This window comes from Panthera uncia (assembly GCF_023721935.1).
Source record: "Panthera uncia isolate 11264 chromosome B2 unlocalized genomic scaffold, Puncia_PCG_1.0 HiC_scaffold_25, whole genome shotgun sequence".
In the NCBI taxonomy this organism is placed as follows: Eukaryota; Metazoa; Chordata; class Mammalia; order Carnivora; family Felidae; genus Panthera; species Panthera uncia.
Genome location: NW_026057581.1, coordinates 18,845,455 through 18,910,223, shown reverse-complemented (window position 1 = coordinate 18,910,223; position 64,769 = coordinate 18,845,455). Strand labels below are relative to the sequence as shown.

At 37.0% G+C, this 64,769-nt stretch overlaps 1 long non-coding RNA gene and 1 pseudogene across 1 annotated transcript; both read left to right on the top strand.

Annotated features, from left to right (window-relative positions):
- Positions 1–22,698: 22,698 nt before the first annotated feature.
- LOC125939584 (uncharacterized) lies at positions 22,699–32,902 on the top strand. Its single transcript, XR_007463103.1, has 3 exons — positions 22,699–22,956; positions 24,160–24,293; positions 32,543–32,902. It is a non-coding gene; the product is annotated as an uncharacterized LOC125939584 (long non-coding RNA).
- Positions 32,903–43,458: 10,556 nt separating this feature from the next.
- On the top strand, positions 43,459–45,079 carry LOC125939583 (elongation factor 1-alpha 1-like; annotated as a pseudogene).
- The last annotated feature ends 19,690 nt before the right edge of the window (positions 45,080–64,769 follow it).

Below are 64,769 nucleotides of genomic sequence, written 5' to 3'. Positions count from 1 at the left end.
ATATTTATATTTATATTTATATTTATATTTATATTTATATTTATATTTATGCCATTTGAAAAGATCCTTGAAAGGAGTTCCCCATCTCCCAATTCAAAATATTCAAATAAACAATGACTTTTAGCAAATTAAATATGTTTTCTAGTTATGTCATACCTTTTGTATTTCTATTCGTGTTTTTAATGGTAGAATACATATGAATCCATTTAGATATCAAGGTTGAATAGTGTCGTAGTTTCTCTTCTCCTGTCTTTCTGTTATGAAGAGACCTCAGGTTATCTGTTTGCACATTGTATGAGTTGATAACACTTTAGGAAACTGTAGGCAGATGTAGCTTGAAGGAATATGGGCTACAATGGACACAAACTACACCTCCAAAACTCCGACTGACCACATATTTTGACAAGTTTCAACAAGGTTACTGGATTTCTGGCTGTTTAGATATTATACATGTCTTAAGGGCAATGTTAAAAATGCTGAAAATCATTCAACAGTCAGTGTCCTACATAAGATGATATTTCAGCACCAAGATATTTCTTAATTATATGTATTTCCACTGTGTGTGTAAGCAGGGGATAAAAGTTGCTGAAATACCACGAACAATGGCTGATGAAATTTTGCACCGCTCTATGCGCAGAAAGGGAGTCGAACATTTGATGGTTAGTGTGCGATCAGGCTATTTCCTGACAAGTATAGCTGACTTTTAAAATCAGCATAACTGATCCCACTGTCAGGCTCTAAAAACTTCATCTTAGGTAGGCAATGCAGCCACAGATATACAGTTAAGTTTTGGAAACTAAAAGAAAAAAATGTTCATGATTCTTCTGAAAATGTCACCAAATTTTAATTTGATTTCAACTGGACCTTGTGCAATACAACCTGACTAATCTTTATTTCTCTATAACTGGCCATTTATCCTGTTCTGGCGTTTTTGGTTTGTGACTCTGTTAATCAATGTAAACTGAATTGCATTAATGTTCTGATTTGTCAAAATGTTCTTTCAAAGGAGATTCTATTAAAATTCTATAGTTGTTGAAAGAAAATAATTTTCTTTTAAGATAACTCGTTGGTTATTTTTTTGGCAATTCATTGGTTATTAAAATCACTTTGTTGAATTCCTGTTTAACAGCATTTGAATGAAAGTATCTGTGGAATTTAGTCAAAATTGCAATACAAATGGAGATCTTTGAAATGTGTTTATTATCTTGTTTAGATCTCTATTTTAGAGATTTTGTCATTAATTCAGCCCATTCTGTGTAAGGGTGTTAAACTCTGAGACCAAATCACTACAAAATTCGAAACGTTCTATGATGGAAATAATAACTAAAAATCCTAAAATTATCATATATCTTTTAACTCATGTGAACATGATAGTTGAGTTAATGTATCTCAGGGCTTACCTTACAATGATCAAAAAATCAAAAACTCAGATGAGAAAAATTATTTCCTTTCCTGATTAAAAAAAAGAGAGAGAGAGAGAAAAACATGTACAGTGTAATAAAAAGAGCATAGAGACTACCAGAAAACTGCCAATTATAATTTTCTCTTAGATCTCGTCCTAATAAGTTTTTAGTTTGTTTTCTAAGCAAATCGGGTGATAATTAAATGTGCCTGGAGGCCTCCTAGAAACATCCAATTACTCCCCTCGTGGAAATCTTCTCCTCAGTTACAGGATGATAGACAACCGCTGGGGCATGGAGTTATGTTGGCCACATTAAAGGGAAAAAAAAATATTTTGTAAAGAGCAATGAATGAGAAGGGACAAAAGTTTTAAACAGGTTCCTCATGTCTTGTTACTTCTCAGATACATACCTTATGTTGAATAGCCAGATCATTTTATTATTGCAAATGCCACGGTTGTAATCTTTTATTGCTTGCAGTAGAGGCCTACAGCATTAAGTTAGTATAAAATTACATATAGTTTAATATATCTGTACAACACCTTTAAACAAGCTTCTCTAGGCAAGAAGGTTATCCGTCTTATAAATCTATTATTCCATTGTACATCTTGATAGCCTAGCATTGCTTCTAGCCATGTTTAAGCATTAAATAGTGCATTATTATTTCACATAAATCAACCAGAGATGTGTGAATTCATAAATTTTGCATTTGCACAGACAGTATTTTAAACGTTTTACTGCTTCGTGGGAACGCAGAGCACAAGCCTGTACACAAATCAGGACCTGAGAAATTTCAATAAAATTTAATATCACAATTACATCTTCTCACAGTCAAGGCATGCATATTTTAGAAGTATTTTAACTAAGTCCAAAAATAAAAGTAAAATTTGAAAGGTGACTTTTTTTGTTGGAGTTAGTCAGCTATTGTCATAATAAGCTAATGAGCACTTTGGTTTTTTATTCTTTGTAGCAGAATGGTGTAAAGAGGATAAAGCCTTATAAAAATTTGAAATGAAAGAAGAAATACAATAAAACCAGAAATCGTGGTAATTGTCTGTAATTGGCAAAATAATGCAGATAGAAGGCAGTCCAGAATTGATATGCTTGTATTATAATTAATATACAGCTTTATAGTTTGAGGCTGAAATAAATTTTAAAAAAGTCATAGCCTAGGCTGTAAGTCATGGAAGGGTAAGAATGAAGACTTTTCTAGGTGTTTTTAGGTGATTCTTTCTGATTTGGAAAAGGGATACTTTCTTTTTCTTATTTCTAGGCAATTTTTTTTTTTTTTGGTGTGCTGATATTTACTGTTTTTTCAGTGTTTTCATTATTTTTCCCAGAAAATGTTCCTTTTAAGGTTTTGTTTAGTAGGAAATGTCTATAAGATTTCATGTGCAGGAGTTTGGGGTCCTAGGAAGATTTCTGCTTTAGCATGTGTGTGGTGAAAATTACATTCCTGTTGAAATAATTCCTAATGCATATAATTAACTGAACAAATGCCACACTAATTTGAAAATGACATATTTATCACCTAGAAACAGGTAATGTAGAAAGATAAATTGCTGTGAACATAGAACTCGCTTCCAATCATCATCAAATTCTGGGCAGAAAGCTGATAGGAAAGAAAGGAAAAGAAAAGAAACATCCTCATGAATTTTTTGGACCGCTTAACTGAGACACTTCTTTGAGGTGCCGGTAGGTGATTCCTGGGGAAGTAAGTGACAAAAGGATAGATACAAATAATATCTTACCATGGACCTTTCCTTTTGTAGTGAGTGTTTTTTTATGATGAGGATTTATTACAACAGGAAACCAGTTTCTGCTTTCCTTTATAAACTTTAGATTTTTTCTCTGCCATTCTGAATCTGCCCTTTCTTTCTTGATGGGCTAAAAGTTCAAACCTAAGGTTAACAGGACCAGAAGATCATTGTTTGGAGATTAATCTCTTTAGGGCGATAAGCAAAAGACAGACATAGGGAGTCTTTAGAACCCTACAGCTACTCAGAGTAATGACAAGCATTACCATACCCAGGCAGGCTTTGGAATGTTAAAGAAAGCAGATCTAGTTACCATCCATAAAAAAACTAATGGAAACTTCTCTCTTACTCTGATGAATGTTGAAAATGGAGTGGCTTAAATAAAAAATCACTTCCCTTATTATGATGTTTGACTATTTAGCATTCATTGGTTTGGGGTCCATTTAGTTTTTGATGGTATTACTCCTTCTCGCTTCTTTTTACTGTGTGAAAGTTTCATCTTATTGTCTGGGTCTAGACTATCAAGGATATAAGGGAAAAAAATGATTCATTATAGAAATTACATTTTCTGAGCTAAGCCAGAAGGCACTGTCTTTACTTTAGCTCTTGTATAAGCAAGACTTAGTGTTATGTATATATTTTATGTGTATATAATGTTTACTTAGCAATATATATATTTATACCACACAAGTGGCCCATGCTACCATTACGCAAATCCCTCTATTTTTCAAAGGCTATATGGAAACAATTGATGGCTGAGGAAGGAGCATGTATAAACAAACATGTTTAAAAATTCTCAGTGTGTGTCAACACCATTTAAATAAATATATGTGCTTTTTTTTTCATAACACTACCATTAACTGGTTAGAGGGGAAATTAGAAGGAAGGGATGGACAGTGAATATGTTGAATTCTAAAGCAGAATGAATTTGCTTCATCTCTCTCTCTCTCTCTCTCTCTTTAAAAATCTGGTTGCAAACATGGTTGTCTCTATTTGAAACACAAATGGATTCTTTTGTTTACCTGACTCATGGATTCAATTTCCGTTGGAGACACCACAATTAAATTTTGACAAATAAACTTTAGCACATCATCAACAGCACGGTCTCTGTGTTATATTGTTCTATCTTCTGTTTGTATGTTTATTAATTCGCCTCAAATAAAATGTTCAGGTTTAAGGAGAAATGAAGACAGTGGGCCACAAACAGATCAAGAATTGATCGGTCTTAATTTTCATAAATTTTTGCCTCTCCCTATCTATTTTGTTAGACATGTTCATTAAAGATGTATTGTAAGCTGTTATATTGAAAAGTGCGATGTCTTTTACACTATTCATCTCCTCAAATGAGCTCTATATTAATAATCCTTAGATTTTTATTAGAATCTGTGCAGCTAGGTAATAGGAATATGATATTGCCTTTTATTAAGAACAAAGCACCGTATTTTCTAAATAAAACTGACCACCACAGGAAGGTAGGCAAAATGATTTTGTTTTGTTCTGTTTTCTCTTTGTGATCAGTTGTTATGAGCTATTTATATCTGCTGAGAGGCAATGCAGTGTAGTAGAGAGGGCACAGCTTTAGTATCGCAGTACCTTGGTTAAAGGACTGAGTCTATCATTTAATGAACATTTCCTGGTAGACGTGAATAACTGTCCACCAAGTTTTCATACTGTAGAGGGATGGCTGGCAAGGATATACCCTGCCAGAGCACATGTCATAGTGTCACCCCACCCCTTGCATATAAGTGCAAATGTACATTTGGGATTCAAACCTGGTTCAGCTTGACTCCAATGACATGGAACATACCACTGTGTCTCCACCTACAAAGTGATAAATGTAGTTTGCCCCTTGAATACAAAGGGATGGACACATCAAAGACCCTGTCTTAGCCCACGTTCTTCAGAAAACAGAGTGTGAGACAAGGGTTATGGTGCAGGTGCCTGATTTGAAAGATACAAACTCAGAGCAAAAAAAAAAAAAAAAAGACGAATGTGGGAGTAAGGGTTGGGGAGAGAAACAAAGCAAAGTGATGTGGCATGTCCTTGCACTGGCTTTTGCTTGGACAGAGCTCAGAGCTCAGAGCAAGCCACAAAGATGCCCTGTAGGTTGCTTGGCAGGTGTGTTTGCCTAGCACAAAGGATTTCTCTACAACTTGCAGGGAATCCATATCGCTGAGTAGTTGTGGGAGTAAGGAAGAACAGGAATGTAGCTGCCTGCACACTCCCTCCCACTCTTATTGTGTATTGTTCCAAGTTCCTCACTAGAGATGAGTTAACTTCTCTGACCTTTGGGATTGCATCATTTGGCCCATTGGATGGACCCTCAGGATGCCAGATCACACGGTGTGTGTGATGCAGTGTTCCATCTAAGTCTGGAAGTGACTTCTAGGCATGGCTGTCCAGTGGAAACTAAAGGATAGGGCCCAGCATCCCCAGGGCTGATGGTTGGAAGACCCAAGCATAGAATTGCAGGGCTTGACTGGACAAAGATGATGAGGGTTTAGAAGGCAGACAGCAGAAAGGAAATAAGAAAAAACACAGATCTATATCTGAAACATAGCCTTCAATTGATTCATTCAGCTACTGTTTATCAAATGCCAGCTGTGAGGGGCATCTGGCTAGCTCAGTCAGTAGAGCATGTATGTGACTCTTGATCTTAGTGTCATGAATTCAAGCCCCACATTGGGTGTAGAACTTACTTGGGTACCAGCCACCGATAAAGAAACAGCAATAGAAGGAAAAAAAGTTAAAAATTTTCTGCCTTTATGAAAATGCATTCCAGGAAAGGACAAAGAAAAAAGTGAGATAAAGGAGTATAATAAATGACATCTTGGAAGAAGACCAAGATGGAAATGTGGGTATAAAGTGTTTGTAAGCAGGCGTAGTCAAGAGACTCCTGAGAGGATGACTTTTGAATAAAGACCTAAAAGAAGTGTGGAGCAACCATGACAATATCTGAGCATGAGTAAATACAAAGGTTCTGATCTGGGAAAGTGTTGCTATATTCATACAAGAGTGAGGAGGTCAACGGGGCTGGAGAGAAGTGAGAAATCAGAGTAATATGAGATAAAGTCTAGATCATGTTGAGTCATAGAGGTCATTGTAAGGAGTCCATCTTACTTATCATTCAAACATTTTAACCTGTCGTCTCACTTGTTCATCACAACAGCACTGACAGATAGGCAGTCTTATCCCCATTTTATGGAGGAGCAAACTGAGCCTCACAATGGTTGGGTGAATTGTACAAGGTCATAGTTAGTAAAAGCTCACACTGGGATTGCTGGGATCTTCATTAGAGGGAGAAATAAACACACCTGAGCAAACAAAAGCCATATCAGCTCTACTTAGCTTTCAGAACCAAAATACTGAAGTGTTATCAAGCATTGTGAATAATGACAGGCCGTAGTCTTTATGAGAAGCTATCCTCATTTATTCCTCAAATAACCCTCTGAGGTAGGCACTATTTTTTTTTTTTTTTCGTTTTGCAGATGAGGAAATCAGATAATCTTAGTCACTTACCCAAAGTGACACAATTGGAAAGTGATAAATCAGGAGTTGAACATATTCATTGTTTTGTTTTAGAACCTGTGCTGTTAATTAGGATGACACATTCCCTCTACAAATACTTTAGTTATTATTGTTATGTGTCATATTTTCTTTCTCAGAGTCCTTGTCTTTCTTCCTCTTCAATGTTGAAATATAACCATATTATCCTTTGTCCCTTTCAGGTAATTCATTTGTGGTCTATACTTTTCTATTATGAAGACAATGAAATAATAATTAACAACTTCTTTTGCTTCCTGGACTATTTTTTATTGCTATCTCTAGAGTTGTGCCAAAATATTTTCATCTCAGTGTTCTTTTTTCCTAATTTTTATCAACATTGTTGTTCTTTGCTCTTTATTTCTTACTGAATTACATCTTTTGTAAATGTTTCAGCATGTATCAGTCAGCGAATAGAAAACACTCAAAGTTTATCTTCATGTGAATTCATATTTATTTTGCTTTTGTTTTTGAGTTATAATTTAGGCAGGTGTAGACTTTTACATCTACAGCTCTTCCTCCCTTGTTTTCTGTCATCTATTTTTACTAATGAGAATATTACTCATCATTCAATTTTTCTTTTTTGTATTCATGCTCTCTGGATTTTCCTTCAGGTTTTTTTTTTTTTTTTTTTTTTAACTCCACAGTTTCATTACAATGTTTTGATATAGATTTAAAAAAAAACTAATCTGCTCAAATTTATGTTTCCTTCTTCAGTATAAAGGTTTATTACTCGCTTTTTTTCTAGAAAGTTCACAGTCATTACTTCTTTGGATATTACCTTTGTCTTCCCTCTATTCCTGTGGAACTATTACTAAATATACATTATTGGATATTCTTTTACTATTTTCTAAGTCTCTTAGCTTTCTTTTTATATTGTCCATATTTTATCTTTCTGATCTTTCATCAATTCCCTCATCATTTGTGTCTAATCTGCTATTTAACTGAGCTACTGAATTTTATTTTATTTTATTTTATTTTATTTTATTTTATTTTATTTCATTTCATTTATTTTATTTTATTTTATTTTATTTATTTTTATTTGAGAGAGAAGGAGAGGGTGAGTGGGGGAAAGGGGCAGAGGGAGAGAGAGAGAATCCTAAGTGGGCTCCATCCTTAGCACTGAGCCCGACGTGGGGCTCAATCCCACAACCTTGAGAACATGACCTGAACTGAAATCAAAAGTTGACACTCAACTGACTGAGCCACCCAGGCGCCCCACCCATATATTGAAATTTTTTAAGTCAAATTTATTGAGGTAAAATTTACATACCACAAAATTCATAGATTTTAAGTATAAATCTTGATGAGTTTTGAGAAATGTATACACCCGTGTAGCCATCTCTCCACTAGTCAAGATGTAGAATATTTTCATCATTCCAGTAAGTCCCCTGTGTTCCTTTGCAGTGATTTCCTTCTGTGGCTTGTCCCAGGCAACAACTTATTTATATCACAAAATTGACTTTGCCTGTTGTGAAACTTCAGAAAAATAATCACATATAGGATTCATATACTTGCATATAGTTACTTTCAACTCAAAATGATGTTTTTGAGTTTCATCTGTATTGCATTTATCAAAAACTCCTTCTATTTTTGTGCTTTGTGGATATTCTATTTTATGAATATGCTACAGTTTGAATGGTGGATGCCTAATTTTATTCCTCTTCATACACCCCTCCCCCAGGAAACCCTATAACAAACTAGATTTGCAAATTCAACTATACATGACTCACATTTTCAGCATTATGGAATAGAAAAACATCAACTTTCAAATTATTTTAAGTAGAATAATAAATCAAATTCTAGAATGTTCTTGCTGTCTGAGCTGAGAATATACAGAGAGGGAGGAAGGTTCATAAGTCTCCACAAAGAAAAGTGTAGTCAAACACATAAATCACTCCCAGAAGAAAAAAAAGTCATAGGGGAGGAGACAAAATACTGAACAGAGAGCTGGAATTTGGTAGTCTGCTCTACTGTCTAGAGGGAAGGGCCTTCAAAGTGAGTGGGACCAGAAATAACATCCTTGAGGAATCATTGTTTTCAGGATAAATCAGATATATACAGAAGGAATGGTATCCTTTGGAGATGTGACAATGAGGCAAAGAAGAAATAAGAGAAAAGAAATTAAGAATTCCGAAACAAATTGTGAAAAATTGGTAATGCCTTACCCACTCATTATTATCCATCAGAGTGTCTGTATTTTATTAAAATAACAGAAGAGGGCACTCTTGAACTAGTAACCCCATCCACGAATGGAATAAAAATAGAAAAAAAAGCAGATTGTAATCTGCTACTTTACATAAAAGTACTGCAAAATGATAACAGAAAATCTAAATCAGACAATTTCAACTGTTGAATATTCTCCCCACCCAAAAAACCACAAGCAGAAAAGTGTAACATGATTCCTCAAACTGAAATAAATACTCTCCAAGCATTTGGAAATATTAAAAAAAATCCTTAAATCAAAAGTTCAAAATCTAATAATATAAATGTATAAAAAATCAGTATAAAATTAAATAAGAGTCGAATTAGATAGAATTAAAAAGAAGAAAATTATATCAGAAATGGAGACTACATTACAAGGTATCCAAGGGACAATAAATTCAAATAAATATTTAAAATTAAAAGTATTGCTTCCATCCTAACAATGACAGAAAACCAGAGACTCTATAAAAGTTTTCAGGCTTATTCTGTGAGGACAGCTAAGACTGGAAGTGGTGACAGGAAGAGAACAAATATATACAGTAGCTGAGTTGACTGAAAGATAGGAGTAAAAAAACACTTATTCGTGGAGGGGGTGAGTGGGAGATAGGAAAATTCTTTGACCAGGGTTTTATACCATTTTTATACCTATACTGATACCATTAAAGACCTGCTATTTCTAAAGGAGGGGAAATTACTGCCTAAGATACAAGTCAGAGTTTTGCTGTGACAAAGAGTGAGTGGAAACCCCACCTCTGAGACCCTGGCATCCAGAGAACTCTTTCCATTTCCCAAGAAGGGCATGGAGAATAAACGAAAGCAATATGCCACTAGAGGAAGCACAAGAGGGTGGAAAAAGGGCAACTATATAGTGGAGCGTACAGCGAGATGACCGAAAGCTGAGTTGGAGCAGCAGTACTAAGGAAAACTTCTGGAACCCAAGCCCAAAGTACAAGAGAATGTACCCCACCACTAGAAGAACTGAAGCATATGATATAAGAAAGGTAACTGTAGCAGTAGCGACATCAAAACCCAAATCCTGCTCAACCCATGGCTAGTTTTTCTCAAATCCTGACCCTAATGCCTATGACAAAAGAATAAATATCATAAATGATACTTATTTCATTATGTACTCTTCTACACATAATGTTCTACATACTACGTTACTATGGTTCTGTACATAGTGTTCAATAAAAAGGTAGAAGGTACACAGAAAGCAAGAAAAAACAATGATTTGTCAACAGATACAGCAATAAATAGTATCCCATTCAGAGATGATCATGATATTGGAACTATCTGAGATGTAAAAATAACAATGGTTCACATGTTAAAAGATTTAGTGGAAAAAGTGGATCACATGTATTAACATATGAAAATTTTTCATAGAGAGTCGGAAACTATAGTAATGCAATGAAAAAGAAATGCTAGAATCATATCCACATCCGCATGGCACAGACACCATCGCTCATAAAAAATGCCTTTGGACAGTTCAGAAAATAACCTGATACAGCTGAAGAAGGCATCAGTGAGAAAAATATCAGGAATGTATCATTCCTAAAATGATCAAAACTGACATATATAGAGAAAAAAAAGTGAGATAAAAGGAACAGAGCATCCAGGAGCTGTACAACAATATTAAATGGTCTAACATATCTTTAATTGGATCCTAGAAAGAAAAGACTGAAAGAAAGAAAATAGGTAGAAGAACTATTTGAAAATATAATGGATGAGAATATTCCAAAAAGAATGAAAGATATCAAACCACAGATCCAAGTAACTTTAAGAAGCCTAAACAGGACACACGCATATGCACACACACACGCACACACACACACACACACACACACACACACGTCAAATCATTCTAAACAGCTTTTAACCAAAGATAAAATAAAATATTAAAGGAAGCAAGAGAGAAAAAATATCAATTACATAAAAGGAACAAACTGTTTTATAAATGTCAGAAACTATGCAATAATATAGAAACTGGCAAATAAATTCTAAAATATTTATAAAAATGCAAATGATATGGAATAGTCAAAACATTTTTTTGAAAGTGTCAGTGTTGGTGTACTCTCACAACCCAATTTTAAGACTCAATGGGTAGAGAAATAGATTAATAGAATGAATAGAAAGAAAACAGACTTACATATATACGATCGATTGAATTTTGATTAGATAATTAGTGGTAAAAGGATATTATTTTTTAAATATGATACTGGAAAAATTGGATATTTGTATATAAAAAAAGAAACAAGCCTACACAAAACAGAAATCCTCGACCTATTCTTCATATCAAATACAAAAATGAATTTGAAATGGAAAATATACCTAATGTAAAACTCAGAACTATAAAACTCCATAAGACTCTAAGCCTGAAACCATAAACTAGATCCATGTGACCTTGGATTAAGGAAAGATTTCTTAGGCAGAATACAGAAAGCTGAAATCATAAAATCTACAAGGAAAGAAATTACAAAATACATAATAAAAAAGCCCAGTTTTCTCCAGAATATTTAAAGAATTTTTACAACTCAATCATTAGAAAATAAAGAACCTACTTTTAAAAGTACGCATAAGATTTAAGCAAATACGGATTGCAAGTAACTACTGTGGAAACACGGATTGCAAGTAACAATATGAAAAGATGCTCAATAATATATCACATTAGAGTAATGCAAATTAGACCTACAATAACGTATCGGAACACATCTATTAAGACAGCTAAAATTAAAACAAAACAAACATCTATTAAGACAGCTAAAATTAAAACAAAACAAACTAGCTGAAAATACTAGAACCTGCAATGGATAAGACAAACTATAACTCTCAACACATTGCTGGTGTCAATGAAAATGGTATAGCCACTTTGAAAAACTGTTTGATGGTTTCATATAAACTTAAGTTATACTTAGCAACAACCCAATAGTCCTAGACCTAGGTACTTACAAAAGATGGAAGAACACACACACACACACACACACACACCTATATCTGAATGCTTATGGTAGCTTATTCACAATTCCTCAAAATCGGAAACCACACAAATGTTCATATCCTGGTTAACGTGTATAAAGAATCTTCTGTTCTCTTCCTACTTCTTTTCATCAATGTATCAACTAAATAGCAAAAGTAATAGCAGCAACTGTTTTTTGACATATTTTTTCCTTTTCCCTTTTATACTATAACAGCATAAAAAGGATAAAAAAGAAATTTTGTCACAAAGTATGGTCCTCAATTTTCCATTTCACTGTTTGTGTAGATTTAACTATACGTATGTATGTATATGACCCTTGAACAACACAGGTTCACAGGCATGAACTGCATGGGTTCATTCTAATGTGGAGTTTTTCAATAATTACAACACAGTATTGTAAATCTATTTTTCTCTTCCTTACATTTTTCTTAATAACATTTTTTCCAGCTTACTTTATTGTAAGAATACACTTCATAATACACATAACATACAACATATGTGTTAATCAACTTGCCCTTGCTCTTACTGACAAAGCTTCCGGTCATCAGTAAGCTATTATTAATAGTTAAATTTTTGAGGAGTCAAAACTTATACGTGGATTTTTCAACTGTGTGGGGGGTCAGTGCCCCAAATCTTGTGTTGTTCAAGTGCCAGTTGTATTTGCAGAACTTGTTAAGAACCTGGAAATCTCTCATAATAAAATCCAAGAAGCTAAATCACATCAATTATAACATGAAAATGACTGAAATTTTGCTATCAGTTAAAAAAACTGATTACAGAAAGTTGAGACTTTTATGCTGAATTCTGAGTATTGCATTTCTGTGTATTTTTTAAATCATCAAAAGCATGTTACAAATCATGTCAAAAAATACAAATACTCCAGCCCTTTGCGATGGCAAATAGCACAGAGGGTGTCTCTGTATCCCAGAGAGTGGTCTAGTGCACGTGAGAAGGAGTGGCCGGTCACCCAGCCCCTTGTGCCCCACTTCCCGGAGTGGAACCAGGATGAAGTTTGCCCCTGACCCGCTGCACTCAAGTTTCTGCCCAGGGGCTGAGTTTGCCGCTGAACACCTACCGTTCCTGCTTGCATTTCTATGAATATTCCTTTCAGCTACTCCCAGTAAGCACATACTGGCTCCTGAACAGTCATGGACAATGACGTAGGTGGAAAAGTGGAGGCAGGAGAGGGTTGGCAGAATCTCCCTAGTTCATGGAAACTGACCCTTGGGCTAGACTTCGTAGCAGGACCTTTATGATAGAAATTTTTTATGTCAGATACTGTTCCCCGATCCCAATATTTTCTAACATTTCCTTTAAAATTTGCACAAATTACAGGTTACAACGAATCAGAAAAACAATTATGCTTCCAAGTTATTCCTACTTTTATTTACTTATTTTTTTAATGTCTTTTTTGAGAGAGAGAGAGAGACAGAGAGAGAGGGAGAGCAAAAGCAGGAGAGGGAGAGAGACAGAGAGAGAGACAGAGAGAGAGAGAGATGCAGAATCCAAAGACTCCAGGCTCTGAGCTGTCAGCACAGAGCCTGATGCAGGGCTCAAACACTCAAACCCTGAGATCATGACCTGAGCCAAAGTTGGATGCTCAACAAATGAGCCACCCAGGGGTCCCCATTTCTACTTTTAAATTAGAGTACACTTCAGTATTTTAAACTTCCTTAAAATTACATCCATGTGTTAGTATGACTTCATTTCAAATACCTAGCTGGGATCAGCTGCTGGGTTGGATGCTTGAGGGCAGGGGTTGGTAAATTGGAGATCAGGGCAGGCCTGGATAGGTGGTTATTTTGAGAATATCTGACCAGCAGGAAGGAGATACTGAATGTCTGTCCTATAGATGAGGCTTTGGGATATTGAGAAAGTCATTTGATTTTTCCCTCCTTTCTCCTTTATTAATATTTCCGGCTTCTTACCAATGCCTCCAGAACACTGAATTCAAATCAGCCTATTAAATAACAAGAGACAGAGAAGTGAAACAAACATCAGTTGAACCCCTAGATTCCATAAAAAAGAATGACTATATTAGACTATATACTCAAAATCTGATTATGTGCTTTTTATCATCTTACATAATCTTCACAAAAACTCCTACACACAAGAAATATGAGGTTTACTGGTATTGTGAGCTAAATAGGCTTGGCATGGTAACCTAACAATGGTAAATGTTGTACTGTTTCTTTTCTGGGAATATGCTTTTTGGATTCTGAATAACAAACCTTTGGAAAAAGAACTATTTGAGACGGCCTGGAGTTGCATTTTATGTTATATGCAAAATTTAAACAAGCACCTTGTGTAATAATTTTCTTAGAAGAACCACCGTGTTCCAGGGAACAATAGTAAAAACTACCTTTGGGACCATATGTCCAACACTTGTTTTTCCATAGTCTCCTTACTCTTTAAATATCCTCAAGTTAAAGCATGCAAATAAATAGAAAACAGCCCCTCTTATTTATAATCTCCAAATATCATCCATAGATTGCATATAACTTTTTGAAATGCTAATCATCAACTATACCTGTGCATAATATCTGCTGAGGTTCACATCTATTTATTTCACCAACCAGTTAATAAGCCATCTTGGATGTAAAGTCATTTAGAATTGCGATACATGGAATCATACGGAAGCTGGCTTATAAAACAAAAGTATACTTCCTATTTTCTTGACAGACTGCTCAAGGAACCTCAGAAAACTGAAAACTTCCATAATAATAACAACTTGTTTCAAGATAAAAGTCTTTTACTGGGATAAATGTTTAGTTATAAACCTTGTATAATTGCAAAAATGCGGTATCCTTACGTGTTAATAAGAGGTAAATAGATAACTCATTTTCCAATATTTTTTATGAAAAAAAATTCAGATTAGAAGCTAGGATATAATTTCCCATACTTTCATATTGAAAATTATAGCACATGACTACATTTTGAAAACGTAAGTAGTTTGGGAGTCATATCTCTACCCATATTTAACAGGAGAGGGGAAAATGTACTTAGTGCTTTAACAGATAGTGAGATATTATCGTTTTTCATTCAAAATGTTTCAAAAACAGTTTTCATTCTCCTAATCTTAATAACATCCAGGAGTTTGAGTGTATTTCATAAGGATTTTGAAATGTAGCTAATTTGGTGTTTAGTTAATTGAATATCTTAAAGTAATGAGTTCAAAGACAGAATGGAGGCTCATCTGTTTTCAATATGTGAGGATTACAAGTGAAGATACATTCTCCACCCTCCCAAGTATGTTCACATGGACAGAACCAGCAGGGTGTATTTCTGTGGATGTGGTTGGTTAAACTCCAGAAATAAACAGGAAGCATGAACAGAATGAGGAGAACTGAGAAGATATCAGTTCAGGCTACAAAGTCTGAGGAGTCAAGGCCAGCCACTGCAGAGGACAGAATCTTGGAAAGCTCATAGAAAACACTATTTTTCTGAAGGGCTGTAGGTAGATTATTCCCTTCACTCTCACCCTTCTGCCTACACCCTCTCTCAAACTGTATCTGTGTAACTATGGGCCCATTTAATTGGCCTTTTGTTCATTTCAGGGCTGTGATTTTTTGATCTGCTCCTTTCAGCTGGTCAGACCTTCATATCAGAACTTTGACTTTCTACCAGCCTTTGGCGATCAAATTTTCCTCTCTACTCTTCAGCCAGCTTTCCTGTTAAAGGACCCAGCAACTCTGCCTTAAATACCTTTCTCTTCCTTTTCTGGTAAATTCCTATCAGGTTCAGGATCCATATCAAATGTAAGTTGTCTAAAGAGACTTGCCCTATCCCGTGGATTGGTCTTCTGATGTGACAGTTATGTTCATACCTATGCCCCACTCTACTCAGCCCTGCACCACTTTGTAGCACTTACCACAACTAATGGATTAATTACCTGTGCAATTATTTACCGTCTGCTTCCCTTGTTAGAACTTAAGTTCCCACGGTCAGTAACTGTGTTTCTCTCCTCATTCCTATGCCTAGTTAAGCTGCCACAGTGACTTGCCATTGTAGGCGCTCAATAAATGTTCATTGAATGGGTGAATAAAGGGACATTTCTCCTTCAGAAAGATCACCCTCATTTATACCAGCTGGTAGAGCTATCACTAGTCTGAAGGAGAAATTTTTCTTGGGTCCTGTGCTGTGTAGACTTACTCATTCTTAGCATCTCCATCTATTAGCTTTGTTTAACTTTTGAAATACAAACCTGAACAAAGACCAAGGCTCTAACGTGTACTTACCGTCCTGTTTCTGTAAGTTACAATTTACATTTATTACATTAATCTGAGATCATTCTGACTGAAGTAGGATTATTCAATCTATATTTACTGTGATACAAGGTATATAGCCTATGTTTGGTAACTCCTAGGCATTTAAAGATAGTTTGCAATGTTTAATAAAATATGCTATCTAGAATTCTCACTTATAAATTCAGATTTACATGCCATATTAAATATATAATTAAGATATTCATTACTGAAATGTTTTATTTCTTATAACCTCGATATTTGAAATATGAAATTTGAAATATGAAATATTTTCTTTAAAGTGTATTTATGTATTTATGCATTTACTTATTTATGTATTTATTTATTTATTTATTTCTGAGAGAGAGAGAGAGAGAGAGCACAGAGGAGGGTTAGAGAGAGACAGAGAGAGAGAGAGAGAGAGAGAGAGAGAGAGAGAATCCCAAGCAGGCTTCCCACTGTCAGTACAGAACTCAACATAAGGCTTGATCTCATGAACCATGAGATCATGACCTGAATCAAAACCGAGAGTTGGACGCTTAGCTGACTGAGCCACCCAGGTGCCTCAATATGAAATATGGTCTAAAAACTTTTCTGGAAGGTGTTTCTGTTCAATGCTGTGGTTCAAACGTCTTTACAATCCTTAGTTTTCAGTTGGTATTGATTGTGTTTTGGTATTAAATAATTTACAGATCCATTTGACAATTTACATCTAACAATATTAGAAAAAGCAACTGCATTTATTTTTGGTAAAAATATGAATGTTTCGGGTGCCTTGGTGGCTCAGTTGGTTAAGCATCTGACTTCAGCTCAGGTCAAGATCTCACGGTTCATGGTTTGAGCCGCATGTCGGGCTCTGTGCTGACAGCTCAGAGCCTGGAGCCTGCTTAAGAGTCTGTGGTTCCCTCTCTCTCTGCCTCTCCACACTCACAGTCTGCCTCTCTCTGCCTCTCAAAAAATAAATAAACGTTAAAAAAATTTTTTTTAACATGCATGTTTCCTAGTGAGAAAAAGACCACTTGACTGGGATTCAGGAGGCTGGGATTTCAGTGGGAGTTTTGCTAATAAATGACTGGGTGGCCATGGGTGAGATAGAAAGACCTCTTGAGCCTCAGTTTCCTGGTCTATAAAATGTGACATATTTTAGTGTTTCCTAAACTGCATTGCTCTGGATACCAGTTCTGCAAGATGTTAGTCAGTATTCCATGCTAAAACTGTGATAAAATAAACTTGGGAAAATTTGAGATAAATGAAGTTAGTAGGATTTTTTTCCTCTGAGATTTCTTAGTATTTTTTCTATACGATCTCCAGAATTAGGAAGTTTATGTATGATCTCCAAAGTGATTTGGCCATGGAACTCTTTTTAAAGAATTATCTATTGACAAAATTATTGGTAGTCATTATACTTTTTAAAACCCTTAAAGTTCTAGTAGAAATTTAATTCATGGCTATAAAAGTACTTTTTAAGTTAAAACAACAAAAAAAGGAAAGATCAGTAATGATGAGGAGAAGATGAGATTCAGATATTAAAGAAAATTTTATTGAGTACTTTTGTTCCTATTTTTAATTTTTAGATTAATTTGAGATGGAGGTTTATATGTCTTATGGATTAAATCCATCAGATACAATATTTTTATTTTTTTATTTTATTTAAGATATTTTTATGGTTTACTTATTTTTGAGAGAGAGAGAGAAAGAGGGAGAGAGAAAGACAGAGTGCAAGTGGGGGAGGGGCAGAGAGAGAGAGGGAGACACAGAATTCGAAGCAGGCTCCAGGTTCTGAGCTGTCAGCACAGAGCCTGACACAGGGCTTGAACTCATGAACCATGAGGTTATGACCTGAGCCAAAGTCAGACACTTAACTGACTGAGCCACCCAGGTGCCCCAGATACAATATTTTTAAATTATTTCTCTCTTTATAAATTTTAGAAGCATAAAGAATGATAAAGAAAATGTGAGAACAGACAATTATAAGGGAAAAGAACCCAGAAGAGTAGAAACGTTCTTGAGAGTAGTAGAAAAGTTCTTGTCCCTTCTTGACAACATAAGGTAGAGTTGTACTGGCAAACACTGGCTTATGTATCTCCTCTGGGTGCATAGGAATGTCTCTATGGTCTGCCCAAATCCTTTTAATCTGGATCCAACCTGTTTCATCCTAAGACTCCCAACACTTAGTGTTAACTCATGAGAAATCATCAGCCCGACATCAAGTAGATGACAATAACAATCACAAATCCCATGTATCATATACATGCTACTGAAGGAATTTAATTACAGAAGAAAATCTTTTCAATTGGCAAAGTGAAATAATGATATAAAAATGGAATTTGGAGGTTGATCAAAGAGATACAACCTCGTGCTTTATGATAGACTTGAGGACAAAGAATTTAGTTGCTTTCAGTGGAGGCACATTTCGTGACTACTGACTCTATTGCTTGGTCTGCTGGTGTCAGCTCTGACCACTACAAGGATCCCGCCACGAACTTGAGTGCCCTCAGTTATGGCCACCATTTGTCAGTGGTGATGTGTATAAGGCCCAAAGAATGTGTTTAGAGTGGAGAAAGATCTGACTAGTGTGTTAGGCCCCTCTACTGGAGAAAGTGAAAGGCAGGGATAAAATAAGTCTCTGAAATAAACACACACACCATGACCGTATTTTGTTTTGAAACTTTTGTCTAGACTTTTCTTTCATTTCCTTCCAGGTATAGCTTGGCTTACCCTCGTAGTCCTAAATTAGGTAATTAATTCACTTGAATTAACACCAAAATGAGGCATTCTGGATAATATCCAACTTGGCTCTTAGGTTTTACTATCTATTACTGGTTAAAATTGACACTTATATCCTATGAAAATATTGTAATGTTTTGTTAAAAATTATGTATTTCATTATTTGGATATGGAAGGTACAAAGTAAGTCCAGGGGGCATACAAAGCTATCTTCAAATTTAGGAATATTTTTTCAGGTAATGAGTAGATGATTTTGGTTTATCCCAGCATGCAGCATTTAATTTCTAGGTGATTCCAATATAATGAAAGATTTCATTCTGGACAATTATTTAATTCTTTTTGATAAAAGTTATTAATTCACTAACCTATACTAAAGGAAGTAATTTGATCCATGGATTGTTTATTAAAGTATGATGAGTGGTTATACCAGAAAAATAAAAGTCACCCAAACCTATTTCTTAATAGAAAAAGAAAGGAGAAACAAAAACAATTCATGAGAGGCCAAGTTCCAAAAATTCCCTTTCCCTCAAATATTTTAGTAATAAGAATATATTTTGAGTATTTCCATTAAGAAGCAACACTACGTGAAACCTGACCTAATAGTCATGAGACTCATTTCATGTAATACCTATCAAAATCAGGGGTGCCTGGGTGGCTCAATAGGTTAAGCATCGACCTCTTGATCTCAGCTTAGGTCTTGACCTCATGGTCATGAGCTCAAGCCTTGCATTGGGCTCTGCACTGAGCATGAAGCCTACTTAAAAAAAAAACAAAAAGAAAAAACAAAAAGAAAAACAAAAAACCAACAAAAAAAAACCCTCCACCACACTGAACACGGAGCCTGCTTAAGATTCTCTCCCTGTCTCTCTCCCTCTGCTCCTCCCTCACTTGAGCTCACTCACTCACACTCTTTCTCTCTCCCTCTCAAAAAATAAAATAAATAAAATAAATCATAGTAATCCTCTTGGATACAGACAACATGTGCCATGTTCCTTTGACTCTTTTCACCTTGTTTTTCTAGGATAACTCGCAGGAAAAATTAATGCAATCGCCTTTATGAAGACACTGTTCTGTGAATATACTGTGTCCTAAATACATCTACCTTCCTTTTTCTTTAATGATGGTGCCATTCGTAGTCCCGTTCGTGTAATCTGCAGTTCATATTTGTAATCTGGAATAAAATTTAAGCCTCTTAATAATTTTAATTTTTTTTTAACATTTATTCATTTTTGAAAGGCAGAGAGAGACAGAGTGCGAATGGGGAGGGGCAGAGACAGAGGGAGACCCAGGAACAGAAGCAGGCTCAGAGCTGTCAGCACAGAGCCCTATGCGGGGCTGGAACCTAGGACCGCGAGATCTTGACATAAACCGAAATTGGCCGCTTAACTGGCTGAGCCACACAGGCGCCCCAAGCCTCTGAATAATTTTAAACAAAGCATCTTGGGGGGAAATTTTTAAAAAGAACTTGGCACACCAGCTCATGTTGCTTTTGTTAGCAGTGGAGTAGGCAGCTATTAAACTTTCATTTTGGCATTTATTATGACTTTATAAAGTCACTTACCAGATTATCATTTAGTAGGATGAGGAAGCCAATTCTACATAGTCCAGGTTATATTATCTTTGGAATAAATTATTCAGATGATCAATCTGATTCTTTAATTATGTAGGCTTGGCCAAGAAGTTACTTCCTTAAATGAAATTCAAGCAACACGAAAAAAGAAAGTTAACTATACAGAGGAAGAGCCTTTTTGTTTATTTCTGTTGAAAAATAAACTTCGTGGCTCTTGTTACTTGAAATTCAGTCTAACTTTCAAAGAAAACTTCGTTTTGTGTCAGAAAAACATCTCCCTATAGGCTAATTGCATATACTGCAAAGGAACTTAATCTTTTTTCATTCTTTAAATTACAACTCATTTATTTAAAGGAATACTTGTCAAAAGAAAGCTTTAAGTAGTGAGTTAAAAAAGCAGTGTTAAATAATTGAATTGACTGTGATAAAATTGCCTTAGTTTAAATAGACTAGTCTGTTTAATGAATTGTGCTTTTATAGGGTGAGATAAATCTAATGTGAACTCAAGTGGCTACACCAGAAACACTGAATTTGGATAGATTGTAAGAAAGCCAAGATGAGGCATTTATAATATTGCAGTTACATGTGATTTTAGTAAAATTGTCGTTGACTACAGAACAGTATTTTTGTCAAGGTTAATAATAATGAACTTAAAAATATTATCAAGAATCTTACATACATATTAAACAATTCAGATCACCTGAAGAGGAGGGACTATATTTGTTATTACTTTTTCTCCTGTAAAAATAATAACTTGAGTCTTAATTAGGAACATAGCACTCAACTTTCAATTTTTAGGAAGAGATTTAGCTTACAAACTTTCAGCATTGCAAGAAATCATTTTGGCAATGAGATGGTGGCAGGAAATTAATTTTGCATTTTAAAGTAAATTTGGCAGGTTTACTTTCCCGTTTAATGTTGAAAAGGGTTTTTATAACGTACCATTAAGCTACCGTGTAGTCAGCCTGTGTAGCAATGCTTGGTTATCACTTCAAAAGAGAACCTTCGCTGGAACATTTTGTAGCCCTTGATTATACTTCTTGTGTTGTTAAGTGTTGAAATACATTTTATGTGCTTAAAAACAGAGAAGCAACTTAAGGAGAAAAAAAACTAGCCTAAAACAAGTACAAACATACGGATCTGTTCTCATCAAAAAAGAATCATGAACTGAGACTGGATCATGTACTAGGTTGGCAATTCATGTTCAAATTGGCGGAATGGTGGAGACCAAATTCTTTGTTGCGTAGGTCAAGGCTAAAAGGAAAGAGTAGGGCAAGATATTATCAGTTCACACATACCATTGAACCATTCCGCAATTTAAGAGCTATCTCTTCTTTTTATCTGACCCATGAAATTCCTATTTTAGTACTTATTATCTGAGAAGTAGCTTGTTAACTTAAGGCAAAATTCCTTTCACCATCCACACAGAGACTTCCTGCGTGGTATGTAGATTCTTACTCTGAGGAGTTTCTAATGATTGCTGTGAAAAAAATTTGAGAAACTCAACAGATGAACATGGGGGAAGGGAAGGAAAAATAAGATAAAAACAGAGAGGGAGGCAAACCATACAAGACTTAAATACCGAGAACAAACTGAGGGTTGCTGGAAGGGAGGTGGCTAGGGGGATGGGCTAAACGGGTGACAGGCATTAAGAAGGGCATTTTTGGGGGGATGTGTGCTGGGGTCTTATGTAGGAGATGAATCACTGGGTTGTATTCCTGAAGCCAAGACTACATTGTATGTTAACTAACTTGAAAATAAATTAATAAAACAAAACAAAACAAAACAAAATAAATCCTTTCAACAAACAACAATAAAAAATATGAAGTCAAATTCAAGGTTTAAAATGTGTGACGAGGTTTCAACATGTAAAACCCTGATTTCAAAGTCACGGTCTAGTTTATATTAGCAAGCAAATTGGGGTGTTGATATAACCTGAATAATTCGAGTACATTCCCAAACTTAATTTTCTTTAATTTTAGAATATTTCATATCAACTTTTTTTATAATTAGATTTTTTGTTTTTTTTTTACAGAAATTATGCACGCTTGCTACAAAAACTTATAATGACAAAAGAGGAAAATAAATAATACCCATAATTTTATCCATTTATCCTATGCTCTGTAACAATTTGAGTACCTAATACGTACAATACATATTTTGTGCCTTTATGGAGTTTATAGAATATCAGAGATAACAGATATTAAACAGAGAGTCACAAAAGGACTCTATGATTGCAACAGACTCCAATGCTATGAAAACAGAGTCCAAGGTTCTCTTAGGATGCATGACATGGGGACCTATTGTAGACTAGGGGAAGGGGTGAATATTGTGACAATGTGTTTCAGTCTGACGTTTGAGCAGAGCCTGGGTAAGAGGGTAGGAGTGGTGAATGGGAGAAGAACATTCTAGATGGAAGGAACTGTGAGTGGCCAGGCCCTGAGGACGGAAGGCCATTGGCAAGTTCCCAGAGGCCCAAATGCCTGGGGAGTGGTGAGCAGAAAGGAAGGTGGCAGAGACAAAGCTGGAACAGCAGGTCAGAACCAGATCATGTGGCACCTTTGAAGGAACGCAACTTTTCTAAAAACAGTGAGAGAGAAAAAATATTAATAGTTTGAGCCAACTTGTTCTTTCTCTTTCATTAATTCTTAGAGGATCAGACATTATACGCTGTTTGTAACTTGCATCTGTATTCATTAAATGTTCTTCCACAACAATTTTGTTTCTGCTAATTAGTTTCATTTTACGGATTTTTCATAGTTTACTTCACCACACTCCTATTTTATACCTTTGAATTTTTGGTTGTTTTAGCTATTATTAACACTGATGCAATGAATATCATTGTGGAGACATATTTGTACACATTCGTAACTGTTTCTTTGGGAAAAATTCACAAACAGCACAACAGGATTTCGCTGTCAAAGGATAAGGACATTTGCAAGCTTTTAATATGAACTGCCAAATTGCCTTCCAGAAAGATTGGAACAATTATTTCCATGGTAGTGTAAAAGACCATCTGTGACAAATCTACTTTTTGAGCCTAAGTTATAGAGATGACTGGGGGAAATTTTCAGGTTCTATGAGATAGTCTTAAATAGCTATTTGCAAAACTGGAATTTACTTGGAGATTCTTAGTTGATAATTAAATCTGAGCCATGTGCCTGGAAATCTATAAAATTCCTGTCTTCCAATCTGATAGGTTTCAGTTAAGAATGAATTGCGTGCGCTGATTACTAAAATATGTTGTCAGCTTCAACGTCTGTAGGTGACATGTCGTTTTTTTACATTTGTACAGGTAGTGAAAAACTTTAACTTATACATAGGACACATAGAAACTCTGCATTTCAAAAATTTGAATTTGGGGCAAATTATTGAAATTCATGATTAACCCATGAGGCTGGGTCCCCCCAAATACAAACACATTCAAAAACAGATTTCGAAAGTGTCAAGAAATATTAGAAAAGTATCCTTTACTCAGTATGATTAAGTCTACCTCAGATGCTCCAAGCTATTTTTAAGCAATTGCTTGAAATTTTCAACACCAGAGCTGATACACTATCACTGGGTTTCTCACTAATTCCAGCTCTCACTCTTGGCAATACACCCCAGCTTTGATCTGCCTCCGGCTCTTTGGCTTCCACATTCAGATTTTGTTCTCTCTGGCTTTTACTCATTGCTTTCCTTAATGGATTTTGGCTTCTCCTAACGTTCTGGGTTTTCTTACTCTGTACAACCTCAGATGGGCAGACCTTCGTTACCCTCATGCCCGGCTCACCTCACTATGGCTGTCTGGAACACACGCCCCTGTAAACTGTCAATGAGACCCCCCTGGCCTTGTCATCTTTGAGTTGGGGCAGATATTTGAACAAAAAGGTATGTATTTTCTTAACTGTTCAAATAATTGTGTAAACGTCCCAATAAGCCATAAGGTATTTATGAAAAGTTTCTTTCATGTAATTTTGGCAAAAATATAAAAATAAATGACACATTTCCTATTTCCATGACAGTTACAGTTAATGCTTATAATGACATGTAACTTTGAACTAAGAAATTAATATTTTACTTGAATTAATAAGTGGGGATACAGTATTTTATAGCACCATCACCCTGAGAGTGACACAGACTTGTGTGTTGCAGACATACATAATTAAGTGCTAACTTAAGTGGCTAATTCAGCAAGGGCTCTAGGACTTCAAGGAGGGAGAGGGGGCTCAGTCCCTGTTTGAGTAGTTAGGGAAAGTTTCTTGGATAAAGTGGGCCTTCGAGAGTAAATATTATTTAGGTAAGCAGAAAGGAGAAGACAGAGCACAGAGGAAGGGACTCATTTTGGCAAAATGAAGGAAATGCATGAAGCATGGTATGACTTGAAATGACAGAAACATTTCAATGACCTGTTCAAGTTTTGCCATACTTTGTGCTGTGATCATTGACAAAGTGGTTTTCTTCAGACATAAAATTAACGCACTTGACTGACCCACCTTTGTCGGGGTACGTACTTTTTTTTAAAAAATTTTTTAATGTTTATTTTTGAGAGAGAAAGAGAGACAGAGCATGAGCAGGGAAGGGGCAGCGAGAGAGGGAGACACAGAATCTGAAGCAGGCTTCAGGCTCTGAGCTGTCAGCACAGAGCCCGACGCGGGGCTTGAACTCGCAAACCACGAGATCATGACCTGAGCCGAAGTCGGATGCTTAACCGACTGAGCCACCCAGGCACCCCTGTACTTTTTAACTGTATTTCCTAATAATGACATTGGCTCTATTCTGCCATTCATCCTGTTTTATTCTTACTCAAGAGCACGTGAAGCTCATAGAACAAGTACTTGGAAAATGATTTCTAAGCGAGGCAAATGGAATATAAGCAAATCGAATGGAGCAAATAGTTATTTAACGCTCCCATTTCTTCAGCCTCTCAGTTGTTCTTTTACCTTTCCTCTCTCTTGCATACCACAATCAAATGCTCATCACGAACATTTTTTTTTTTTTTTGCATTCACATTTTTCAGTCTTCCCTTCAGCAACTTGTACAGGTCCCTCCGAATTCAAACATAGTATAGAATAATATTCCCTCAATTGGTGCCTCTGGTATCATTTCTCTCTACTCCACTTTCCAGACAGACTGGTAATTAGACTACTTAAAAAATACTGCTTTTATTTCAGGACATTTCCTGATCCAAACCCCTACACTGGTTTTCCATCATCACCTGAAAGGCAGAGTTCTCCACACCATCCAGCCTACTGCATCTCCTGCTAGTGCCCCAAAGGTCATTCCTCAAAAACTCGCTGGTTTTTGTTTCATTCCCCACTGTGGAATATTTCTACCTCTCCCTTCTGAATTCACCATGGCCGGTTTCAATGTTACACATGCCTTTGTTTCATTCCCCACTGTGGAATATTTCCACCTCTGCCTTCTGAATTCACCATGGCCGGTTTCAATGTTTACTTCCTTCTTCACTAAGCAAACGGGCCTGTATAGATCCTACTGGCCGGCTGACTCCTTTTCTGATCAATCCTGTGTACAGAGCTTTCTTCCATTATGTCCAAAAATGAATTAAAACTTAGGTGGCACGTACAATTGATCAATCTTGTATTGTTATTTTATATTCTTCCATATTATATGGTTATTCCAAGTAACAGATAACCTCTTTGAAGATGGTGACAGACTTTCCATTACCCCACCCCCACAGAGTAGGCCTTACTTATGGCATTTATAAGTCCTGGATTGCACTCTGTTTGTTTTTTAAGTAACCTTTAAAGGTATGTATCTCACTGGTAATAGGAAAAGAAAAACAGGAAGGAGTGAGGGAGATCTGCTTTTCATAGACAGGATGCTCAACTTTTCAGCATTTCTTTAGGAAGTTCATGCTGTTCAACTGTTGCATTCACCTTGGTCTCTTCCATAGCATTTCACAGGTTAATAAAACCTAACACTTATCCAGTAGTTCCTACATGCCAGGCATTATACCAAGTGTTTTACATGAATTCTCTCATTCAACATTCATGCTATTCCTATGAGATAGACATTATTGTACACATTTTGCTGAGGAGGAACTAGAAGCTTCCAGATCAGTATCAGAACAAGTAGATGGTAAGACCAAGATTTTCATTCAACTGGATTCAATGCTTTTTCTTTCTTCTCCACATTTCTCTTCTTAAAGAAGATTCCTCAGTGAACCAAAGTGGAAATCAAGAACTTTTGTAAAGCTGAAAGAGAAGTATAATGTGGATGATTGGGAAGAATATTTTTCTTTTTGTAGGGAAGCATGATTCCTTGATTACACAAGGTGACAGGAGGTAGATGAAAAGCTGGTCCTTAAATCAGTGTAAGCATTTGTCCTGGTCAGGTAGAATATTGAAAGGTGATTGGCTTTTATAGCTAGACATGACATTTGTTGGCACATTGATCTGTCACTTCCAAGAATAGTTGTTATTTCCCTGATCTTAGCCATAAGATTATTGATTTCCATGGAAGATGTGGGAAGACACTGGATGTAGAATGCAGATGATTAGAAATGGATCTGAAAGGATGAAACATTTTAGAAAACTGATGGAACAAAAAAGATTTTCATTATCCTACTTCTTCTTATTCTGTCACCATGAACTTTTCCCCCTGTAAAGGAATCTATCTTCCCAAGTGGGGAAAAATGATTTTTAAAAAGATAAGCCTGAAAAAATTAATTTAAGCTTAGCCATATTAGGGTGGCATTAAGGCACTCCCGGGTATATTTTATTGGTCCATTAATATAGGCCCCGAGTGGTTGAATACACCTAAGGCATGTACTGTATTAATGAACCAATAAAACATGCCCTGGAGTGCCTTAATGATATATTACAACCATTTCTATTACATACATAAATGCACTATTTGCTGGCTGTCTTGCATAGTTTTAAAGAAAATCTTCAATTAACCAAAAATATTGCATCAAGAACTCTTACCCACAATAAAAAAAAAAAGCAACAAAGAATCCTGTAATTAACTTACTGGGCTAGTTACCCATGAGGTGATTCTGGATTGATTTAATCTTTGGAGCTTTTTCACTCCACGACTTAGGAAGAACTAGTTCTTTGGATTTACAATTGGATACTTTTAGGAAAGGAAACAGATGAAAGCTGACAGAATTCATGTGTTCCTTTCTTCCTTCAAATATCCCACCCCGGCTTCTGGTTATAAAATTAAATAGATTTTAATGACTGGATCCAAATGTTAGCCTTCTGTGTTCACATTGAAAGAATATCTTTTAGGAATTTGGGGAAAATTTTTTTGCAGAGCAATAAAGAATGCTATACACTCATAGGCAAACATGACAGGATTGCAAACAGTACGTGGGATCTGGTAAAAATGTCTTCTCCTGACCAACGTGGTGTCCCACTTATTTAACTCAGTGTTAGCTCCGCTGTTTTTTCACTGGAGCCATCAACCCAGACACATTTCTATGAGTCGGAGTGGGTGAAAGAGGGAATGGAAAGAAGGAGATATAATGATGATGAGACTGGAGATGACTTCTTTAGAGATTATTAGACAAGAGACAATGTTTTAATTATTTTTAGATCTATTATCTGTGGAGCAACCTTATGAGGGGGCTACTGTTCAATTTGTTGCATCGATGGGATATCCAAAGTAAAACCAGAAACTCTTCTACAGGTAGGGCTTGGGTTTGATCCCGGCCATCTGAATCCAAAGCCCATACTCAAGTGGGTAAAGTTTGGTGTGGCCACTCTGAGAAAAACAGAGAACTATTAATTTAATGCTTTCTTTGGATTGCAAGCACCTTTAGAGTAGGAGTCATTTCTAAAGTCTATACATCAACATTACATTTTACATAACATTCTTTCTCTCCGCTCCCTCTTTCGAGGGGCACACTGGTAGTGGAGAGACAGCTGGTAGACATGAAGGAGCCTCTCAGCAGGGGCTTCGAGGATGCAAGGTGACTTGCATGGAGCAATGATCCAAGACCCGGTGGGAATGGGGAGATTGCAATACTAGATACCAATGGCGAGAAAGAAGATAAGGTGTGAATGTCTCAACATTTGACCATGGTGAGAAGGTGGTGGTTGAGAGCCAGACATCCTTCCATTCCCACTGATGCTGTGATACTAAGTAGATCCCTTGACACTGACATGCCACCCTTGGGATAATAAATGAGTACAGAAAACCTTCAGGTTAGTCATAGCTGGAGAAAACACTGCACTGACTGATTAATCCTGAATTTGACCATGAGACTGACTGGGGGTGCATGATAGTAATGAGTTGCTAAAGAAAATATAAAATGAGAAAACTTTGTATATGCATGTTTGAAGCCTGAGATTACTATCCTCAGTTGTTTTATTCATGGACATTTTAATTGCTACAGATTTGCAACCTAAGAGAACCTGACTATGAAATGTTGTAAAAAGTCACTGAAGTGACTGCAGTTATTGTTTGTGGTAGAGTCATAGGTTAGCCATCATGTAATCATAAAACTTGCCTTTTCAAGGAATTGCATTTGAGCTTAATTTCTTCTTTAAAAAGGTCTGTAAAACACTAGGAATTTCATTATTTTTTTCAGCTTTTTCAGAGCCAGTTTCCCTAACTGGATTTTATAGTCCTGGAAAACAGTTGCTTATGGGTCTTCTCTGACTCCTTTTGATTTTTACTCATAGTTTATATTTGCCTTGCATGTTTTGTACTCAAGTGATATAATTCTACTGGCTTCATTTACAGAAGGGCTTAATCCATGTGTTGAAAGACATACTGCAGTGTTGTTCACTCAACCATTAGGACGCAAGAAAGTTGGTAAAATAAGCCTTTACTGCATTAAAAAATTCCGAGAAATCTACCAAACAGGTTATGCAACAATATCTTTAAAAATCCCACATATATTGAGAAGTAATTGATCCCTCTTTATTTAAAGATGTTACTGAAGATTACTTTTTAAAGACAATTAGGTTGGTGCTATTTATAATGAAATAGTAATTTAATACCAGACAGTAAATCTACCATACAATTTCACTAGATAAATCCCTGCATCATGCAAGGTCACTGAGTTTGTTAAGTGACTCATGTGTTGGTTTATGTTCAATTTGGGAACCAGGACACAAGCTTTTCTGCAAAGTTGGCTGGATGAGTGAGCTCAATGTAGTCAGTTTCTTATAATAAAGCAGCATCAACATGTAGAACGTAATAGTGATGGCTGGACATTTGCAGTGAGTAATTTAATGGATGAACAATCTCACTATTCTTTTAAAAAATTTAACGCTGGTTTTGCTGATGGAGGCATCTTTGCTGACTCTAATAGCAGCAACCTAAGTGTATGCTGCTTTAAACATTTCTGAAGCACTTTCTCAGGCAGTATATCTTGTTGGATACTTTCTATGCCCTGAGACATAGATGTGGACAATATCATCCTCATTTTCAGGTAAGGAAATTATTACTCAGAGAAAATAAGTGGTTTACTTAAGGTAATTCACCTGCTAAGTGGCAAAATGCATTATAATCAGGTCTTCTTATGTGTACTCAAGTATCTTCTTCATTCTCTTCCCCACCCCAACACTTGGATATCAGTAGGTCAAGGCAGTGGGTCCAGAGTCCAAGGTGGTAGGTTGGGCATGAATGCTGAGAGGCAAACAGAGGAGAGGAAACACTGTTGAAATAATGAGCCAAATCTATATTTGGGGCATACATATTGCCTTTTAACTTTCTATCACACTGTAAGATAAACTGAAAATGCTTTATAGACCAGAAATTCAATTGAATCTAAAATCAAAATGGAGCTATCATTTGAAGATCAGATGAGATTATTAGCCAGTAACTTATTCAGAAAATTTTAGATATCCTGGAATTCTCATTCAATAAATATTGATTCTACCTTATTGACATAAAATGCTTTATAGTGGAATATAGGTGATGACCCACACTAACCGAAGTAGGAGGGCGTCATGGGACAAAGTGGAGCACATTTGATATAGTGCTAGGTTTGAGTTTAACACCAAATTCTTCTGCCTCGCTTGGGCAAATCATTTAACTTCTTTGTGGCTTAATCTTTTCAGTTGAAAAATGGGAATAACAAAACCTATCCCATAGAAGTGTTGTGAGGATTAACTTATAAATTACAGGAGTTATTCACCATTGCATGGATTTTAGGAAATCAATGAACCTTCCATAATTGCGATGCAGTAGTATATGTATATAGGCCCATAAACAGAACTCTAGAGAGAGTGCTCATTATTGCCATTAGATGCTCAAAGGACTGTTAGATGAACCAGCATTGTATGTGAAAAGGATTTTAAATAGTGAAACACTATGTAAATAGTGGCATTCAAGGGTAAAGAAGCAATGCTCAGGAGGGAAAAACAAATGGTAATTTTCAGTAGGAGAAAAAAAAATGTCCATTTGTCTTTAACAAACTTGGACTAGAATTCTATAAGATGATTCGGTAAGTCTAATTTACATACAACATAAATTACCTGTAATGGCAAAATTACTTTCACTTATAATAATTTTAAATATAGGCTTGTTAAACAGTGTGTTTGAACATATTCCATAGATGATAATCTCTAATTTACTAGTTTCTGTTTCTTTTTGAAATTGTAATGCATATATTTGAGATCCTTTTATAATTTTCCTTAGGTGATGTTGTTGAACACTGAAGTGTGGGATAAAACAAGTCTTCCCTGGTTCCAAGTAGTTAAATAATCTGTTCAATTCTTACCTTGACTTAATGAATTGATTTATAACACTTGAAGCATGTCAGTCCTTACCTCCTACTAAGATCCAGTATTTGGAATTACTAATCAATTCTCAACAAATATGACTTTTATGAAAATTGTCCTTTCCACACGTAAAACAAAAACAGACTCAACCTGGGGTAGAGTTGAGGGAGTAACATGGGGAAGAAGAAATAATATCAAAGATCTTACATTAGAAACCTTCCCTAAAGTACTAAAGAATCAGTACTGCATTTAAAAAATAGGTTGGGGTTGGTCAATGGAGCAATAGATATGCAATTTGGATGGAACACTTGCTCTCTCAGATATAAAGACATCATTGTCTGTGGAAAGAGTTCTATTGCATAAATAATGTTGAGATGACAGTGGAATTTAGATCTCCCAGTCTCTTCCTTGATTTTGGCAAGGTTGAATGTAGTGGAAACCACAGTGGTTCAGGAAGAATGCCATCATGATGTGATGTTTTATTACAGAAAAACAAAACCAGATGGTATAGGTTAGAATAATGTATCAGTTGATGTCCCAGCAGGAAATAGATGATTCATTCCAAAGAATATTTCAAGGAGTATTTAATAAAGGGGCCATTTGTGAAAATGTAGGTGGGATATAGGAGAACCATCAAGGAGAAGTACCCCAACACTAGTCACTCAGAGCCAATTTCCACCTATCGATCTGAAGAGGTAAATTACCTGGAAGGAGAGTCTTGTGGAGGGACCACCTTGTGAAGAGCCATGATCTTTATGGGGAGGAACCAGCAACTCACAGTGACCCACAGAGAGGGAGTTAAGGGATTATGAATACTCTGTTCCCACTCTCTTCTCTCCCTCTAATCTCCTGCCAGGTCTCTAGTGGTTGAACTCACGCAGAGGCCAGAGGGCAAGACAGCTCGTTGGTATACACTTTACAGGCTGGCTTTCTGCAGCAGAGGAGGGTGGAGAATTTAACTGAAGGGGTAAATGGAAGATATCTGTTACAGTTAAGCTGCAGGGGCAAGAACTCCCCCAACTTGGTGGCTTGCAATCCCAAAGTCTTCTCACTCAGGCTGAATGTTCAATGTTTGCTCTATTCACTATGGGATTTGGCAGGGAAATAACACACAGAGTAAGTTAGAAGCAGCTAAGCTTAAAGTATCTGAAACTACTTTCCTATCAGCATTCCTGGTGGTATTCAGAAAATATTATCAGTTAGCCTTCTATCTAGGACTTATTCCCAGAAGACTTTGCCTTTCACGATTCAGATAAAATGAAGAATAGTTTCTTTCTACCAAAATATTAGCAAAGTAGCATCATGCTGTATATCCAAAATAGACTCAATATCCAGCTTCCAAAACAACTCATAACGTAATAACTTTTCCTTAGTATAGATGAGATTACCATCACCTTGCCCCTCACCAGTTATGTATTAATTTGGTTTGACTTCCAGTTGCTGGCAACTGTTTCCCTTTGCCTGAGGGCATTCTCTGGCCCATGGAGTCTGCTCTGCCTGGGCATGCAACAGCCTCAGAGTACTGGGAAGATGCTGCCATGAAGGAGCGTCCTCAGTGAGACCCAGAGGAATTCTCTCATCCATGGATGGGACGGCAGTGAGGTGCACATTCCAGAGGATCTCTTACAGTTTCCTAAGGCCATAAGACTGTAGCCATTCAAGGGCAAATTACTTCATAAAGCACCTTTTATCATCTTCCTTCCCTTCCTTTTCTCACTTCCCCTTTCTCTCATAGTATCTCCTGGGTTCACCTTCCAAATAAACTCTGAGGACTCAAATCTTTATCTCAGGGTCTGCTTGGAGGGGGTAAGGGGGTAGAGGCAGGGGCAGGGGCTGACATAAACTAACACAGTGGACTATTTCTTCAGCTACAGGCTTCCTTTTATTTATACTGAATTGTGGGACCTGGAAGGACATTAGGAAGTCTTTGGACAAATATCATTGGTAGGTAAAGAGGTTATAGGCAGAGACAAAGAAAGTAGCCTAAAGTAGTTTAATGAAGACCTTGATTATAAAGCCTTTCACTAAGGAGGATGTGAAAATATTATAGATCTTAAGACTTGGAAATTCCTGAATTAGATATCGTTTAGACATTAACTATATATATATATATATATATATATATATATATTTCATGTTTTGCTTGAATCATTTAATCTATAAAGATTGCGAATGATTTATTAGATGGCTAAATTAGTTGCAAGGTTCTGACTCCTCCACTTTAGCCAATGTGCACGGTGGAATAGAGACAGGATGACTGTAATAAATAGCCCATTCAGAAAACAGAAAATTGCATTATACGTAGTAATTGCCGTCCACGGTAATGATGAAATCCTTTTGGACAGCTGTTATGAAGTCCTGGCTGTGAGTGACATTCCTTGCTTAGAACTCAATTTTGCTTTCGGAGAGGAACTTCCTTGTCCTCTGTGGTCTCTGGTTCTGCCATCTGGGGCTTCTCGCTGGTCCATGACGTGACATGGCCACATTTGTAGTGGGAGTTGAGGGCTCCAGAGTTTTTTGCTGCATACTTCCTGTCTGTATGAGTTGGGTGGCTTAAGAGTTGTTTTAATTCTCTGCCAAGGGCTTTAAAAAGAAAGTATATTTTCTGTTTTTGCTATTTCATCAGACATAATCATTCAGAGAAGGAAAGGATCCTATGTCTAGGCTTAAACTCCAAACGTCACCAAGAGAAGAAAACAAATCCAATAATAATAATAACATTCCCATCATGAATATTTTTATGTCTAGCAATGTTTCTGCTTTTCAGGTGGGGGCAAAGGAAAAAAGATTTAAAGATACAAATTCACAAATAGACATCATTTATATGGATGTACAGTCAAAAATATGTGATACATATTTACATATTTTGGCCAATAGGAAATTCAAAATCATTTACATCAAGAATTTGTCATATAGGTGATATGTCTAAATAAACATTAGCTCTTAAATTTCAAAGGATTTCAGGGTATTTTTTCAAAAAACCACATCAATAAACTAATAAACAAATGAATAGAAAACTAATCAGCCAAAGACTTTTAAGTTTTAACTCACAGCTGTTTTGGCAATATAACTTCCTTTAAAGTTACTAAGACTTTCCTCTCTTTGCTTGTAGTTAGTTCAATATGCTGGTACTCACAGCTACAATTCTTTGTTAGACATAATTCTTAAATCCAATTAATTTATTTTCTTTTTCATCGCAATTTTTTTTTCTCTAGTCAATGACATTTACCTTAGGGACATCAGCCTTGGGTTGAGGGCCCGGCTCAATCTAAACTTTATCACATAATTATATTATCAGATCCTTAATGATTCAATTAAAAAAAATCTTATTCTCTAATCTTTGGAATCTAATCTTTGAGATAAGCATGCCCAAATTTTCAAAGATTTAAATTTTTGGAGGCTTCCTTTCTACTCTCTCTCTCTATATATATACATACATACACACACACTCATACTATATACATATATATATACTTATAAAATATTTCTCTATATATTTTTATATATTTATAGATTTATATATATTTGTAAAATATTTAATGCTTTTCTTTAATCTCTTGTTTATTTTTATTTACTTTTAAGTCAACTCTATGCCCAACATGGGACTTGAACTCTCAACCCTAAGGATGATCTACTAACTGAGTCAGCCAGGCACTCCTACTTTAATCTTTTAATATGCAAAGACTGCCCATTCTTTATTAGATGGCCAAATTAGTTGCAAGTGTTTTCTGTGGTCATTTCTTCTTCTAATAGCTTGCCACATAAAGTTACTAATATCTAATGCATGCTAATGTAATTCTGTTTTCCAATCTCTTCTGCTGGAGCCACAGGCTAGGAAGGTGTGTGGTTTGCCTCTCCAAATATCATCAGCATCATTGTAACTGAATATTTTCCCACTGCCTAACTTGATAATTCACTTGCCTAGCTTCTGATATTAGTTTCCTAGTTTTCTTCTGCCAGTAACACAGATTTTATATTTTTTGTTACTACCCACTCTGACTGAAATTTCTGTATAAGATAACACTAATTATAGTAGCAGGTAAACCTTGAAATATAAATGACTTAATCCAACAAGATGTTTGGTTTTTGCTCATGTAAAATCCAATAGTTGGAGGGGCTGTGGGTTCTGCTTTATAAATTCATCTAGCAGTCCAAAGTAGCAATACTCTGTTGTTTTAAATATATACTTTTCAAGGCACTGACACTTAGCCAGCAGATATGGAAGGGAGAATGCAGATTTGTTTATGGGAGGTTTAATTGTTTTATTTTTTTCTCTCTCATTATCTTTATTGATACTAAGAATCAAAAACAAGCAAAGTTTGGGGTGCCTGGGTGGCTTAGTCGGTTAAGCATCTGACTTCGGCTCAGGTCATGATCTCACAGTTGGTGGGTTTGAGCCTGGAGCCTGCTTCAGATTCTGTGTCTCCCTCTCTCTCTGCCCCTCCCCAGCTTGCACTCTCTCTCACAAAAATTAATAAAACATTAAAAAAAAAAAACAAGCAAAGTTTGGTCTCATCTGCTCCTAGAACGTTTTCTTCCTTCTTAGAGTGCAGCTTATGGGAGGTTTTTATAGCCCAGCTTGGAAGCAGTACAGATCATTTCTGTCACGTTGCATTGGCTCGAAATCAGGCACTTGGCCATACTTAACTATAAGGTAGCTGTGGGCCCAGGAAGCTGTGACAACATGTAGATTTTGATAAACCCATAACATTATAGTATTATTTACTACACTGACTATTATTATTTTTGAAATTATCTTTTGATTCAGAGGGCTCTATTATTTATACATAATGGTTGTGAAGATCATATTCCAAAAAGAATTATGATTTTTTAATTTCCCACACTATGATATTTACTCTTAAATAAAACGAATAACTTTAATTTTATGCATGATCCTGGTAGCACAAAACATGACCTGAAAATTAAAAGACTAAACTTTTTATTTGAAGCCTGGTACGGTCTGGCTGTTTTATCTTGGGCAAATTACTTATCTTTAAATTTCATTTCCTTGTTTATGCACTGAAAGAACAGCACAAGGTGAGTGGCTTTCAACATTTTCTATGACAAAACTTTGGTTATCTTCCTTCCCTCCCCCATCATTAATTACCATCAGTTACAATGTTAAGTGATTATTTATTGGATAGCAATTTTAATTAATCAAAGATACAGGTAACTACCAACACAGATCTTCAAATCAGCATGATTTGCCATCATTATCACAATGACAGATGTGGCTATTTTGGCAGGATAGATGATGAGAGGTAATTACTTATTCAAGAGGTATTACCTATGGGTTTAGGTTCAAATAGACAAGCTATTTTCTGGAATTTTGAGAAATTTAAAGTTAAATAGTGTATGCGTTATCATCTATGGTTACCATAATTAAGTAATCTTTCCAAATTCGATAAAAATATCTAGCTTCTTATTGTGTATTAAGATATAACTATCCTGCATCAATTTCCAGGCACACATTGTACATTTCAATATATGGATTCAAATTTCTTATGAAGAAGAAAGTTTTCTTGGATTGTAATTTTAGTATTTGTTAATTCCATGGTTTTGATTTTCTTCAACAGGACCTCCAATTATACTCATGCTAGGTCTTCTTTGTCCTATGTCTATCTCAAATTATTTTTAATCTCTTTTACTTTTTTTAGTTCTATTTTTTCTTTTTTCTTTCTCTTTTCCTAACATTGCTTCTTGAGTTGTCTCTCTACTTTTATATTAGTTTCCATTGAGTCTTCATTTCTAAACCTATTACTTTTATTTCTAATTCTTTTATGTGGTTTTTCTGTTCTCATCTTTCACTATATATGTATTTATTTCTTTAAGGTTATTTAGTCTACACATTTATTTAATATTAAATTAATATTTAATATTTAATATAATAATATTTAATTTAATATTAAATTAAATAATATTTAATTCTTTTCTGTTGTTCATATTGGAGTGAGCTGGGTACCTCTATACTTCAAAGAAGAGATTCCTGTGTCGGGGATAGAAGTGGGTCAAGCTAGATTTTTTTCTAGAATTTGGTTCTTCTTTTGTACTCCTCTCTGATTTTGTATCCTGTTGTTCATGCAGAGTATTAAAAAATATGGTCTCTCCATATAGCCAAGCATCCAGTATTTTCTGATATCTGTCTGGTGCCCTCCGCCAATTGTATCTGAATTTTCTCTTCTTCTTCACTCACTTAGTTTCTGACCTAATAAATTTATGTTTATTCCAAGAAGTTTTACTTCAGTCCAGGGTTCTATTTTGTTTTTTTACTGGGTATTTCTAATACCCCTGAGAAGAGTCTTTTAAAACAAAGACCATAACAAAAGACAAAGAAGCACATTGCATAAGATAAAGGAGTCAATCCAATAAGAGGATATCACTTTTGCAAACACTTATGCACCCAAAATAAGAGCATTTAGACATAAAAATCAAATATTAATAGAAATAAAGGGAGAATTAGATAGCAATGACAGTAGGAAACTTTAATGTCCCACTTACATCAATGGATACATCATCAAAATATAAAATAAATGAGCAAACAGTGACCTTAACCAACATATTAGACCAGATGGACTTAATATATACAGAGAATTCCACCCCAAAACAGCAGAATACACATTTAAAAAAAATACACATGGAATATTCTCCAGAGTAGATCACATGTCAGGCCACAAAACAAGTCTCAAGAAATTCAAGAAAATTGAAACCATATCAAATATCTTTTCCAACCACAATGGCATAAAACCAAAAATCAATTACTAGAAAAAAACTGGAAGAAAACCCCCACAAACAAGTGTAGAGAAGAACATATTACTAAACAATCAATGGGTCGATAAAAGAATCAAAGAAGAAATAAAAAAAATATTTTCAGACAAATGAAGATGGAAACACAACATTCCAAAATCTTTGGGACACAGCAGAAGAATTCTTAACAGGGAAGTTCATACAATACAGGTCTACCTCAAGAAACAAGAAAAATCTCAAATAAATAATTTACCCTTATACCTGAGGAAACTAGAAAAAGAACAAAGTCCAAAGTAAGAAAGTAGGAAATGATAAAGATCAGGGTGGAAATAAATAAAATACAGACTGGAAAAAAAAAAAAAAAACTAAAACAAAGATCAATGAAGCTAAGAACTGATTCTTTGATTGTCTTTGAAAATTCAACAAGTTTCTAGCCAGAATCATTAAGAAAAAAAGAGAGATGGCCCAAATAAATAAAATAAAAAAACAGAAGAAGAGAAATTACAGCCAATACCACAGCAATATAAAGGATCACAAGAATGCTGTAAAAAATTACATGCCAACAAATTAGACAACCTAGAAGAAATGGATAATTTTCTAAAAGCATATAATCTTTCAAGACTGAAATCATGAAGAATTAGAAAATCTCCACAAATCAATTAGCTGTAATGGAACTGAATCAGTAATCAAAAAAGTCACAATAAACAAAGTCCACTTCAGAGGTTAATTCTACTACACTTTTAAAGAAGAGTTAATATCTACCCTCCTCAAATTATCTCCAAAAATTGAAAATGGAAGAACACTTCTGAATTTATTTTATAGGGTCAGGGTTACCCTGATACCAAGACCAGACAAAGATATTATAAAATAAAAGAAAAAAAAGAAAAAAGAAAATTGCAGGCCAGGGTTACTAATGAACATAGATGCAAAAATCCTCAACAAAATATTAGCAAACAAAATTTAACAATAAATTGAAAGGATCATATACCATGACCAAGTGGACCCATTCCAGGGATTCAAGGATGATTTGACATCACAAATCAATCAACATGACATACCCCATAAAAAAACAAAAGATAAAATTCTTATGATCTTCTCAATAGAGGCAGAAAATGCATTTGACAAAATTCAACTTCCATTTATGATAAAAACTCTCAAAAAAGTGAATAGAGGAATACACCTCGACAAGGTAAAGGCCATATATGACAAACCCACAGCTAATGTCATACTCAAAGGTAAAAAGCTGAAAGTTTTTTCCTCTAAGATTAGGAACAAGACAAGGATGCTCACTATTGCCACTTTTATTTAACATAGAATTGGAAGTTCATACAGTAAAGAATGAAATCTTGTATTCATGACAACATGGATGGACCTAAGGTGTATTATGCTAAATGAAATAAGTCAGAGAAAGATAAATACCATGTGATTTACTTACATGTGGAATTTAAAATAAAAACAAAAAAATTCTTTAAAAAGCACAAAAAAACAGAAACAGACTCACAGATACAGAAAATAATCTAGTGGTTGCCAAAGGGGAGCTAGGTGTGGATGGGTAAAATAGGTGAAGGAAATTAAAAGATATAAATTTCCAGTTATAAAATAAATAAGTCACAGAGATATAATATACAGCATAGGGAATAAAGTCAATATTTGCATAATTTTGTGTAGTGACAGAGCTATTGAGGTGATTCTTTCATAATGTAAAAAATGTTAAATCACTATGCTGTATACATGAAACTGTTGTAATATTGCATGTTAATTTAATTCAATAAAATATAAGTTATAAATGTATGACACTCTCTACTCAAATTTATTTACTTCCATTTTATACATTGGTTAGCAACAGAGCAAAAATTTGTGCTCACCTCCACTCCTATATATTATTCATTGATTATTCAAACAATTTCTGAGCTAATGGTCTACACCAATCATTGGTCCGTTGCTGGGTATATAGAGACAAAAACATTTGTTTTTATTTTTTAGGGCCTTGTAGTCTTTGAAAAGACAGCCATCACACATGAAACTTCCAATGGAATCAACTTTAACAGTTACAAAGAAAATGGAACTGAAGTTAAAAGGATAAATAACCACATGAAATGTTTCAAGTCTGCTTGGAAGAGACAACATTTGAATTGAGTCTTAAAAGATGAGGGGTATTTGTAAGAATAGGTGAATATAAGAAAGGACCTTCCAGAAGAGATAGTATGCTTATTATTATGGTAGGTCTATTGTGCTTAGCAAATGGTGATGACTTTAGTAAAATGACTTTAGAGGCATGTTAATGGCTTGGAGGAAGTGGACAAGAGTTTACGTGGAGTTGGCAAAGGAACACTAGGCCAGGACTGTGGTAGAAGGGACTTCAGAGCTAAAATAAGAAATTTGACTCTAATTCTATAAGCAATAGGAGCCAAGAGAGGTTTTTAAGCAAGTGAATGACATGATTAGACTTAATTATTAGGAAAATAGCTAGAGTCACTCAACATTACCAGCTTGGTCAAGGGGTTCTGAGCCAAAAAGCTGTTCTAAGAACCTAGGCAAAAGACTATAAAGTTCAGAATTAGTCAAAAAAGATGGAGCAGAGGACTGGATTTAAGGGTATTTCTGCTACAGATCCCACAATAAAAAGAGTGTTTAGACTTTAAAATGCTTTTAGAAGGAAGCAAAGTAAAATAATATGTGAATTTCATACGAAGATCTTTCAATTGAATTTTAGCTTTTACCAAAGAAGCATATATTAGAAGCATATATTAAATAGTCTCAATTTTTGGTCTGCCAGGTTATTTTTACATGATAAGAGTTTTCAAGAAAGAAGAATCTTTTCTTTCCAAAGAGTGATAATGTCCACTTTGACACCTCCCTAAATATCTCCAACATGAGCCAGTTGGTATAGACAAATCCAGGTCTTCAACAGCCATTGGAGCTTTTGATGAAAGACAAAAACAGTCCAATATGGAAGTGTCTGTTCCCATAGTGCTCGCCAAAGTCAAGGCTCAGCACAAGCTGCAGTTATTTTCCTGGGTTTTATGTGTTCAAGGGTATGATAATAAAAAAGAAAAACAAGTTCTCTGGTAAACCACATTTATAGGCTCCTGGACTGCAAAGTTCACAGCAAGGGTCTTTCTCTTTTGAAGTCAGCATATTTCTTGAGAAACAGAAGAGTACAAGGTCTGTGGAAGACAGGAAGGAGGGTAAGAGAGCATGTGAAGTGTTCTGCACCTGGGGCTCATGGCTCTGTGGAGTACATGGAACTTCAAGCCCAGAGACAGGCCACAGAAGGCCTTCTCTCTGAAATTATGGAACAACCATGGTGGATGTATGGATTTTTCTGGGGAAAGTGTTCATTGCTTTCATCAGATTCTCCAGCTTTAACGAGCTGACCTTTGAAGATAAGACTGGACACGAACTATCACAATATAGATCAGTTTATGATAAGAACCAAAAGAGTGATTTACATCATAAGGCTTTGCTACTTCAGAAGATGTGATTAGTTTGTCTCAATGGACTTAGAGTCATCTCTTTAGTTATGTATATTTATAAAGTTTGTTTAAACAGCCACACAACTTTGGGCACGTTTGCCTCTCTGAGCCACAGTTTTTTCCATTACTACCTCCTAGGTTTGTTGTGATAATTTATATAGAACAGTTTGCACAATCCTTGGGAACGTTTTAATTACATATTTATGACAAATGCGGATATGACATTTGTTATGCATGTGTATGCATAGTAGCTATAAATACAAAACTGAAGCTTAGTGAATTGTTGAGGATTAGTCATATTTTATTTATGATCATCTCTTGGAAGCTGAAGAAAGAAGATCAAGTAGCAAGAATGTTTATGTTTTGCAAGTACTGATTTTAAGAAGGCAAACGTTAGGTTCTGATGTTAACCACCTGTTGCCAAGCCATGAATGAAGAAGAATTTGAGTAAATGACAATCCCTAGTTGAGTAAATGACAATCTTTAGAGAGAGTGAGTCAAAGTGACAATTTTTAGGAGAATGTACAACCAATAAGGATCAGACCCCACTTCTGATGGCAAGGATTATAAAAACATTCCATAAAAAAATTGAATCCTGGTCAAACCCAAGCTGCTGTTTTTCATATTCTGCTTGCTGAATGATCCTGGAAACTTAATCTGATTCTTCAATATCTCCCAACATAAGTAATTGAATTTTGGGTCAGGTGGGGCCCTGTGTCAGCAAGCTATAATCAGGGGGTTTGGTCACTCCATGGCTTCCTTAACCAGCACACCAATCTGATTAAGGAGCCCAGTCTACAAAAGAGCCTTGCTTTAGGACACAGGCAACTTCTTTGTCCACTGACCTCCAATGATTAGGTCTCTGACTCAAGAGCTTGAGTTTTGAAGACTTAATGTAATTGGACGACCACAATGGGTCCCCTATCTTTCTCCCAGTCTACCTCATCCTTCCATTATTTCCGTGGCTAGCTTACAGATTACCTAGAACACTTAATAATCCTTTTGATTCCTTTGTACTGATGTATGTATATTTTCTCAGACAGCCTTTCCCTCTGACAGAAAAATATTTTGGTAAACCAAAACAAAGCAACTCACCCACCAGACAAAGTGATTACTAAGTTGGAGATCTCGTTGGAAGATATTAGCCAGCCGTGAAGCAGAAACATATTTTTCTCCACGCTTTTTCATAATAGTGTTCATAAAGTCATATGTAAGTTGGATGGTGTGTGGTTAGAGCAGTGAGGAAGGAGAGAAAATGTGCTGGAAGGGAAAGAGCACCGGGCTGTGCTGTCAACAGACTGGGGCTGAGAGCTGGGCCATGGGTTACTTACTTGCTGTTATCATGGCGGACAATTTACTTCCTAGAAATGTCCTCTCTGTGAAATGTGGATGATGATGCCTGACAGGGCAATTCTAAGGGTTAAAGGTAAAGTGGGTAAAGTGCTTGGCACCAGTGAACACAAGCACATTAAACGTGTTTTATTCTTTTGCTCATGTTCAATTCGTGTCTACCTTAATGAAACTCCATATCAAGTACTTTATTTTTATGTAGGCAGAACATTTACGTTAATCATTTGGTATGTGCCTAGTGGTAGGTGCTGGGACACAAGGGAAAAAAGCAGAACCCCTACGTTCAAAGCATAACAGTCTAATTGTTTGGGGGGTGTTTGTGTACATGTTCAAACAGTAGAGCATAATGAGTCCTTGCCTTGTTGAAAATATTATCTAAACGAAATGAAATCAGTGAGGTGGTATTTTCACTGTGCCTGGAGGACACAAAAATACATAGATAGCTCATGGTTAGGAATGGCGGTTATGGGAATTCTAAGAGGTGAATATTGAACTCTTAAATATACCAGGGGCACAAAAGTGATGAGCTGTGTTTGTGTGGTTAGTTTCCTCGTGGTATTCTCCTTCACTTTTTCAGCAATAACTTAAAATTCGTCACGTTGGATTCTTCCTGAAGTCAATCTGACTTGAATTTTAGACCCAGGATCTCCCTTTTCACTTATTTCTTTTCAAAATACCAAGTTCCCCAAAAGATTGACAAGTTTTTAAAAAGATATAATCAGATTTTTTGCAACAGGTTTGCTGCCAGAATACAGGTGTCATGAAAACCCCTGCTTAACCTAACCAAAAATGGGAAAGGAAAAGACTCATATCAATATCATCGTCACAGACACACAGATTTGGACAAGTCTGCCACTTCTGGTCATCTGATCTACAAATGTGGTTGACAAAAGAACTATCGAAAAATTTGAGAAGGAGGCTGCTGAGATGGGAAAGGGTCCTCTCAGGGAGGCCTGGGTCCTGGATAAACTGAAAGCTGAACATGGACACGATATCACCGTTGACATTTCCCTGTGGAAATTTGAGGCCAGCAAGTGTTATGTGACCACCGTCGTTGCCTCAGGACACAGAGGCTTCATCAAGAACATTATTACTGCACATCTCAAGCTGACTGTGCTGTCCTGATTGTTGCTGCTCGTGTTGGTGAATTTGAAGCAGTCATCTCCAAGAATGGGAAGACCTGTGAACATGTCCTTCTGGCTTACACTGGGTGTGAAAACAACTCATTGTTGGTGTTCACAAAGTGAATTCCACTGAGCCACCCTCCAGCCAGAAGAGAGATGAGGAAATTGTTAGGGAAGTCAGCACCTACCTTAAAAAAATTTGGCTACAATCCCAACATAGCGGCATTTGTGCCGATTTCTGGTTGAAACAGTGACAATATGCTGGAGCTAAGTGCTAACACGCCTTGGTTCAGAGGATGGAAAGTCACCTATAAAGATGGCAATGCCAGTGGAACCATGCTCCTTGAAAGTCTGTATTGTATCCTGCCACCAACTCGTCCAAATGATAAGCCCTTGCGTCTCTCCCTCTAGAACATCTACAAATTTGGGGGCATTGGTACCGTCCTTATGGGCGAAATGGAGAGTGGTGTTCTTAAATCCAGCATGGTGGTCCCCTTTGCTCGAGTCCATGTTATAACCGCAGTAAAGTCTGTGGAAATGTACCGTGAAGCTTTGCGTGAGGCTGTTCCTGGGGACAGCGTGGGCTTCAATGTCAAGAACACATCTGTCAAAGATCTTATCATGCAATGTGGCTGGTGACAGCAAGCAGCTGGCTTCACAGCTCAGGTGATTATCCTGAACCATCTAGCCAAATCAGGGCTGGACATGCACGTGTGCTGCATCGTCACCCAGCTCACGTTGCTCGGAAGCTGGCTGAGCTGAAAGAGAATATTGACCGTAGTTCTAGAAAAAGCCTGGAAGATGGCCCCAAGTTCATGAAATCCGGTGACGCTTCCATTGTTGATATTGTGCTTGGCAAGCCTGTGCATGTTGAGAGCTCCTCTGACTATTCTCTGGGCTAATTTGCTGTTTGTGACACGAGACAGATGGTTTCTGGGGGTGTCATCAAAGAGTGGACAAGAAGGCAGCTGAAGCTGGCAAGGTCACCAAGCCTGCCTAGAAAGCTCGGAAGGCTAAATGAATATCATTGCCACCACCTGCCACCCCAGTCTTAATCAGCGGTGGAAGAACGGTCTCAGAACTCTTTGTGTCAATTGGCCATTTAAGTTTAGTAGTAAAAGACTAGTTAGTGATAGCAATGCGTCGTAAAACCTTCAGAAGGAAAGGAGGATGTTTTGGGGACCCATTAAGTTTGTGTGTGTGTGGCAGTTTTAAGTTATTAATTTCTCAAATCAGTACTTTTTAATGGAAACAAGTTGACCAAAAGCTTGTCACAGAATTTTGAGACCCATTAAAACAAAAGTTTAATGAGAGAAAAAATTTAAAAAATAAAAGATATAATCAAATTTTTCTCTGCATCCCTCTTTTGCCTGCCCCCCCCCCCCAATCTCCAGGAAACTTTTTGACATCCACTTTATAAAATAAGCAAGTAATTATCTGTTTGGGGGATGGAAAACAGAGGAGGTGGGAAGTGAAATAACTGGCCTACACTCCTGTTATTTAGGCATGGAAATTATTTGTTTAGTGATTTTGTCACAATCATAAAACAGATTTTGCATTGTCTTGGCCTCTTTGTGTGTTTTGAAAGAGAAGAGTGCACTTAAAACATTCTTTTAATTCTTGGGAATTAAGTGTATATTTGGGGAGGGTGTGAAAGAGGCATTCTTGAAAGAAAAATGTTTTAAGCACAACTGGGAAGACATGTTAACACAGAAAAAGGAAAATGAATAAAAAATTTTACTTTAGAATTGAAAGAGATTTTAGAGCTTATCTTGTTTAACTTCCATGTGTACAGATGAATGGCCTGGGTTTAAATGTCTTGCTCATAGAAGGTCACACAAACTGAGATGTCCTGACTTCTAGAATAGGGCTTTGCTCCCCTCCGTTATTATGAGATGACATGGCAGGATGGTCTAATAAATATTGTCGTTTTGCTGTGACTGCTTGTGAGGGCAGGTTGTTTGTACAAACAAAGTTTACATAATACCTGATACAGAAATCCTAGTGCCCTGATGTAACTTTAATGATGATGCCTTTGCTCTCTTTAGACCAGTGAAATGAACACACATTTCTAGTTTCATTTATTTTTTTATTTTTTTTAAGTTTATTTATTTATTTTGAGACAGAGAGAGAGAGCATGCATGAGCACAGGGTGGAAGGCAGAGAGAGAGAGAGAGAAAGAGAGAGAGAGAGAGAGAGAGAGAGAGAGAGAATCCCAAGTAGGCTCCATGCTGTCAGCACAGATGCTGATGTGGGAATAGATCCCACAAACCGTGAGATCATGATCTGAGCCAAAGTCAAGAGTTAGACGCTTAACTGACTGAGCCACGCTGGTGCCCCTGTAGCTCCATTTCATAAAAGGTCTCCTTGAGGGCACTAAATCCTGCTCTTCTGGAAGAGCTCATCCACCTCCCATGGGTAAACAATTCGCTTCTTTACAAATTTTGTTTACTCACAATCCATAAACAGAATAAGTCCTGTTTTGTGTGATTGCTGTTACCACAAAATTAGACAGACTTCACTTGAATGAACAGTGGTAGACTGTTGCTAACATGGGCATCAGTTCTGCATAGTGTCATAGAAAGGAAAAAAAGTTTGACCAAACATATTGGATTTACAGTTAAGTGACTATAATTATTTAATTGTGGTTACTCTGGATACTTCTGCAGTGATGGAAAGCTAGTGGTCACTATGGTTGGTTTAAAAATCAAGTAACCCATTCCATAGTTTATAGGTGAATGTTTCTGAGTTTTAAAAAAGCTTATCAGATAGAACAATTCGCATTGGTTTTACCATTATATTCACCAAAGCCATATTCTCTCTATACTTCGATACCTTCCTCAGCATTTGATCTTTAACTTCTCCAGAGACTGAATTTCAAGGTAAATTATACAAAAGTAAGTTTTGAAAGAAGCCAGTCAAGACCTAGATTTTGCTGTTTCTCAAACAAACTTTTCTTATTACTGTAGTTGAGGCTGGTGAGATTAGTGACTCTATTTTTAAAATATTTTTATAATTCAAGTTGTTTGGATTTATTCTTTTTTTGGAGGGTTTCTTTTTTTTTTCCTTCCTTCCTTCCTTCCTACCTTCCTTCCTTCCTTCCTTCCTTTTTTTTCCAAACACAATATATGTGAAGAAGAAATAGTAATTGATGACCATTTATACCCACTTGCTTCACTCTGGACAATTCTCTCACCTCCTCATCCATGCCCTTACCAAAAGCGGCAGATGAAAGGAAATTTCCAACCGTATGTAAAATTTTGGGAATATTGCAACATACTGATGGATCTTCTATAAGTTTGAAGCGTCAGCTCTTTATTAAGACCAATTTATTAATATTTTTCTCTTAAGTCATATTTATGAGAGCAGATCTGCTTTTAATGATATTACCAATATATACAAGGTACAGCTATATCACATCATCACATTGGACATCAGAAACACACACGAACTCATTTTCACAACTCAAAACACAAAACACAAAACACACAACTCATTTTCATCTTCTCCAGGCCTCAGTTTCCTCATTTGTAAAGGAATGTGAGAAGGTGGAATGATTTTTTTTAAGTTTATTTATTTTGAGAGAGAGAGAGAGAGAGAGAGAGAGAGAGAGAGAGAGAGAGAGAGAGGATGTGCACATGATCAGGGGAGGGGCAGAGAGAGAGGGAGAGAATCCCAACCAGGCTCCATGCCACCAGCACAGAGCCCCATGCAGGACTTGAACTCACAAATTGTGAGATCATGACCTGAGCCGAAATCAAGAGTCAGGTGCCTAACTCACTAAGCCACCCAGGTGTCCTAGGGTGGAATGATTTCTAAGGTGATTTCCTGCACAAACTTTTTATGAATGTATTCTTAACACATGAACTTCCTAGCAATCCTGACAGCAAAGAACACTCTTACCAGATTATTCCCAAGTGTAACACTTTTTTTGTGGTTTATAATTTAAATCTAAAAATGTGGATGATGTACATTCAGAAAGATTTAGGTTAACTTAGAAAATTATGGATGGATCTGCCATTTCCTATTTTAAATCCTTAACACAGGCAATCCACTGTGTGTTGTTTATTTCACGAAATGCCTTAATCCTTAAAGATCATAAGAGAATCAGAATATTCTTGTAATATTACTCTTCACAATTTAAAAACTTTGATTATGACTAGCTTTGTTCTTGTCTTTTAAGATTAAAGGGTCACAGATTTTTTTTTATAATGTTTGCTTATTTTTGAGAGAGACAGAGTGCAAGCAGGGGAGGGTCAGAGAGAGAAAGAGAGAGACACAGTATCTGAAGCAGGCTTCGGGCTGTCTGCACAGAGCCCAACACGGGGGTCTAACTCACAAACCATGAGATCATGACCTGAACTGAAGTTGGACGCCTAACCGACTGAGCCACCCAGGCGCCCCTGAAGGGTTGTATTTTGTTTAAATGCCCTCACTATGCTGCACTCTTGCTGTCATGTGAGTACGATCTGGGGTGTTTCCATGGCCCTCCTCCAGCTTCATAATGGCCTCTTTTACAGATACGCAAGAAATTATTAGATTAATTTCCAGGCCTGGAGATGGTTCTGTATATTTTGAATTTTATGACCATAAGATGTTTGATGGACCTCCTATTCTATTTTCGTTGGCAACAGATGCAGTACATTGGGGTGCTGGAGAACTTAGAAGAAAAGCATCACATAGAAATATGCACTGAAACTAAAGCAGCGGCAATTTTAAAACAAATAGAACTCAATCCCTCTGTAGTTACTGTTTTAGAACTGATAAAACCTTTTATTTTGAAAATGAAGAGGAAAGTGAGGACATAAAGTATATGATGTGTACAAAATAAGTGAAATTTCCTTACTGCTAATCAGATAACTTGGAGTTTCTCCGACACCACGCCTTCCTTGTCAATTACCCCCTGACATTCATCAGCCTCTGTTTTTACATCTCCATGTTAAATACGAAGAGTTTCCAGCCTCTACTTTTTTTTTTTTTCTTATCGGTGAGAATTCTAAGCAGACGTTGTCACAGTTGTTTGGATGCTTATTTATCTAAGTTCTTCTAAAACCCATGAAGGCAGAATTTGTTTCTTTCTTTCTGCTTTCTTCTTTGTATTCTTAATCCTAGCAAAGTGTCTGGCATGAAGCAGGAACTCAGGGCGGATCTAGTAAATATTTGCAGCAAGAAGTACTGTGCGCCCTGAACACTAACCGCCACTGACGTCTTTAATGTCAGGTTTGCTGGAAGGAAAGCTCACGTGCTAAGAATTGGGTTCATAAAAAGTTTGCGCAGGAAATAATCTTAGGAACTATTCCATCCTCTCACGCTATTTTACAGACGAGGAAACTGAGGCCTGGGAGAAGATGACAACGAGTTGTCTTTTTTGTGTTTCTGATCTACACATTTAAAATTAAAAAAAAATTAACGTTTACTTATTTTTGAGAGAGAGAGAGAGAGCGCGAGAGAGCGGGGGAAGGGCAGAGAGAGAGGGAGACACAGAATCTGAAGCAGGCTCCAGGTTCCGAGCTGTCAGCACAGAGCCTGACGCGGGGCTCGAATTCACCAACGGTGAGATCACGACCTGAGCCTAAGTCAGACGCTCAACAGACTGAGCCACCGAGGTGCTCCTGATCTGTACATTTTAACAGAGCATAAACAGTAATATTAACATATAACAAATTATATTCACAACAGAGCCGGATGATATAATTTCTCACATTTTCCCCAGCTTTCATGAGGCATAATTCACAAATAAAACTCTTATATACATAAGGTGTACAATTTGATGATTTGATATAGCTGTACATTGTGAAATGATGCCCACCATCAAGCTAATTAACACATCCATCGTCTCATATCGTTGAGCACGAACCGTATGGCTACTTACAAATCAGAACATTTTGCCTTTTAATAGCTTTGTTGTGATATCTGTTGGGTTGTCTCTGAGTGCTCAGGGTTGGGCTGGCTCGCAGATGGGAGTTATAATACAGCAGCCGCCGGGGGCTGTGGTGGTGGAGATGGAAGGGCTCAAGAGCCTTGAGCAACATGGCCAGTGGGAGCAGAGGTCCTTGTCTTCAGGGTCCTGCAAAATGAGGTGGATCGGAGGGGAGAACTAACCTGGAGACGGCAAACAGGTGGATCCTTGCAGGCTTGCGGCATGGAGACAGTTTCTACTTTTCTCTTCTGATCTGATATTTGCAAAGAAGATGGAAACCAAAATATACTGGAATATCTAAGAAACCCAGCCAGACACAGGCCTGTTGTTTGTTCTGTCTGCAGAACAACACAGGTTGTTTGTTCTGTCTGCAAGAGTCTCATTTGTGTATATATATATGCAGAAAAATACATTGGGCTGGTTTGTGAATATTCTTTCTATTCTTACTGTTAGGATTAGAGATAGAAATGTGAAGGTGAAGACAAATTGAATTAAAATTTCCAAATTCTCTAGGAGAAGTGAATGTGTACCATGTTGAAAACAGATATTCAAATAAGATTCTAAAATATCTTCCCCAGAGCTAAGAAAACAAAAACAAAATGAAAAACCCCCCAAACCCCCCAGTCTTATTCCTAAAAGACTCTTTTGAAGCAGGTGTTTTTGTCAAATAGTAAATCTATAACTAAATATTTCAAGGGTATGAAGATTCAGAAAACATAGATATATTCTAAGAACTTTTTTTACTTGATTGGGTTCTGTCACAGCTCAGTTTTTGTTTTTGGCTACCATTTTATTCAGCAAATATATTCCAGAGTAACGTAAAATATGTCCATTTAGTTCATGAGTTTCTTGAAACAGTTGGTGTCTAAATAACTTTATTCTTGGCAGAAGCAACTTCCTGTTTTAAAAGAAAATAAGTTAAAAGGTCTTATGAGGAAGGCTCATACATCTTCTTGGAAATCAAGTGTTTCTTACAAAACATTTTGATGTGTTTAGTACAGAGGAATTAGGAACATATGGGTCACATTTTCCTTAAAATGCACATGGTTTTTAAAAATTAAAGGGTAATGTTCTTGGTAAAATAGGTTTTGCCAAACCCAAACTGCTTAAAAAATTGTTCAAGATGTGTAGCAAGGCCAAAGGGCCCCAGGCTTCCACAGTCCTAATAATAGAATCAATCAGGAAAACCAGAATGAAGTCACTAAACTCATTTTAACAATCTCTTGAAAAAAACCAACAAAAATAAATCTCAATGTAGTAACAATCACAAGCAATTAGAATATAATAACTTTTATGCTCATACCGAATAAAACCCCAAGCTGGTAGTTAAAATCGTGCTAGGAATTCTGGAAAGTTGGCAGTGTACTTTGCTTGACTGAAATAATTGATTACATCTATAAAAATGGCGAAGAGACTAGAAGGGATTGCACAGATAAAGTACTTACCAGAAACGATTTAAGAATTTTACTGTGGTTGCTTAAGGAATAGAGGTTTATGTGATTGTTTAAAACCCGCACATTCTTTAGTAGAAAGATGTATGAAGAGGCAATGACCACAAAAATTTCATTAACCTGGTATTGAGTACTACTTGTCTTGTCTGGAACAGAGTCTATTAAATCGCCTAGTGATGTTCCCAGGGATGATGGGATAAAACGACTCCAAGACGTCAGACCTGAGGCTGTATATGTATATGGCCAGAATCAATTTGGTGTCCCATCAACTGTCAGCAAACAAATCTAAAATGAATCCAAGTCTCTGCGCGTCAATATTTGCTTCTCTTAACTACTTATTTTGATGTGATATCTTGGTCTCGCACATAGTAGGGATCTTTTAGAAATGTGCCGATTGGATTTGGTTTCTTTGCATGAGAATACCTCGCATCCTTTGTCAAGGTCTTCATTTTCCCTGCATGATCTGCCTCTGGGTATTATGAGTAAACCCTCAGGGTTTTCCTCTGCTGGTTGACTCGTTGGTGTTTTAAGAAAAAAAAATACTGCAAGGCCTTAGAATAATAATAATAAAAAATCTTATTCTTCTCCAACTCAGACTGAATATAATCACCTCCAGCAAACGACAGAAACATTATGTTTACCAGTTGGGCAAGTTGAGCCAATAGTGCAAAGGTTCTGGAATCCTTCCAGTTTCCTCTTCTCTGCTCAAGATGCATGGCATTGTCTCCTGCTGAGAAGAATTCTAATTACTAGACAACGTGGGAACAGGGCAGACTGTATCAGCAGACTTTTGCATGGAACGTAGAGTTTGCAAAGACACAAAATGCTCATAGAAATAACGCCAGTGTTCCTCTTTTTTTGTTTTACCAGTTCTTTAGGAAACTATATGTTTTGATAGGGAACAGGACTGATGCATTTTAAGTCACAGGGAAGGATTTGGAAGGGTGTCTAGGTTGAGCCATAGGGGTTATGGTTGTGAGTATTATTGTGTGTATGCAGGGTGGAAGGTGTTACACTGACTTTCATCTAGATCTAAGTTGCTAAGGAATTGTGTGAATGTGTCAGTGTGTGTGTATGTCGGGAGGGGACTTTGGCTTTATCAGAATTACTGGGTGATGTCAGGGAAAAGGTTATCTCAAAGGGCACTAAAAAGATACATATCAAGGCTATGGATTCATTACTAAAAAAGTGAGTTAAGAGGAGTGATCTAGTTCAGTTGATTAAGATTTCTAAGGGGAATGAACCTTCAGATGTCAAAGAAAAAATATTTTAATTAGAGTATTTCCAAGAATTCCCTCTCAGTGACATTGACACAAGTGTTTCATTTACTCTCCCACCCTTCCTGCTCTATTGCATCTGACTCTAGCCTCCTTTATCTTATTCAGTTTAAATCTTGGTCATAGCTCCCGAAAATGATTTCATTCTTACCAATGTGTCTTCATCCGCTGTTTGCAAAACATTTCTCTGTGAAGCTTTCCTTGATAATTCCAGCCCACTGGTGCCTCCCTCAGTTGTCTAAACTCATAATACTTTTATCATTTATATGGTTTATTTGATGCATGCCAATATATTACATTTAATTTGTCTCCTTGTCCTCAATTGGGTAAGAGAATGCATGTTGTATATTTCTCTGCATTTCTTATAATGTCTAGCACCTTCTGCATTAGAAGTACTCAATGAATATTTGTTGAGTGGATTAATCAGGTTCATGCGTAAAAATGTGCACATATAACTCTTGTAGGAAGGGACAAAAAAATAACAGAAGGCTTTAAAACTTATGAACCGGTTTTTTGTTCTGTTGCCTTAGCAACATTTTATTGAAATTCTTCATATTGAGTCTAGTCATATTGTTTCTTGATTTCTTAGGGAAGTCCTGTCTTTCCAGTGAGTATGAATCCTTATCAACAGCTACCAACAGTGCATGAGAAACACAATAGTCCTTCTATTCCACAAATGATTTTGATTTCATTTTGAGGGCCAGTCTCAACACGGCAACAGAGTTCATTGCAGTTAGTTTGGGATTTCCCTACATTCATTTTTCCCTGGAGTCGTATATGACTCTGAAGACGTTAAATAGTTCTATGGGTGTGAGCAGAAATGGCCCTTGGCCATTAATTTGGGGGTGTCACGGCTGAGATATCTTTGTCTACCCTGTCTCATTGGGTCTTGGGCTCTTTCTTTTAAGTCTGTGCTGTTTTTAGGGTCAAAGGTTTACTCTGCTGTTTCTTCTCATGCTAGGTCACAGAACTCTCTAAGAGACTGATCCAATCTCATCACTCTATATTTGTTAGGGTTTCCATCTCTGGGGTTTTGCCTTCCTAAGGAAAAGGATCCTGGGATTCTTTCTGGAATGTCTTCTTTAACAATTCCCCTGAGAACTGTCTCCCTTTCTCTCATGTATGTAGAGACATATAAACCAATTTTATTATTTGTGAATATGGGATCAGAGCAGAATCTATTTTATTAAGTTTAGTTTATTTATTTTTGAAAAAGAGAGAGAGTGTATGTACACACAAGCTAGGGAGGGGCAGAGAGAGAGAGAGGGAGACATAGAATCTCAAGCAGGCTCTGGATGTAAGTGCAGAGCTCAAATGCATGAACCATGAAATCATGATCGGAACTGAGATCAAGAGTTAGATGTTTAACCGACTGAGCCACCCAGGCACCCCTCAGAGTAGAATCTTATTCTACTCAAATCTTTTGCTGTGATTATAACATTTCTTCCTGGATTTCATAGCATTGGTCTCAGGAGTTTTTGTTTTTGTTTTTTAAAAAGTTCAGAGGCAGGAAATAACATATACTTAATGGTCTAAATTCTTGAAAAGGAGTAAGAATAAGAGTGGGTTAGACTTGCAAACTATTATGAGAATATATTGATTAGTATCTCAAAAGTGTGAATCCATTAAGTTTAATGGAATCCATTAAATTTAGGAAAGGGAAATAAGAGGTTTACTCAAGCTGTTTCTACCCATGCAAAATCATGGAGCCAGAATCAATGGTCTCTCCTAGGGCACTTAAAGAAACTGAAGGAATCGTTGGCTTGAAAGAGACGTCTATACTAAAGGTATTGCCATGACCCAGGTAGCAGAGTAGAGTAGAGCAATCTGATGACTGACAGCAGATTAAGTGTGGTTAATGAGGCTATGTCTATTAGGACAACCAAGGTTAAGTAAGATGTGACCCTGACTTCCTTGGCCTCTTAGAGAATGGAAAGGATGCTTCTATAGCCAGTATATTTATAAAGGTTTTATAAAGAAAAAGAGGTTCAGTTAAAAGCAAGCAAGTTGACATATAAGAATATTGAGGCTGTAACTGAGACCTTGTGTTTGGCAACTCATGACCACATTTTACCTGATCCTGGTGAGAAAGGTTTGGTATTCATTAAGAATTGTATCTGTGTTGGGGTGCCTGAGTGGCTCAGTCAGTTGAACACCCGACTCTTGATTTGGGCTCAGGTCATGATCCCAAGGTAGTGGCATGGAGCTCGTGTCAGGCTCCACACTAAGCATGGAGCCTGCTTGGGATTCTCTCTCTCTCTCTCTCTCTCTCTCTCTGCCCCTCTCCCTGGGTCACATATGAACTTCCTCTCTCTCTAAAGAATAAACAAAATAATAAATAATTGTATCTGTGTTATACATAGCTTAACTGGTTTCATAATAGTGTATGTGTAACATATAGATCCATACATTTGCTAGGTCTTACTGATTGAACTGGATAGAATTGTTCATGCACTGAAAACCAGTTCATGAACAATGTTTATATGCATGATAAACTTGTGGTATTGGAGAAGAACCATGACAGGCAACATTTTTGTAGCCTTCATGGAACTAACATTTCAGAGCTAGTCTCTACAGCATTCTTTTGGCTTTACTATATTAATTTCCTCCTTTTCAAGCCTCATTGGAAGATTTTAGTAGACATATCTGGACCCAAGTTTGGACACTTGTTCATGATATTGGTGATTAGTCAGGGAATACCCTGACCCAATACATAAATAGGAGATGCTTCTAATTGGGTGCTTTCTGGTATCCAGTTCAAAGGTATGAACCAACTGAAAACACCCAAATCTGATATTTACCAGCTGCCTGGTTTGAGCCTCTTCTTCCTATTTGATAGAGACCTTTCTCTTTGACTAAATCTCTTGGACCTATTTTGTAGGATCTCTGGGGTGGGGGGGCAGATTGGGATCATTTCAAAACTAGAAAGAGCTACATAAATATAAGATACGGTTACATGTTAATATAATGTACTAATATCTTTCCATAAGCAATAATTGTTAACTAAAATTATTTAAAGCAAGATGACAGCTTCTTTTTAAAATCACTTTTGCTTTTTATGGCTTCTGATAGAATTAACCTCAGAATTATCTCAAACTTATGTGCTCGGAAATATTCAAAATATAAAAACGTGGTAGGATGCCTGAGTCATGTCTGTTAAGTTTACTATGCGGTGTACTAATTTCTCCGTTCAAGCTGCTACACATAATAATATCAAATCACATTATGATAGGAGATCCCAGAGCGGTGACTCTGCAAATGGTGATGGGGAGGGGATAAGGAAAGCAAGAATGTCCTGAATACTAAAAAGTTTCCCATTACCAGGCATTTGAGATGATGTAGATGAAACTTGGTTGGATGCACAACTAGAATTAAAAATAACTATGTTTCTTCGATTAAAGACATTAAAACATTGTAGACTTGTTGAAATCATAAACTTAGAGGTTTCTGACTTCTTACCTTTCTCCAAATATACTTTTAGGAAAAAAATCCTAAAATATGATATGGTCAAAATACTCACATTTCCTGACATCAGCGCTGTAACAAGGTTCCTAAACCCTCCTATTTGACTGAATTACTGAAGCCTTTCACTTTTTTTTTTTTTTTTTTTTTTTTTTTTTTGTCAGCTTCACAGATACCTTGGATATGCCTGTCCTCTCCTGCTTGTGTTTGGGCTAACCAATCTGCTAACGGGAAGAAATCAGAAATATTGCTCAGCTTTTGTTGTGTATGTTTGTTTGTTTTTTTTTTTAAATATATGAAATTTATTGTCAAATTGGTTTCCATACAACACCCAGTGCTCATCCCAAAAGGTGCCCTCCTCAATACCCATCACCCCCCCTCCCCTCCCTCCCACCCCCCATCAACCCTCAGTTTGTTCTCAGTTTTTAAGAGTTTACTCTTATGCTTTGGGTCTCTCCCACTCTAACTTTTTTTTTTTTCCCTTCCTCTCCCCCATGGGTTTCTGTTAAGTTTCTCAGGATCCACATAAGAGTGAAACCATATGGTATCTGTCTTTCTCTGTATGGCTTATTTCACTTAGCATCACACTCTCCAGTTCCATCCACGTTGCTACAAAAGGCCATATTTCATTCTTTCTCATTGCCACGTAGTATTCCATCGTGTATATAAACCACAATTTCTTTATCCATTCATCAGTTGATGGACATTTAGGCTCTTTCCATAATTTGGCTATTGTTGAGAGTGCTGCTATAAACATTGGGGTACAAGTGCCCCTATGCATCAGTACTCCTGTATCCCTTGGATAAATTCCTAGCAGTGCTATTGCTGGGTCATAGGGTAGGTCTATTTTTAATTTTCTGAGGAACCTCCACACTGCTTTCCAGAGCGGCTGCACTAATTTGCATTCCCACCAACAGTGCAAGAGGGTTCCTGTTTCTCCACATCCTCGCCAGCATCTATATTCTCCTGATTTGTTCATTTTGGCCACTCTGACTGGCATGAGGTGATATCTGAGTGTGGTTTTGATTTGTATTTCCCTGATAAGGAGTGACGTTGAACATCTTTTCATGTGCCTGTTGGCCATCCAGATGTCTTCTTTAGAGAAGTGTCTATTCATGTTTTCTGCCCATTTCTTCACTGGGTTATTTGTTTTTCGGGTGTGGAGTTTGGTGAGCTCTTTATAGATTTTGGATACTAGCCCTTTGTCCGATATGTCATTTGCAAATATCTTTTCCCATTCCGTTGGTTGCCTTTTAGTTTTGTTGGTTGTTTCCTTTGCTGTGCAGAAGCTTTTTATCTTCATAAGGTCCCAGTAATTCACTTTTGCTTTTAATTCCCTTGCCTTTGGGGATGTGTCGAGTAAGAGATTGCTACGGCTGAGGTCAGAGAGGTCTTTTCCTCCTTTCTCCTCTAAGGTTTTGATGGTTTCCTGTCTCACATTCAGGTCCTTTATCCATTTTGAGTTTATTTTTGTGAATGGTGTGAGAAAGTGGTCTAGTTTCAACCTTCTGCATGTTGCTGTCCAGTTCTCCCAGCACCATTTGTTAAAGAGACTGTCTTTTTTCCATTGGATGTTCTTTCCTGCTTTGTCAAAGATTAGTTGGCCATACGTTTGTGGGTCTAGTTCTGGGGTTTCTATTCTATTCCATTGGTCTATGTGTCTGTTTTTATGCCAATACCATGCTGTCTTGATGATGACAGCTTTGTAGTAGAGGCTAAAGTCTGGGATTGTGATGCCTCCTGCTTGGTCTTCTTCTTCAAAATTACTTTGGCTATTCAGGGCCTTTTGTGGTTCCATATGAATTTTAGGATTGCTTGTTCTAGTTTCGAGAAGAATGCTGGTGCAATTTTGATTGGGATTGCATTGAATGTGTAGATAGCTTTGGGTAGTATTGACATTTTGACAATATTTATTCTTCCAATCCATGAGCAGGGAATGTCTTTCCATTTCTGTATATCTTCTTCAATTTCCTTCATAAGCTTTCTATAGTTTTCAGCACACAGATCTTTTACATCTTTGGTTAGATTTATTCCTAGGTATTTTATGCTTCTTGGTGCAATTGTGAATGGGATCAGTTTCTTTATTTGTCTTTCTGTTGCTTCATTGTTAGTGTATAAGAATGCAACTGATTTCTGTACATTGATTTTGTATCCTGCAACTTTGCTGAATTCATGTATCAGTTCTAGCAGACTTTTAGTGGAGTCTATCGGATTTTCCATGTATAATATCATGTCATCTGCAAAAAGCGAAAGCTTGACTTCATCTTTGCCAATTCTGATGCATTTGATTTCCTTTTGTTGTCTGATTGCTGATGCTAGAATTTCCAGCACTATGTTAAACAACAGCGGTGAGAGTGGACATCCCTGTCGTGTTCCTGATCTCAGGGAAAAAGCTCTCAGTTTTTCCCCGTTGAGGATGATGTTAGCTGTGGGATTTTCATAAATGGCTTTTATGATCTTTAAGTATGTTCCTTCTATCCCGACTTTCTCAAGGGTTTTTATTTTTTATTTATTTAAAAAAAAATTTTTTTTTCAATGTTTTTTTATTTATTTTTGGGACAGAGAGAGACAGAGCATGAACGGGGGAGGGGCAGAGAGAGAGGGAGACACAGAATCGGAATCAGGCTCCAGGCTCCGAGCCATCAGCCCAGAGCCTGACGCGGGGCTCGAACTCACGGACTGCGAGATCGTGACCTGGCTGAAGTCGGACGCTTAACCAACTGTGCCACCCAGGCGCCCCTCTCAAGGGTTTTTATTAAGAAAGGGTGCTGGATTTTGTCAAAGGCCTTTTCTGCATCGATTGACGGGATCATATGGTTCTTCTCTTTTTTTTTTATGTGATGTATCACGTTGATTGATTTGCGAATGTTGAACCAGCCCTGCATCCCAGGAATGAATCCCACTTGATCATGGTGAATAATTCTTTTTATATGCCATTGAATTCGATTTGCTAGTATCTTGTTGAGAATTTTTGCATCTATATTCATCAGGGATATTGGCCTGTAGTTCTCTGTTTTTACTGGGTCTCTGTCTGGTTTAGGAATCAAAGTAATACTGGCTTCATAGAATGAGTCTGGAAGTTTTCCTTCCCTTTCTATTTCTTGGAATAGCTTGAGAAGGATAGGTATTATCTCTGCTTTAAACGTCTGGTAGAACTCCCCTGGGAAGCCATCTGGTCCTGGACTCTTATTTGTTGGGAGATTTTTGATAACCGATTCAATTTCTTTGCTGGTTATGGGTCTGTTCAAGCTTTCTATTTCCTCCTGATTGAGTTTTGGAAGAGTGTGGGTGTTTAGGAATTTGTCCATTTCTTCCAGGTTGTCCAATTTGTTGGCATATAATTTTTCATAGTATTCCCTGATAATTGTTTGTATCTCTGAGGGATTGGTTGTAATCATTCCATTTTCATTCATGATTTTATCTATTTGGGTCATCTCCCTTTTCTTTTTGAGAAGCCTGGCTAGAGGTTTGTCAATTTTGTTTATTTTTTCAAAAAACCAACTCTTGGTTTCGTTGATCTGCTCTACAGTTTTTTTAGATTCTATATTGTTTATTTCTGCTCTGATCTTTATTATTTCTCTTCTTCTGCTGGGTTTAGGCTGCCTTTGCTGTTCTGCTTCTATTTCCTTTAGGCGTGCTGTTAGATTTTGTATTTGGGATTTTTCTTGTTTCTGGAGATAGGCCTGGATTGCAATGTATTTTCCTCTCAGGACTGCCTTCGCTGCGTCCCAAAGCGTTTGGATTGTTGTATTTTCATTTTCGTTTGTTTCCATATATTTTTTAATTTCTTCTCCAATTGCCTGGTTGACCCACTCATTCGTTAGTAGGGTGTTCTTTAACCTCCCATGCTTTTGGAGGTTTTCCAGACTTTTTCCTGTGGTTGATTTCAAGCTTCATAGCATTGTGGTCTGAAAGTATGCATGGTATAATTTCAATTCTTGTAAACTTATGAAGGGCTGTTTTGTGACCCAGTATATGATCTATCTTGGAGAATGTTCCATGTGCACTCGAGAAGAAAGTATATTCTGTTGCTTTGGGATGCAGAGTTCTAAATATATCTGTCAAGTCCATCTGATCCAATGTATGATTCAGGGCCCTTGTTTCTTTATTGACCGTGTGTCTAGATGATCTATCCATTTCTGTAAGTGGGGTGTTAAAGTCCCCTGCAATGACCACATTCTTATCAATAAGGTTGCTTATGTTTATGAGTAATTGTTTTATATATCTGGGGGCTCCGGTATTTGGCACATAGGCATTTATAATTGTTAGCTCTTCCTGATGGATAGACTTTGTAATTATTATATAATGCCCTTCTTCATCTCTTGTTACAGCCTTTAATTTAAAGTCTAGTTTGTCTGATATAAGTATGGCTACTCCAGCTTTCTTTTGGCTTCCAGGAGCATGATAAATAGTTCTCCATCCCCTCACTCTCAATCCAAAGGTGTCCTCAGATCTAAAATGAGTCTCTTGTAGACAGCAAATAGATGGGTCTTGTTTTTTTATCCATTCTGATACCCTATGTCTTTTGGTTGGCACATTTAATCCATTTACATTCAGTGTTATTATAGAAAGATATGGGTTTAGAGTCATTGTGATGTCTGTATGTTTTATGCTTGTAGTGATGTCTCTGGTACTTTGTCTCACAGGATCCCCCTTAGGATCTCTTGTAGGGCTGGTTTAGTGGTGACAAATTCCTTCAGTTTTTGTTTGTTTGGGAAGACCTTTATCTCTCCTTCTATTCTAAATGACAGACTTGCTGGTTAAAGGATTCCCGGCTGCATATTTTTTCTGTTTAGCACACTGAAGATATCGTGCCAATCCTTTCTGACCTGCCAAGTTTCAAAAGAGAGATCAGTCACGAGTCTTATAGGTCTCCCTTTATATGTGAGGGCATGTTTATCCCTTGCCGCTTTCAGAATTTTCTCTTTATCCTTGTATTTTGCCAGTTTCACTATGATATGTCGTGCAGAAGATCGATTCAAGTTACGTCTGAAGGGAGTTCTCTGTGCCTCTTGGATTTCAATGCCTTTTTGCTTCCCCAGTTCAGGGAAGTTCTCAGCTATAATTTCTTCAACTACCCCTTCAGCACCTTTCCCTCTCTCTTCCTCCTCTGGGATACCAATTATGCGTATATTATTTCTTTTTAGTGTATCACTTAGTTCTCTAATTTTCCCCTCATACTCCTAGATTTTTTTATCTCTCTTTCTCTCAGCTTCCTCTTTTTCCATAACTTTATCTTCTAGTTCACCTATTCTCTCCTCTGCCTCTTCAATCCGAGCTGTCGTCGTTTCCATTTTGTTTTGCATTTCGTTTAAAGCGCTTTTCAGCTCCTCGTGACTGTTCCTTTGTCCCTTGATCTCTGTAGCAAGAGATTCTCTGCTGTCCTCTATACTGTTTTCAAGCCCAGCGATTAATTTTATGACTATTATTCTAAATTCACTTTCTGTTATATTATTTAAATCCTTTTTGATCAGTTCATTAGCTGTTGTTATTTCCTGGAGATTCTTCTGAAGAGAATTCTTCCCTTTGGTCATTTTGGATAGTCCCTGGAGTGGTGAGGACCTGCAGGGCACTTCCCCTGTGCTGTGGTGTATAACTGGAGTTGGTGGGCGGGGCCGCAGTCCGACCTGATGTCTGCCCCCCGCCCACCGCTGGGGCCACAGTCAGACTGGTGTGTGCCTTCTCTTCCCCTCTCCTAGGGGTGGGATTAACTGTGGGGTGGTGTGGCCCGTCTGGGCTACTTGCACACTGCCAGGCTTGTGGTGCTGGGGATCTGGCGTATTAGCTGGGGTGGGTAGGCAAGGTGCACGGGGGCAGGAGGGGCAGGCTTAGCTCGCTTCTCCTTAGGTGATCCACTTCAGGAGGGGCCCTGTGGCAGCAGGAGGGAGTCCGATCCGCTGCCGGAGGTTTGGCTCCGCAGAAGCACAGTGTTGGGTGTTTGCGAGCAAGTTCCCTGGCAGGAACTGGTTCCCTTTGGGATTTTGGCTGGGGGATGGGCGGGGAAGATGGCGCTGGCGAGCGCCTTTGTTCCCCGCCAAACTGAGCTCTGCCGTCCGGGGGCTCAGCAGCTCTCCCTCCCTTTGTCCTCCAGCCTTCCCGCTTTCTGAGCAGAGCTGTTAACTTATGACCTCCCAGAAGAAGAAAATCTCTTTCATGATAGGTCCAATGAAAGTTCTAGGGTTCAGTTTGGAATGAATTCATTCTATGCTTCTCTCCAAACCCCTGTGGACAAAGAGATAGACTCTAATGGTTGGATCTGGGTCATGTTTTCACCTAGCTGGTGGGAAAGAAAAGTAAGGATGGCGGTGGTGGGGGTTCGGAGGAGGGGGTTTAGATGCCCAGAACCGCATGAACTGAGAGAAAAATCTAGGTACTGATATCAGGAGGAAGGATGGCTGGATAGCCAAAGATAAGAAATGCCCCTTTGGTTGTGTTTGTAAATGACATGAAAAACCAACACTGTCCTCATGAATTGACCATCTTCACATTTCTATTAATAAAAAAAAAAAAAATCACAAAGAGACAAAAGACCAGAATCCAAGGGCCAGTGCTATTCCTTGAAAAGTTGCTACAAAACTGAAATCTGCTTCGAAAACCATAAAGTGCTATATTCATTCAAGCCACAGACATAAAAGTGCTTTTAGTTGTTCTTCTGCTATTAATTTTTATATGTACTTATAACAAATTCAAGTAGTCATGAGATAATGCCTCTCTCATGATTATCTGATACTTTACAGAATTTTAAAGGAGACATATAATGAATCCTAGAGCACTGAATTACCTCATACCTTGCAATATCTTGCAAGGAAAAAAAGTCTTGCTCTTCAAAATATCCTTCTGTCTTATTCTGTGACTGAGACTTATAGTCACCTGTGTAAATATGCCATTTGCTGCTTTAACAGTATGTGAAATACATGTATAAATACATAAATATAGCAAATGAACACAGAACAACATATTGTTGAATTTCAGCTATGTAGAGCATGTCACATTTCTGTCAAATCTGGAAAATAGAGCATTAGCTTTGGAAGAAAATATATATTTGCTTTACCAGTTTTTTATATATGTATAAAAAAACTGATTGTGGCCCACTCTGTCGCTGGTTGGTTGTCACCTTGAATTTAGTCATTTAATATCCTTGGGCTTAGTTTCCTAATCTGGAAATTTAAGAAATTTAATTGGATGCTATGTAAGGCTGCCACTAGCCCTAACATTTTATAATTCATGCAATCTCTGAAAGCGAAATAATAAAACGTGTGCTTTGGAAGTGAACTAGTTAGATTGCCAAAGGCAGTGGCACATTTTTTTTTTTTTTTTAAACCTGGGTCCCTAGGGGTGCTCGGGTGTTTCAGTTGGTTTAAGTCACGTCATGATCTGGTTGGTGGGTTCCAACCTTGGGGGGCTCTGAAGCTGGCAGCAGGGAAGCCTGCTTGGGATTCTCTCTCTGTCTCTCTCTCTCTCTCTGCCCCCTCTCCTCTCAGGCTGTCTCTGTCTCTGTCTCCCTACAATAAATAAATAAACTTAAAAAAAAAAACAAACAAAACTGGATCTCTGCAACTCATGTGGTTACTTGATTCTGTCCAAACGGTTGTGAGAAACCCAGGGTCATTGTGTGCATACTTCCGTTGAAAGGTTTCGAGTCTCAGACGGTCCAGGAGCACCCACGTGGTTTTTAGACCGGAAGTTTGATTCAGCTTTTCAGTCCAAGAGAAAGGCGGTCCCAGCCAGCTCAGGACAGGATTACAACAGGGAGCGCATTGTGATCTATTTGAAATGTTTCAAAAGCACAGGGTTGGTTTTCTGCAATTCCATTTTATTGAATTGGCTGCTCGTGGTACCCCAGATGTCAAAAGTTTTGCTCTCCTTTTCTGTTGCCACCTTCCTCTCCCTCCAAGGATAGGATTGCAAATCTGCCCGCTCCCTTCTCTTTTGTCACCACTTAATGGAATGGACTCTACATGCTGTTATCCAGGCACGGCCCTTTGAGAACATTTCCCAACCAGGGGAAACAAACAAACAAACAAAATAACCAATAATAGGAATGGGTACAAGATATAATTAATTTTTCTGACTATTAACGCAGGAGGAAAATGTCTAATGGGATGCAGATTTCTTCCTATTTGAATAGCGTGACCGTGACCAATTCAAAAGGAAACCCTCAGCTGAAGTTGCATTTCCGTAGATCCCCTGCATCAGGACAGAGCCTGGGTCTGGGTGATGCTTGCTTGCCTGGTGTCCTACGCATGGAAGAGGAAATGATGTACAAACCGGGAGGGTTCACAGTGATCGGAAGAGAGCAGAGTTCTCTAACCATGATTAAGAATAAGGCAGCAAGACTCCACTTGTCCTGCTAACCGTTAAATATTTTTGGCTGTCTGCCAGCATCCTTCACTATTTCTTTGAAGCTTTCTTTTACTTACTACAGTAGAGTAATTAGAGAATACTTTTTCATCTTAACACACACACACACACACACACACACACACACACCCTGGTACGTTTTGCTCCAACATGTGCTTGCTAGAATCATCCTTCCAGAAACCATCCATAGATGCTCTGCATCTAGGAAAGCTCTTAAGAGCAGGTGGCAGAGTATTGATTCCTTTGAGCCCCTCTGTTTCTGATTCTCTGTTTTTAAATGTTACCCTAATATATCTAAGATAGGTTCATCCATGATTGGGAGCTGATTACATTTTACAAAGAAACTTCCTCCCTGGAGGCAATTAAAAATGGAATAAAACACTCCTTATCTGGTCAGATAGGCAATTGTTAATTTTTGGCATTTTTGCATTTACCTGATTATAAGATTTCTTTTTGGAAAGATAAAAATTAAACATTTTTAAAAAGTTAAGCACAAAGC